The sequence below is a fragment of the Hyperolius riggenbachi genome, chromosome 3, assembly GCF_040937935.1.
Source record: "Hyperolius riggenbachi isolate aHypRig1 chromosome 3, aHypRig1.pri, whole genome shotgun sequence".
Taxonomy (NCBI): Eukaryota; Metazoa; Chordata; class Amphibia; order Anura; family Hyperoliidae; genus Hyperolius; species Hyperolius riggenbachi.
In genome coordinates, this window is record NC_090648.1 from 85,009,152 (window position 1) to 85,081,240 (window position 72,089).

The 72,089-nt window shown below is 44.8% G+C and overlaps 1 protein-coding gene across 2 annotated transcripts; it reads left to right on the forward strand.

The window, feature by feature from the left end:
• The first annotated feature begins 2,549 nt into the window (after nucleotides 1-2,549).
• On the forward strand, nucleotides 2,550-51,340 carry LOC137561029 (PDZ domain-containing protein GIPC1-like). Of its 2 annotated transcripts, none has more exons than XM_068272244.1 (7): nucleotides 2,550-2,663; nucleotides 36,352-36,673; nucleotides 42,378-42,563; nucleotides 42,669-42,849; nucleotides 44,013-44,128; nucleotides 47,170-47,251; nucleotides 50,255-51,340. In XM_068272244.1, the coding sequence occupies exons 2-7, from the start codon at nucleotides 36,389-36,391 to the stop codon at nucleotides 50,404-50,406; spliced, it is 1,002 nt and encodes a 333-aa protein (XP_068128345.1). In that variant the 5' UTR covers nucleotides 2,550-2,663; nucleotides 36,352-36,388; the 3' UTR covers nucleotides 50,407-51,340. The 2 variants fall into 2 exon arrangements, with proteins under 2 accessions (XP_068128345.1, XP_068128346.1); XM_068272245.1 differs by having other exon boundaries at nucleotides 44,013-44,119.
• Nucleotides 51,341-72,089: the final 20,749 nt, after the last annotated feature.

Consider the following 72,089-nt stretch of genomic DNA (forward strand, 5'->3'; position numbering starts at 1 on the left):
AAGTGAACCTGTAAGGAGAAATAAGGGAAACATTACTTACCTCAGTAGAGGGAAGCTTCTGGATAATCCAGAGACTTCCAGAATCATTATTGAGCCTAGCGTTCCTGCGCAAGGGCCCTCAAAACCTGACAAAATCTGCCAAGCGCTTGTCGTATTTGTCATTATGGCCGCACTCCAGTCTGTGTACAAGCACTGATGTACAGCACAGTTGTCTGCCGTCCAGCTAAACTTTCATGAATCAGTAGTGTCTGAATCTCACACCTGAAACAAGCATATGGCTAATCCAGTCAAACATCCGATCTGCTGCATATGCTTGTTCAGGGTCTACGGCTAGAAGTATTAGAGGCAGAGGATCAGCAGGACAACCAGGCGACGTGCAGAATTTAAAAGGAAATAAATACGGCAGCCTCCCTATCCCTCTCACTTTAGTTGTCATTTAACCAGTTCAGATTCCATGTGGGTATCACGCCAAAATCTGCTACTTTGAAGATTCCTGGATGTAACACTCGCGTCCAGCAATGAAAGCTGCTGCTACCGCCGTCATTGTGCTCACACACGTGCGCCTCCGCGCGTGCATTGTGCATGCTGATTCACCCACCCAATGGCAGCAAGGCAGTTATAGTGTCACTGTCACATTAACAAATAATGTGTTTTTTCCCCTACAGTAAATTAACCCCTATCTACCCCTTGTGTCACCTATAAGATTCGAGGACACCTGTAATGGCTGCCGCCCATAGCGACCGGATGCAATCACTAGGTTGATAGTTTGGGTACCCAACGCTGTAAAAATGCATCACTGCCTATAATGGTACGCTACATGCGCAACAAGTGATGAAATACGGCGTATATACTTTCGTGTTAACCAGGACAAGTCAAATAATGTATATTGAAGTGTTTGAAACCTGTGCCACTTGTGTGAAAATTATAAACGGTGAAACATGAAAAAAGGGTGATTTTTGCATTTACGCCCAATTTCCCCCTAATAAAATGCATGTAAAATTAAACAATTCTTGGGAAAAAAATATTTATAAGATTTATTACAGGATTTGTATCAGATGTAACAAAGAAATGCTTTTCTTTAACCTCGTCAGGACTACAGGCTTAACCCCCCCCCCCCCCCCCCCTCTAAAGACCAGGCCATTTTTTCTAAAACAGGCCACTGCAGCTTTAAGGCCAAGCTGCAGGGCCACACAACACAGTACACAAGTGATCCCCCCTTTTCTCCCCACCAACAGAGCTCTCTGTTGGTGGGGACCCCCCCCCCCCCCCCCCAGTGTTTATTTTTATACAAATATTTATGTTAATTTTTTTTTTTTATTATTAAATCTGCCTGTTTCAATCCCCCCCCCCCTCCCCCAGCCGGCCAATCACGGCGATCGGCTGTCATAGGCTTCAGCGTATGAGAGCCGATCGCTCTCTAGTGTCCCAGGGGGAAAGCCATGTCTGTAGATCACAGCGCTGTACTATGTTTACAGACGGCGGTGTCGCCATCTAACAGTCTCCGAGCGGCAATCTCCTGCGAAAAGAAGGCCCAGGACTTTATGTCGATTGGCGGTTCTGGGGCTGCCGCCGCGGCCACGCCGGCCGGCGTGACGCGGTCGCCAACAAGTTGGGTTCTGTGGGGGAGTTGAAAATAAAAACGGACACTTACCTGGGGCTTCTACCGGCGCCCTGCAGCTGTCATGTCCCGCGCCGTCCTCCTACGATCCTCGGTTCCCCTCCGCCAGTCCCGGTCTGATATTCGTCTATCAAGACGAATAGTGCACGCGCACGGGAGCTTACTGCGCAGGCTCAGTCCGAAGTTTTCTTGTACTGCGCCTGCACAGTAAGCTCCCAATGACTTGCGTGGAAGCGATCGTAAGCGTGGCCAAGGGCGTGCAGCCGCAGTTGGCTCAGATGATGATTTACACTGGTACCGGCGAATCGTTGGGGGGACATTACAAATGCAGGGGGCTGGTAGAAGCCTCAGGTAAGTGTCCCCCAGAACCCCTTTAAAGCAAATGTTTTTCATTAAAAGTTATTATGCTGTTGATTATCTTTTAGAGCAGAGAGGAAGTTCTGAGTTCAGGTCCGCTTTAATGGATTTATTTGACTGGATTCTAATATATGTACTGTACCCATCAAAAGAACAGGTGGCCTAGAAGCAGAGCAGCACATTTCTGCACTGCTGGAGGTCAGTATGCAGGACCATGAATATCCAGGAACAAATGCACAAAGCCTGACACTGCCCCATGAAATCAGGACAGGTGTTCAATCTTCATTCTGCAGAGGCCACATAACAAAATGGTGACACACGAGAGGCACGCCTTCCTCTGACAGCCTTTCTTTAATCCTGCACTAAGATGGCGACACGAACCCCGCCTTCATCTCTTCCATAATCACCATGGAAACGGGTCCAGCCACCTTCCCCTGCATCTCCCAGTCTAGCCGTCCGGCTACGCCCCTTTCTGCTGGACACGCCCTTCCAGACAGCTGTTTCCACGCCCTTCTTCCGCCTAGACGGCTTCAGTGATTGGGTGAGGCGTTGCCAGAGCTTCCTCTGCGGCCACGCCCACACTGACTAATGTTGGGAGAATCACCGAAACCGGAAGCGTCACCGGGAAGCGAAGAGACGGGAGGATTCGGAGGGTTATCCCCGGGGTTACTGCAGCAGACGAGGCAGTGTATGTATATGTGTGTGCGGGGCAGCTATAGGCATGTATAGTGCAGTACTCACCTTATAGCAGCACTGATACACAACACCTTATAGCAGCACTGATACTGTCACAGCATAGGGTACACTGCCCAGCACCTTATAGCAGCACTGATACTGTCACAGCATAGGGTACACTGCACAGCACCTTATAGCAGCACTGATACTGCCACAGCATAGGGTACACTGCCCAGCACCTTATAGCAGCACTGATACTGTCACAGCATAGGGTACACTGCACAGCACCTTATAGCAGCACTGATACTGCCACAGCATAGGGTACACTGCACAGCATATTATAGCAGCACTGTTACACAGCATAGGGTACACTGCACAGCACCTTATAGCAGCACTGATACTGTCACAGAATAGGGTACACTGCACAGCACCTTATAGCAGCACTGATACTGCCACAGCATAGGGTACACTGCCCAGCACCTTATAGCAGCACTGATACTGCCACAGCATAGGGTACACTGCACAGCATCTTATAGCAGCACTGATACTGTCACAGCATAGGGTACACTGCCCAGCACCTTATAGCAGCACTGATACTGCCACAGCATAGGGTACACTGCACAACACCTTATAGCAGCACTGATACTGCCACAGCATAGGTTACACTGCACAGCACCTTATAGCAGCACTGATACTGTCACAGCATAGGGTACACTGCCCAGCACCTTATAGCAGCACTGATACTGTCACAGCATAGGGTACACTGCCCAGCACCTTATAGCAGCACTGATACTGCCACAGCATAGGGTACACTGCACAGCATCTTATAGCAGCACTGATACTGTCACAGCATAGGGTACACTGCACAGCACCTTATAGCAGCACTGATACTGTCACAGCATAGGGTACACTGCACAGCACCTTATAGCAGCACTGATACTGCCACAGCATAGGGTACACTGCACAGCATCTTATAGCAGCATTGATACTGTCACAGCATAGGGTACACTGCACAGCACCTTATAGCAGCACTGATACTGTCACAGCATAGGGTACACTGCACAGCACCTTATAGCAGCACTGATACTGCCACAGCATAGGGTACACTGCACAGCATATTATAGCAGCACTGTTACACAGCATAGGGTACACTGCCCAGCACCTTATAGCAGCACTGATACTGTCACAGAATAGGGTACACTGCACAGCACCTTATAGCAGCACTGATACTGTCACAGCATAGGGGACACTGCACAGCACCTTATAGCAGCACTGATACTGCCACAGCATAGGGTACACTGCACAGCACCTTATAGCAGCACTGATACTGCCACAGCATAGGGTACACTGCACAGTACCTTATAGCAGCACTGATACTGTCACAGAATAGGGTACACTGCACAGCACCTTATAGCAGCACTGATACTGTCACAGCATAGGGTACACTGCACAGCACCTTATAGCAGCACTGATACTGTCACAGCATAGGGTACACTGCACAGCACCTTATAGCAGCACTGATACTGCCACAGCATAGGGTACACTGCACAGCACCTTACAGCAGCACTGATACTGCCACAGCATAGGGTACACTGCACAGCACCTTACAGCAGCACTGATACTGCCACAGCATAGGGTACACTGCACAGCATCTTACAGCAGCACTGATACTGTCACAGCATAGGGTACACTGCACAGCACCTTATAGCAGCACTGATACTGTCACAGCATAGGGTACACTGCACAGCACCTTATAGCAGCACTGATACTGTCACAGCATAGGGTACACTGCACAGCACCTTATAGCAGCACTGATACTGTCACAGCATAGGGTACACTGCACAGCACCTTATAGCAGCACTGATACTGTCACAGCATAGGGTACACTGCACAGCACCTTATAGCAGCACTGATACTGCCACAGCATAGGGTACACTGCACAGCACCTTATAGCAGCACTGATACTGTCACAGAATAGGGTACACTGCACAGCACCTTACAGCAGCACTGATACTGCCACAGCATAGGGTACACTGCACAGCACCTTATAGCAGCACTGATACTGTCACAGCATAGGGTACACTGCACAGCACCTTGTAGCAGCACTGATACTGCCACAGCATAGGGTACACTGCCCAGCATCTTATAGCAGCACTGATACTGTCACAGCATAGGGTACACTGCACAGCACCTTATAGCAGCACTGATACTGTCACAGAATAGGGTACACTGCACAGCACCTTACAGCAGCACTGATACTGCCACAGCATAGGGTACACTGCACAGCATCTTACAGCAGCACTGATACTGTCACAACATAGGGTACACTGCACAGCACCTTATAGCAGCACTGATACTGTCACAGCATAGGGTACCCTGCACAGCACCTTATAGCAGCACTGATACTGTCACAGCATAGGGTACACTGCACAGCACCTTATAGCAGCACTGATACTGTCACAGCATAGGGTACACTGCTCAGCACCTTATAGCAGCATTGATACTGTCACAGCATAGGGTACACTGCACACCACCTTATAGCAGCACTGATACTGTCACAGCATAGGGTACACTGCCCAGCACCTTATAGCAGCACTGATACTGTCACAGCATATGGTACACTGCCCAGCACCTTGTAGCAGCACTGTTACACAGCATAGGGTACACTGCCCAGCAGCTTATAGCAGCACTGATACCGTCACAGCATAGGGTACACTGCACAGCACCTTATAGCAGCATTGATACTGTCACAGCATAGGGTACACTGCACAGCACCTTGTAGCAGCACTGTTACACAGCATAGGGTACACTGCCCAGCACCTTATAGCAGCACTGATACTGTCACAGCATAGGGTACACTGCACAGCACCTTGTAGCAGCACTGATACTGCCACAGCATAGGGTACACTGCCCAGCATCTTATAGCAGCACTGATACTGTCACAGCATAGGGTACACTGCCCAGCACCTTATAGCAGCATTGATACTGTCACAGCATAGGGTACACTGCACACCACCTTATAGCAGCACTGATACTGTCACAGCATAGGGTACACTGCCCAGCACCTTATAGCAGCACTGATACTGTCACAGCATATGGTACACTGCCCAGCACCTTGTAGCAGCACTGTTACACAGCATAGGGTACACTGCCCAGCAGCTTATAGCAGCACTGATACTGTCACAGCATAGGGTACACTGCACAGCACCTTATAGCAGCATTGATACTGTCACAGCATAGGGTACACTGCACAGCACCTTATAGCAGCACTGTTACACAGCATAGGGTACACTGCCCAGCACCTTATAGCAGCACTGATACTGTCACAGCATAGGGTACACTGCACAGCACCTTATAGCAGCATTGATACTGTCACAGCATAGGGTACACTGCACAGCACCTTGTAGCAGCACTGATACTGCCACAGCATAGGGTACACTGCCCAGCACCTTGTAGCAGCATTGATACTGTCACTGCATAGGGTACACTGCACAGCATCTTATAGCAGCACTGATACTGTCACAGCATAGGGTACACTGCACAGCATCTTACAGCAGCACTGATACTGTCACAGCATAGGGTACACTGCACAGCACCTTATAGCAGCACTGATACTGTCACAGCATAGGGTACACTGCACAGCACCTTATAGCAGCACTGATACTGTCACAGCATAGGGTACACTGCACAGCACCTTATAGCAGCACTGATACTGTCACAGCATAGGGTACACTGCCCAGCACCTTATAGCAGCACTGATACTGTCACAGCATAGGGTACACTGCACAGCACCTTATAGCAGCACTGATACTGTCACAGCATAGGGTACACTGCACAGCACCTTGTAGCAGCACTGATACTGCCACAGCATAGGGTACACTGCCCAGCATCTTATAGCAGCACTGATACTGTCACAGCATAGGGTACACTGCCCAGCACCTTATAGCAGCATTGATACTGTCACAGCATAGGGTACACTGCACACCACCTTATAGCAGCACTGATACTGTCACAGCATAGGGTACACTGCCCAGCACCTTATAGCAGCACTGATACTGTCACAGCATATGGTACACTGCCCAGCACCTTGTAGCAGCACTGTTACACAGCATAGGGTACACTGCCCAGCACCTTATAGCAGCACTGATACTGTCACAGCATAGGGTACACTGCACAGCACCTTATAGCAGCATTGATACTGTCACAGCATAGGGTACACTGTACAGCACCTTGTAGCAGCACTGACACTGCCACAGCATAGGGTACACTGCCCAGCACCTTGTAGCAGCATTGATACTGTCACTGCATAGGGTACACTGCACAGCATCTTATAGCAGCACTGATACTGTCACAGCATAGGGTACACTGCACAGCACCTTATAGCAGCACTGATCCTGTCACAGCATAGGGGACACTGCACAGCACCTTATAGCAGCACTGATACTGCCACAGCAAAGCACTGATACTGTCACAGCATAGGGTACACTGCACAGCACCTTATAGCAGCACTGATACTGTCACAGCATAGGGTACACTGCACAGCACCTTGTAGCAGCACGGATACTGCCACAGCATAGGGTACACTGCCCAGCATCTTATAGCAGCACTGATACTGTCACAGCATAGGGTACACTGCCCAGCACCTTATAGCAGCACTGATACTGTCACAGCATAGGGTACACTGTACAGCACCTTGTAGCAGCACTGATACTGTCACAGCATAGGGTACACTGCACAGCACCTTATAGCATCACTAATACACAGCATAGGGTACACTAAACAGCACCTTATAGCATCACTGATACACAGCATAGGGTACAATGCACAGCACCTTATAGCAGCACTGATACACAGCATAGGGTACACTGCACAGCACCTTATAGCAGCACTGATACTGTCACAGCTTAGGGTACACCGCACAGCACCTTATAGCAGCACTGATACACAGCATAGGGTACACTGCACAGCACCTTGTATCAGCACTGATACACAGCATAGGGTACACTGCACAGCACCTTATAGCAGCACTGATACACAGCATAGGGTACACTGCACAGCACCTTATAGCAGCACTGATGCACAGCATAGGGTACACTGCACAGCACCTTATAGCATCACTGATACACAGCATAGGGTTCACTGCACAGCACCTTATAGCAGCACTGATACACAGCATAGGGTACACTGCACAGCACCTTATAGCAGCACTGATACTGCCACAGCATAGGGTACACTGCACAGCACCTTATAGCAGCACTGATACACAGCATAGGGTTCACTGCACAGCACCTTATAGCAGCACTGATACACAGCATAGGGTACACTGCACAGCACCTTATAGCAGCACTGATACAGAGCATAGGGTACACTGCACAGCACCTTATAGCACGACTGACACTCACACGGCATAGAGTATACTGCAGAGCACCTTATAGCAGCACTGATACACAGCATAGGGTACACTGCACAACAGCTATTGTCCAGATGGGTATAATGTAGAATATTGGGTGTACACCGCATTGTGTCCAAGCTGGGCAGATCGTCGATTGATTCTGCAATCAACACCCATTATTTTACATATATGTAGTGGAATATTGTTGTATGTGGTGTAAGTTGTATAAGTCAAAGCGCCACTGTGTACCTGGAGCCTGCCAAAATGTATATACTTGCCTCTGGTGGTACAGAGGCTTATCCAAACTTCCTACGCCTGCCATTCTTCTGCTGCGTGGCAGTATTCAACATTAATGTTGAGTACTGCTCGCAGCTGTGCTCCCCTCTGTGTACGAACTTGGCAGCACTACGCAGCTGTAAAGTATGGCTTACTGCGCAGGCACGAGCCTCACTCGTTTGCAAAAAAACATTTGTTGGCTTTCGGCGGCGCTTCCTGGCGTACAGCGTTTTTCATCACTTAAGCATGGTGGTAAACGATCTTGGAAACAACATGATGCACCCAGGATCGACAAAGCACTTGGCAGATGACGGCGAAAGTCGGGATCAAAATGTGGTATTTGTGCACACGATGGTAAACGCTGATAAGCGAGCGTACCAATGGCTGTCCATTTATCTGACTGGTCAGTGTTTAAATGATGAGCATCAAGGCCATTGTTTATCGTTTCAGAACTGTCCAAGTGAACCAGCCCTAATTCTAGTTTCTCAGCTCCACTCGGGCATGTATACTTTTTTGTACCTAAAGGCCACCTGTCTTCTGTTGGACAAAAAGGATAATTGGACAAAGCTAGGCTTGAGCAGAGATGAGCCTACACTGTAGCTGGTAGGGAAGCAAAGAACTCCAGAAGCTAAAGGAAGCTAAATGTATATTTTATTACTGAGCCTACACAGCTGTCATTCTTGAAAGGGACCCTGGCAGGTAACTTAAGCCCAAACTCCAGGCACAGTTTTTATATGCCTTATATATAGATCATTATTTTAAATGAATTGTACATTCAACTTTAAAAAAAAATGTATAAAAAGTTGCAGTTTTCTGAAAATAAAAAGGGGAAAGTGCTAGTTGCTCCAAATGTTAGCTCTATGGGCTCTATTCATAAAGCATTACCGCATTTGGTAATGCTGAAAACAGCTGATTTTACCGATCACCTTCCCAAATTACAATTCACAAAGCCTGTTACCGCACAGAAAATTACTGTTCCCAACTAGTGAGGTAAATTACCGACTTGTGCGGTAATTGCCGCAGGAAATGTCAATTCATAAAGATTTCTACCCTTCATTTACCAGCCAAAAGTGTTCGGTAATATTCTCCAGCTCACAGCAGCTGATAACTGGCTCCCCCTGCTTTCTCTGTGCTGTAACTTGGCAGACAGCCTTTGGGGAGAGCCAGGCAGCCAATAGGGAGAGCCACACAGCCTGCTTCTCACTGTAATTGGATGCAATAGTGATGCCTGTGGGTCTTTCACTGTATCAAAGCTGAACAAGCTGAAAATTCTGAGGGCATCCCTGCATCCCTTTCGATGTGCATATTTGTATTGTAGTACACAGAAGAGCTCCCCCTAGTGGCTGCAGCACATCTAAAGGGATGACCGTATGCACAGTCTGGAAAACCTCCGAGTCACACACACAGCCCCCCTGCCTGCTGCTGCCCTGCTAGAAGGCTGGTAAGTGACACTTACCAACAAGGGCTTAGTGAATGGAGGCATGTTTTTTGGTAAATTACTGAACTTCTGCCTCATGGGGAAAAGCTTTTGTGAATTTGGGACAACAAGTGTAAAATACCGCAGGAGGTATTTTACCGTCCAAAATGATTTTACCGAACTGCTTATTGTGAATAGAGCCCATTGTCACCTCCATAGCCTACTACTACCTATTCCTACCTTCCCCGGTCAGTCTGAAACCGTGCTTCCTGATTGGCTGTGAGTCAGCAGGGAGGCATGGCTTCAGTTGACACAGTAGGCAGTCTCTCCCTGCGTACTGAAAGTAGTTTAGGCAGACTGGGAGTGAGCAGGCAGCTGTAGGTCTCTGTGGGAACAGATGAACAGGTGCAGCAGGTGTTTTTATTTTTAGTCTTATAAACATTCACAGTGGTCATTGCATTCCCTGTGACAACAGGAACGTAAGGGTTGGGACAACGGCGGCGCACGTTGAGCAAACAGTCTATGTAGACACCTGTAGGCCAGTGATGCTTTCTGTTGCTAGGGAGGAGGTATGATGGAGCGGGCATTGCAAGTGAGAGAAAAAAGCCCTTGGCCTGGGCTTGACTGAGTCAATCTGCCTGACAGATCATGGTTACATAGTTATTTGAGTTGAAAATAAGCATACGTCCATTGACTTCAACCAGAAAAAAAAAAAAAAGGTACAACACTAGCCCGCCCCCTCACATATACCTGTTGATCCTGAGGAAGGCGAAAAACCCTTACAAGGCATGGTCCAATAAGCCCTACAAGCGAAAAAAAATCCTTCCTGACTCCACTTGGCAGCCAAATAAAATCCCTGCATCAACACTGCCAGGAATTATTATTATAATGTAGTACTTTTATAGCGCTAACATCTTTCGCAGTGCTGTACAGCGTATATATTGTCTTGACACTTAACTGTCCCTCAGAGGAGTTCACAATCTAATCCCTTCCATAGGCATATGTATATATCGTAGTCTAGGGCCAATGTATGTATCCTAGTCCAGGGCCATTCCTCACAGTGCACTGCGATTATGCATTGGGAAAAGTTATGTGCGTTTTCAGAAAATGCCTGTGAATTTTGCCAAGTGTGGCCCTAGCCTTAGCTTGATCAGATTGCTTATCATTTTCCCATCTGTTGGGCCCGAACAATCGCAACAATGGGATCAGACAGTCGATCGTCTGGGACACTAGATTGCACCTTTAGGCCTGGAACCCGCTACAAAACGCTATCGCTAATCGCAATCGCTAGCATTTTGTATGAGGGGTATGTAAGAGATTTCATGAGCGATTTTGGTAGCATTTTTAAAAAGTGTTAGCTTTTTTGCCAGCGATTATGCAGCAATTAGCGGTTTTAATTCTGATTGGTCCTTTCAATCTTAACTTATTTGCAGTGTGCAGTAATGTAAAAATGCTAGCAAAATCGCTCTGTGTAGGTTTTGACATACGATTATGTCAGCGTTTATATAATTTACATTGCAGAAATGCTAAACGGTAAAAATGCTGTAGGTCCTGCGTTTGCGATTTTGGTAATTACAATTGCTCCAGTGGAATGTGGCCCATCCATTTACCTTAGCTGAGCATTTAGGGAAATCGCTCCCTAAATGCTCACAAAATTGCACTAGTGGGTTCCAGCCCTTAGGCATTTTTTTACATTTTGCATAATTCAGCTAGATATATCATGGGAGACCTTATATGCTCACTTCAATATGAATAATCACAAATACCTTCTGTTTTAAGAAGGCAAACTTTTGTTTTGCAAAACATTTTGGTAAGAGGGATTTTTTTGGGTCCGTCCGACCGAGTTTATGAAACTTCCAACTCCAGATACCTAAAAATTACTCCGACTCTGAGGGCTGGCGCACACCAGAGCGGTTCATGAGCGTTTTTAAAAACGCTAGTGGTTTGAAAACAGCTTGGGTAATGTATTCCAATGGGATGGTGCACATCAGAGCGGTTTGTTATTTCCACAAACGCAAACTCGGGGGCTGCAGCATTTTTTTTATTTTTATTTTTTAGATTTTTGAGGCGTTTCTGCCTCAATGTTAAAGTATAGGTAAGTGGAAAACCGCTCTGAAAAACGCTAGATCTGAACTGTTTTCCAGGCGTTTTTGTTACAGTAGCTGTTCAGTAACAGCTTTACTGTAACAATATATGAAATATGAAATCTGCTACTCAAAAACGTTCCAAAAAACGCTAGGCATGTTTAGAAAATCTCTCTAAGGGCCCATTCACACTTGAGCGTTTTGCCGGCTATTTTTGGCAAACCGCTTAATGAGACTCTGAAGCGAGAATAAATCTCGCTTCAGAGCTCAAAGTTAGCAGGGGCACGTGTGCCCCTGCTAAACCGCCGCTATCGCGCCGCAAAAAGGGGGTCCCTTCACCCCCAAACCCACCCCAGCACGACTTGGTCGTGCATTTGGTCGCTCCTGGAGGCAGGGCTAATGGCTGCAGCCCTGCCTCCAGTCGCGTCTATCAGCGGCGCATCGCCGCCTCTCCCCCGCCCCTCTCAGTGAAGGAAGACTGAGAGGGGCGGGGGAGAGGCGGAGATACGCGCTGACAGACGCACGTGGGGCAGGGCTGCGGCGGTTAGCCCTGCCCCAATGCGGAAGCGCTCCCCCGCATTACGGAGCGGATTTGGGGGGACAGGGACCCTCGTGCAGCCGCGGGATAGCGGAGTTTTAGCAGGGGCACAAATGCCCCTGCTATTTAGGAGGTCTGAAGCGAGATTTATTCTCGCTTCAGACTCTCTTTAAACACTAGCGCCTTTGAAAGCGCTAGTGTAATTAAATCCTATGGGCCCGTTCTTATTTGGGTGATTTGCGCTAATCGCCGGGTACTGGAGTCGGGGGTTTCACAAACTCAGCAAGACGTTATCAGGCAGCAGTGAGCAGTTGCCAGGTAGCAGCAGCTCAACAGATGTGAGAGTTTGAGAGGCATTTCACTGCCTATCAACAGTCCGTGGAAAAGTGGCCTTAGGCCTCTTTTCTGCGGACAATTGATAGGCAGTGAAATGCCTCTCAACCGCTCACCGGTGCCTGATAACTGCTTGCTGAGCACACAGTTCAACTGCCCGTGGAAAAGAGGCCATAGGCCTTTTTGCCCTCTTTCCTTTCTCATCAGGAAGCTGGCTGTGTATGGTTTGCATCCAGTGGGAGCAGCACAGCAATCACTGCTGTTTAGCAATGTTGACATTAATGGGCTGGACACTCTCTACACACTGAGCTGTTTACTTTTTTAATTCTGTTTAAACACTGTCAGTAAAATTCCTGATTGATCACTCAGGCCCCTGTATCATAGCAGCCGCCACACTGACTGATGTAGCATGGTAGCGGTCACTCAGTCAGTTGTGACATAATTGAAACAATTTTTTTAATCTAGCCTCTCTCTATCTTTACACTTGAGCTGATCAGCCACAACATTAAAACCACTGACAGTTGAAGTGAATGAAACTGATTATCTTGTTATAGCAGCATCTGTCACAGGGTGGAGTATATTAGGTAGTGAGTGAACAGTTGGTGCTTGAAGTTGATGTCTTGAAATAATGGACACGCAAAATGATCTTAGCAACTTTGACAACAGTTAAATTGTGATAGCTGGATGATTGGGTCTGATAGTCACCAGAATGGCATGTCTTGTGGTGTGTTCTGGTATGCTGTGGTTATAACAAGGAAGGACAACTGGCAAATTGGTGTAGGTACAAGCATCCAGCAGATCCATGGGAGCATGCATCACTCTCAACTACCTGTGTGCAAATTCCTTTAGGGCCCTTTTCCACTATATCAGTTGCTGTCAGTTATAAATGAAAAGTCAATTGATGTGCAAGGTGATGTCCATCTTTCCCTATGGCTCCTTTCACAATAAATGTGTTTTACCTAAAACCTTTTTTATTTTATTTTTTTTACAATGCACTGCTATGGAAAGTTAAAACGCGTCAGTTTATCAGCATAGTGTAAAAGAGGCCTTCGAGTCCTTTTCCACTGAAAATTACAAATGTACTGCAATGTGATCACATTTTTTTTTCTATTGTGTGTGTGTGTGTGTGTGTGTGTGTGTGTGTGTCATACCCACAACTTATTAGAAAGATAAAATGAAACAGGCAGTTGCAAGAAAATCGTATAGCAACCTCTTTGGTATGCAAATATCTTTCTCTTCCATTGATTTTTAACAAACGCAGGAAGAATGCAGCATGCGATACGCTCCGTTTTGGGTAAAATCTGATCGCGTTAGTGGAAAGGGGCACCACAATTGCCACTATATTGTTGGTGTCCTTGTGATCTGTGAAGAGAGAGTGCGATCTTAAAATTGAATTTTAGTGCTTTCATTCGAAGGGGGACCTTAAAGAGAACCAGAGTCGAAGCACCCTCATGTATTTTACCATATATATCAATGGGAACATGACCGTAAACACCTACTCTGCTCTTTGTTTCATTTTTCACTGCTCAGTCTTCTTGTAATCAGCTCTGATAAAATCTCCGGCTGAGCATTCAGTCTAGCTTTGCCCCCTAATGATTATAGCTGAGTCAGTCTTCTGTGATGTCTTTTCAAGCCCAAGCCTGCCCCCTTGTGGCTCTGATTTCCTGCTATGAGGATACATAGCAGGAAAGCAGAGCCACAAGGGGGCAGGCTTGGCTTTGTCAGAGCTGATTACAAGAAGATTGAGCAGTGAAAAATGAAACAAAGAGCAGAGTAGGTGTTTACTGTCATGTTCCCATTGAGAATACACGCACGCACACACACCAGGGTGCTTTGTCTGGTTCTCGCAGCACGGTGGCGTAGTGGTTAGCGCTCTTGCCTTGTAGCGCTGGGTCCCTGGTTCGAATCCCAGCCAGGGTACTATCTGCAAGGAGTTTGTATGTTCTCCCCGTGTCTGCATGGGTTTCCTCCGGGCACGTCGGTTTCCTCCCACATCCCAAAAACACACAGATAAGTTAAATGGCTCCCCCCTAAAATTGGCCCTAGACTACTTTACATACATGATATATACATAGACATATGACAATGGTAGGGACTAGATTGTGAACTCCTTTGAGGGACAGTTAGTGACAAGACAATATATATACTGTACAGCTCTGCGTAAGATGTCGGCGCTATATAAATACTAAATAATAATAAAAAAAATCAGAGCTGTCTTGATGGCCCAGTGAGGAAACCCCACAGTTTTGGGTAGCTGGTTTTGGCTGGTCAGTGTAGGTGTGAGTCCTGCATGCTAGTGGGTTTGTAGGAGGAGGTGAGGATGGTGTTGGGTGGCTTGCCATATGTAAAGGTTACATGCTGCTGCACAGTCCTATCTGGTCCCATGAGTGCTATCCCACATAGCAGCCTCTAATTTAAAGTACACCTGAACTGAGAGAGATATAGTGGCCGCTATATTCATTTATTTTTGAACAATACCAGTTGCCTGGCAGCCTTGCCTATCTATTTGGCTGCAGTAGTTGAATTAGACACCTGAAACAAGCATGAGGCTAATCCAGTCAGACTTCAGTCGGAGACATCTGATCTGCTGCATGCTTGCTCAGGGTCTATGGCTAAAAGTATTAGAGAGAGAGAGAATCAGCAGAACAGCCAGGTGATTTGCAATGTGTAAAAGGAAATAAATAGGTCAGCCTCCAAATCCTTCTCTCTTCAGTAGTATTTTAAAGGGAACCCGAGATAAAAGGGATATGGAGGCTGACATTTATTTCCTTTTAAGTAATGCAGATTGCGTGGCTGTCCTGCTAATCCTCTGCCTCTAAAGGTGGCCATACACAGATTTGCAGCAGATTCAACCATCAGATAGATTTCTGTCAGATGCCTGTCAGGTCGAATCTGACAGGAATCTATCTGATGTGTGCCACACACTAGGAACACATTTCCAATAGATTTCAGAACTAAATCTATTGGAAATCGATCTAAATGAATTATTGGACCATTAGATCCAACGCAACTCTATTGGCCATCGATCTGCTGCCAGCAGCATATTGACCTAGATTTTCCATCCAGTCAGATACAGTGGGTTGCAAAAGTATTTGGCCCCCTTGAAGTTTTCCACATTTTGTCACATTACTGCCACAAACATGCATCAATTTTATTGGAATTCCCTGTGAAAGACCAATACAAAGTGGTGTACATGTGGGAAGTGGAACAAACTCATACATGATTCCAAACATTTTTTATAAATAAATAACTGCAAAGTGGGGTGTGCGTAATTATTCGCCCCCCTGAGTCAATACTTTGTAGAACCACCTTTTGCCGCAATTACAGCTGCCAGTCTTTTAGGATACAAATCCAAAAGGTCCGCACACTCACAGGATAAACTTCTAAGTTTTTTTTATTCAGACAATGTGACAATGTTCCATTCCAACGACCAACGATTCGTTTCGGGGCCCCGTGGGGTCCTTTTTGTCAAGGCAACACAAACAGAATGGTGACGTATTCTGTTTGTGTTGCCTTGACAAAGGGGACCCCACGGGCCCCGAAACAAATCGTTGGTCATTGGAATGGAACATTGTCACATTGTCTGAATAAAAAACTTGGAAGTTTATCCTGTGAGTGTGCGGACCTTTTGGATTTGATTACTATATGACTTAGATGGGTCCCTGCACCTCAATCGAGTGGTGTGCAATCTTTCATCGATTTATGCAGCCTTTTAGGATATGTCTCTATCAGCTTTGCACATCTAGAGACTGAAATCTTTTCCCATTATTTTTTTGCAAAACAGCTCCAGCTCAGTCAGATTAGATGGACAGCGTTTGTGAACAGCAGTTTTCAGAGCTTCCCACAGATTCTCGATTGGATTTAGATCTGGACTTTGACTGGGCCATTCTAACACATAGATATGTTTTGTTTTAAACCATTCCATTGTTGCCCTGGCTTTATGTTTAGGGTCATTGTTCTGCTGGAAGGTGAACCTCCGCCCCAGTCTCAAGTCTTTTGCAGTCTCCAAGAGGTTTTCTTCCAAGTTTGCCCTGTATTTGGCTCCATCCATCTTCCCATCAACTCTGACCAGCTTCCCTGTCCCTGCTGAAGAGATGCACCCCCAGAGCATGATGCTGCCAAAACCATATTTGACGGTGGGGATGGTGTGTTCAGAGTGATGTGCAGTGTTAGTTTTCTGCCATACATAGCGTTTTGCATTTTGGCCAAAAAGTTCCATTTTGGTCTCATCTGACCAGAGCACTTTCTTCCACATGTTTTCTGTGTCCCCCACATGGCTTGTGGGAAACTGCAAATAAGACTTCTTATGCTTTCTGTTAACAATGCCTTTCTTCCTGCCACTCTTCCATAAAGGCCAACTTTGTACAGTGCATGACTAATAGTTGTCCTATGGACAGAGTCTCCCACCTGAGCTGTAGATCTTTGCAGTTCGTCTAGAGTCACCATGGGCCTCTTGACTGTTTCTGATCAGCGCTCTCCTTGTTCGGCCTGTGAGTTTAGGTGGACGGCCTTGTCTTGGTAGGTTTACAGTTGTGCCATACTCCTTCCATTTCTGAATGATCGCTTGAACAGTGCTTCATGGGATGTTCAAGGCTTTGGAAATCTTTTTGTAGCCTAAGCCTGCTTTAAATTTCTCAATAACTTGATCCCTGACCTGTCTTGTGTGTTCTTTGGACTTCATGTTGTTGTTGCTCCCAATATTCTCTTAGACAACCTCTGAGGCCCTCACAGAGCAGTTGTATTTGTACTGACATTAGATAACACACAGGTGCACTCTATTTAGTCATTAGCACTCATCAGGCAATGTCTATAGGCAACTGACTGCACTCAGATCAAAGGGGGCCGAATAATTATGCACACACCACTTTGCAGTTATTTATTCGTAAAAAATGTTTGGAATGATGTATGATTTTCGTTCCACTTCTCATGTGTACACCACTTTGTGTTGGTCTTTCATGTGGAATTCCAATAAAATTGATTCATGTTTGTGGCAGTAATATGACAAAATGTGGAAAACTTCAAGGGGGCCGAGTACTTTTGCAACCCACTGTAGATCAAATTGACAGCAAATCGATCGGCTTAAAGGGAATGTCCAAGCAAAATAAAAAAATGAGTTTCACTTACCTGGGGCTTCTACCAGCCCCATGCAGCCATCCTGTGCCCTCATAGTCACTTACTGCTGCTCCAGTCCCCCGCTGGCAGCTTGCCGACCTTGGAGGTCGGCGGGACGCATTGCGTACATTTTTACGCATTCCCGCTAGTGCAGGAACATTAACGCATACATTTTTACGCGTTACTGGTTTAATGCGTACATTTTTATGCATTGAACCAGTAATGCGTAAAAATGTATGTGTTCTTGCACTAGCGGGAATGTTAATGTTCCTGCACTAGCGGGAATGCGTAAAAATGTACGCAATGCGTCCCGCCGACCTCCGAGGTCGGCAAGCTGCCAGCGGGGGACTGGAGCAGCAGTGAGTGACTACGAGGGCACAGGATGGCTGCATGGGGCCGGTAGAAGCCCCAGGTAAGTGAAACTCATTTTTTTTATTTTGCTTGAACCTTCCCTTTAAATCGATTATGTTGATCGATGACTGAAATCGACCAGTGTATGGGCCCTTTAAAACTTAAGTCATAGACCCCAAACAAGAATGCAGATCAGATGTTTATGACAAATCAAAAAGATTAGCTGCATGCTTGTTTCAGGTGTGGGATTTAGACCTACTGACCAGAACGATCAGCAGGACTGCCGGACAACTGGTATTAAAAGGAAATAAATATGGCAGCTTGTATAGTTCTCACACCTCATGTTACTTTTTAAAAAGTTTGGAAAACTCTGCTGTAGAGTAATCCAGAGTATGCTGGCACTATATTACAGAGCAGAGATTATTTTTTATTGAGTATAGTGCATCATTTACAGGTATATCTGTCCCAGCTTCTGACAATGGTGATAATTTTAGAATAAGAAATTGCCACAAGCATGTTGTAGGTGTACATTTACTTCAATGAATCACCTATTGCTCTTGTTTGATGACACACTGTAAGAGAGTGTTGGTGACAGATGCCATAGTCATGCTATAAATATACACACATCTTCATTGAGTGGAGCTGACACAGCAGCACAGGACTTTAACTGTGCTGTAAAATCAGCAGATCTAGATTGCTATAAAGCCAAAAATGTTTAAGCTCCTCCCCCTCATAAAGATTAACAGTCCACAATTCCAAAAATAGGGTTTCAATGGAGTAAATAGAACGTCTTATTAGCTAACAAAATGCAGCACATTTATTGTTTTAGAGGTTCCTGCTGGTTTCTTACAACAAGAAAAGTAGCATGTAGTTCCAAATGCAGACTTCAAGGCCCACGTTCTCACTTGTTGCCAGACCACGTGCGGCCAGTGGGAGCTGACAGTGTATTGTCCACTGTGGGCCGGCTGGAGCCTGGGGTGTATGCGCTCCCTCCATAGGCTATACGGGGGAATGCATCCACTTGCCAGGGATTATCAGGTATCGTGGATTGCACAGCAGTGCAGCCCACTTACTGCCACGGATCTCACGTATCCATTGCAGAGTGACAAGTGTGAACAACTCCTATTCATAAAATAGTAGCCGATCACTGTCTGTTTAGCGATGAGCGGAGAACGGAATAAAAATGTCCAATTCTCTGGCACAAGTGGGAACACAGCCTAATGTTTAGCCCAACTGATATCAGATTGTTTATAATGCAGATGTACAGGGGTTGGACAAAATAATGGAAACACCTGAAAATCAACAAAATATCTTTTAACATGGTGTAGGTCCACCTTTTGCGGCAATTACAGCCCCAATTCTCCGAGGTATTGATTCATACAAATTGTGAATTGTTTCCAAAGGAATTTTAGTCCATTCTTCAGTTAAAACGATGGCGGTGGAAATCGACTTCTTACTTGAATCTCTAATAACGACCATAAATGCTCAATAATGTTGAGGTCTGGGGATTGTGGTGGCCAGATGAGATGCTCAACTTCATTAGAATGTTCCTTATTCCATTCTTTAACAATTGTAGCTGTATGGATTGGGGCATTAACATCTTGAAAGATAGCATTCTGCTCCGGAAACCGTTCTTGTACCATAGGATGAACATGGTTGCCCAAAATTCCTAAATAGCCTCGGCTGTTAATTCTTCCATGAAGGGAAATCATTGGCCCGGCGGATTTCCAAGAAATCGCACCCCATATCATCAAAGAACCCCCACCATGTTTTACGGTTGGGAGAAGGCAGTCTGGATGAAATGCTGCTTTCAGCTGTCTCCAAACGTACACTTGGCCGGAGGTCAGAAATAAGGTAAACGATGATTCGTCAGAGAAAATCACATTTTTCCACTGCTGGAGGGACCAATTCTGGTGGTTTCTACACCACTCTAAACGATTTGAAACATTTGTCTTTGAGAGCAGAGGTTTTCTAATTGCAGTTCTTCCGTGGAATCCAGATTTGTGCAGCTCCCGACGAACGTTTTTTGTGGAAACGGTGTTCATTCAGCTCTGCAGTGATTTTAGGAGCCGTGGTCTTGCGGGCTTTTCTAACAATTCGATTTAGAGTCCGACGGTCTCTCTCAGACAACTTCGACTTTCGGTCGCAACTGTGCTTTGCTGAGGACGTTTTTTCCTTCTCTTCCAAAGGCAGTCATTACTTTTGAGACAGTACCTCTTGAAATGCCAAGCATTTGGTCAGTTTCTGTTACAGTAGCGCCTGCCATACGAGCACCAACAATTTGGCCTCTTTGAAAGCCTGAGAGATCTGCCCCAGGACTGCCTAATGCCAATTGGCGTCAAATCCTAGAGCTGCAGTTTGGCAGGGAACTGCTGTACGCGTGCGCGATCGTTCCCTGCCCGTTTACGGAGCGGAGTTCCGTGAATAGCCTGCTGGCCGCCGATCGCGGCTAGCAGGCTGCTTGTAAACGAAAGGGGAAAGAAATCCCCTTTGTTTACATCAGTACAGCGCTGCACGAGATTGGCGATCCCCGGCCTCTGATTGGCCGAGGATCGCCGTCCTCTCATAGGCTGATGCCTATGAGAGGCAGAACAGGACGGATCGCCATCCTGTTCAACTCTCTGCACGAAGGGGAGGAGGGAGGGAGAGATGAACAACCTGATACAGGCTGAGGAGAAAAAAAAATTACAGCAGCGATTGGACCCCTCCGGCAGTATGTCCCCTTAGGAAAATAGTTGAGTCCGATCGCCATACTTCTTAGCTGGGCTGTGCAGGAGGCTGAAAAGCCTGCACAGCCCAGTGCTGCCAATAACAGCCTGGTCTTTAGGGGGTTTAACACTGCGGTCATCAAGTGGTTAAATATCTGTAATAAAAAAACTATTATTTTAATTAAACATATCAAATCGCAAAAATAATAAAAACTGTAACTGGCGTTAAAGGAGGATTCCATGGAATGTTATTGATTTGAGCATTGAATAAGAGTAAAGGTGACCATACATCAGGCGACTTGGTGGCCGATTCACCATCCAATTCAATTATTATAATCAAATTGGATGAAAATCGGTGCTGCCAAGTGCATGCCTGACTGATTTGGGACGAAAATTGGTTGCATTCTTGATCGCGCATACTGCAAGATATTGTTTGATCGGGTGCGAGGCGGTAACTATCAAGGAGAGTGACTAAACCCCCGACGCTGTCCCCCTAATATAAATGTGCCCGTCAATGTATACATTACCTCTCTGCGGCCTCCGCTTGTCCCCCTCTGGCTTCCGGGATTCTGTCTCCGCATACATGCGCTCCCCACGTGGTTTCCTAGTAAGTGTGTGTGTGATGCTGCGGAGAGCAACGGATAACGCCGACACCATCAAGTTTGTTAATGCTCTTTTATTTTCAGATAAACATTACAGCCATCATTGCAACGTTTCAGAGTAACAACTCCTTTATCAAGCTAAGCTGCATTTACATGCACCTTAGCTTGATCAAGGAGTTGTTACTCTGAAACGTTGCAATGATGGCTGTAATGTTTATCTGAAAATAAGAGCATTAAATAGACTCTGTAACATCAAAAACCTCCCCTGGGGGGTACTCTCCTCGGGTGGGGGAAGCCTCCGGATCCTAATGAGGCTTCCCACGCCGTCCTCTGTCCCACGGGGGTCTTGCTGCAGCCCTCCGAACAGCCGGCGACAGACCCGACTGTAGATTCAATATTTACCTTTGCTGGCTCCAGCGGGGGCGCTGTGGCTGCTTTCAGTACGGAAATAGATGGAAATACCCGATCTCCGTCGTGTCCGCTCTACTGCGCAGGCGCCGGAAACTTGCGCCTGCACAGTAGAGCAGACCCGACGACGATCGGGTATTTCCGCCTACTTCGGAGCCGACAGCCGTCAGAGCGCAGGAGCCGGGAAGGTAAATATTGACGTCACCGCTGCACGGAGGGTTGCAACGAGACCCCTGAGGGATGGAGGACGGCGTGGGAAGCCTCATTAGGATCCGGAGGCTTCCCCCACCCGAGGTGAGTACCCCCCAGGGGACGTTTTGTCGTTACAGTTCCTCTTTAAGAAACTTGATGGTTCCCGGCATTATCCGTTGCTTCAAGACTCTGACCGGGAGTGCTGCCTAGGTCCTGCTGTGGCACATCACAAGCGAATTTAGAGGTGTGCTTCATTCTCTTCTACAATTTGTGACGCTGCGGAGAGGTAATGTATACATTGACGGGCACCGGGGGGACATTTACATTAGAGAGGCACACGCACAAGGCCGATTCCGGATCGATTTCAGCATGAAATTGATCGGGAATCGGCCGGTGGTGTCTCTCTCTTATCAGATTCAATAAGAGAGAGATTTGTCTTTTGGTTGAATCTGCCCATCATCGCTAGATCTATGGGCACCTTAACACTTATATTACTTCCATATTCACAGGCTAACAGTGAAAGGGTTTGGAATCAGGCTGTGTGGTGAAGAGGAGGCTTCATCCCACTGGTGCGTTTACAAGCGGTACTGTGGGGAGAGAGACATATATGGCAGTGTTGCACAACCTAGATGGGCTTTAATTACGGTACCTCTCATAAAGCTGTTTTGATCTGTCATGTCTTGTGAAAACACATTTCTCCAAACTGGAGGATTTAAAAACTTTTAAAATGAACCCGAGGTGAGTGTGATATGGAGGCTGCCACTCTGTTTCCTTCTAAGCAATACCAGCTGCCTGGGTGTCTTGCTGATCCTCTGCTTTTAATACTTGTAGCCACAGACCCCTGAACAAGCATGCAGCAGATCAGATGTTTCTGACATAATTGTCTGCATGCTTGTTTCTGGTGTTATTCAGACACTACTGCTGCCAGGCAACTGGTTTCTGAAAGGAAATAAACATGGCAGCCTCACAACCACTCTCACTTCAAGTCCATCTCCACTATTTTTTATTCTTCTCTTGATCCTCTCTACCCACTCCCAAAACGCCCCTAAAACTTGCAACTCCCTTCCCCAGCAATTAAATATGGAAGCTTCCAGTACTCACACCCATGCTATTGTGTTCTTTCACCTATAGGCCAGAGGTGTGGCCAATAGATGTAGGAGCTTTCTGGGCCCTAAGAACCCTGGCTCATGCAGAGCATGGGTCATGTGACCATGGCTATTGAAGGTCCTGTTTGTTCACAAGAAACCAATGAAAGACATGCACAAATTCGAGCAATATTAAAAAAAAACAAAAAAAAAACACATTCCTTTGAATTTATAAAGGCCGTCACAATTGCTGTGATCTGATCTGGACTACTGCAGCCTGGAATTCCTCTAATTAGACGCTTGCCTCTACAAGCTATCTTACCTGCTGCTGCCAGACTTTTATATTCTTCTCGTCATTCCTTATCTGTTGATTCTCTCTGCAGAGTAGCAAAAGCCCACATGGGCCCTGGCAGAAAATGACAAGCCCATTTGGGTCCATGCTACTGTGCAGGTGGCATGTGCAGTAGCATGAGCCCGATCCGCCCTGGCTTTTTCCAAAGAAAGCCGAGCGTGTTTTGACAAGCTCTTTTTTTAAGGGTCCCTGCGCTGGTATGGGCCTGCGGAGGAGGACAGAGGAAGCCTTTTTAGGATCCACAGGTATCCCTCTCCTGAGATGAGTACCTCAGGTACACTTTAACGCTAGATTGAGTTACAGTGATCCACTACCTTACATGATTGCTTAAGAAAAACAAATCCATCATCACAGGTTCTAATTGTTCCTCACTGTGTCCATACTCAGGAGGAAATTGGGCTCAACATTCAGTCTCATTCAGATGTTTTCTGAGATAACTGAATTTTGAACTCCACCTTCGAGCATAATTTCTCCAACAAAGTTTTGACAGCAAAACAGTTCAGCCTATGTTGTCTGTTGATATTAGAAACAGTGGTTATATCCGAGAACATCTGGAAATTCTGGTTTTGAAGCAGATTACAGTGTGTTGCTCTCAAGAGAGCCAACCTTTTTATTACTTGGATGAAAAAGTCCTTAAAGCAGTAGGATTAGCCATACTATGCCAGGGAAAAGAAACACGTATATAAGTGGATAAATACTTGATCTGCTTGCATAACACATGTATTGTACTGTCCATGTTTTGATTTCAGTGAATGTTATATAGTAAATGAAGAGAATTCTGTTCCTGGTGGGAACCATGTCTTTTGCCCAAGTTTGAGGCTAATTCCTGGTGTCATTTCTGCCCTTAACTTTTTTTTATCTCCATTCGCTGAGTCACCTCAGCCTTGCGTGTAAACACAAGTGAGCAGAGGATCGAGTTTCAGATAGGCAGCTAGGCAGGGAAATAAATGAGAGGAGTAATATATTGTAGATAAAAAGAACCCCCAGCATTCAACTGTTTGGCACTGACTATTAAAGAGCCAGTGCTCCTAAATTATGTGATAACTCTAAACCATAACAGCAGAGAAAGTTTTGGAATATTTGAATGCAGGATTAGCATCTTTATCACTTAATACACTCAGACCAGTTGCTGTTGAAATTTGATTTTAATGGTGACAATCCTGTTAAAAGGACACCTGAGGCGAAAATAAACTAATGAAATAAACCATTGTATCTATCCTCTTTCTCCTAAAAAATGACTTTTTAAGACATTCCACGGTTTTATGTTATATTTAAATCTACTTTTTAAGTTTTTACTGTTTTTTTTTTTGTTTTTGCTCAATGACACATTCATTGAAGTATGCCAGAGCTAAAATGTATGAACTATTGACAATTTTGTTTCTCTTTCCTGCTCTCAGAAGCCATTTTCTGCTAGGAAAGTGTTTTATAGTTGTAATGTCTGATCAGTCAGGGTCACACTGTAGTCTGACCCAGCCCTGACTCAGACAGGAACTGCCACTTGCATACCTGATGTTTAACTCTTTTAGGCAGAGAAAGAAAAAAAGGAACACCGCATAGTTATTTGTGTGCTAGGCACTATACATACACATGTCTGTCATCATGTCACCTCGGGTATCCTTTAAATGTACAGATTCTTCATGTGGGCTCTTCAACCTGTCCTGCTCACACTTACAGTGATTCTCATGAGGAACCAGGTGGTTTACTTTTCACCACTACAGCTTGAATGGACGATCTAGAGACCTTTCCAGTTGTTGGAGGATTGTGATATTGAAGAGTTCTGCACTCTGCTTCCATCCACAGCAGTGCAGAGGAGAAGCCTTTTCATTTGATCTATCTTGGATGCTTTCCTGAAGGAACCGACAGAACATGCTGGAATGGGTGCATTCTGTCTATTAGCTTGAACTGTATTAGTACTGGATGATGGTAACGTTGATAGCACAAATCTAGAACGATTGCGTGAACTATTTCTCTTTGGCCTCAATTCACTAAGATCATGCTGGAGATAAGGCAAGCGAAAACTTACCTCCACACAGTGATGGAGTTATCTTACCTCTTCATTCCTTTAAGGTAGCCATACACTGGTCGATTTGCCATCAGATCGACCAGCTGACAAATCCCTATCTGATCGAATCTGATCAGAGAGGGATCGTATGGCTGCCTTTACTGCAAACAGATTGTGAATCGATTTCAGCCTGAAACCGATCACAATCTGTTGAGCTGCTCCTGCCGCCTGTGCCCCCTCCCCGTATACATTACCTGACGCTGGCTCCCGGGCGTCTTCTCCACGCTGCACCGCACCGCTCTGTTCTTGCTCCATCTCGGCGCTTCCTGTGTCACTCCGTGACCAGGAAGTTCAAATGGAGCCCCTCTATTTGAACTTCCTGGTCACTGCAGTGACACAGGAAGCGCCGGGATGGAGCCGGAACAGAGCGGTGCAGCGCGGAGAAGACGCCCGGGAGCCAGCTTCAGGTAATGTATACCTGATTGGATCGGCCGCCGCTAGCGACGCGCACCCTACCCGCAGGCGATCGAGGGTAATTTCCCGCACGGCGCGATCGACGGACCGATCCGATTTCAGGAGGAAATCGGATCGGCGGGTGCGTTTAGCGCAAACGATTGGCAGCAGATTCGATCCCAGGATCAAATCTGCTGTCGAAACGGCCGCGAATCGGGCCAGTGTATGGCCACTTTAAGGTACCTCCTCTGTAGTTAATTTACCTCCTCTGTAGTTAAGTTACCTCCTCTGTAGTTATTTTCACACGCAGTTAATGAACGCAGTCTTTAACTCTGGAGTTATTTTAAGGATTAAGGGCTCGTTTCCACTGTTGCGACGCGATTTCGGCCGCATTCCGACGCTTGTAAAAACGCATGCGGATGCGTTTCCGCATGCGTTTTTACCCGCGATTTCGCGTGCGATTTCGCATGGCAGGGTGCCATGCGAAATTAACCATGACACTGCCAGGGCAAAATAACATTGAAAAGGGTGTGAAATCGCAAGCGAAATCGCGGGTAAAAACGCATGTAACAAACGCATGCGTTTTTACTATTAAATACATTAGCGGCGATTCGCATGGATTCCCGACGCAGGCGAATTCTGTGGGTCCCGCCGTGCAGATTTGGCCCGCCGCCAAATCGCTCCCGCACGCCGCACAGGTGGAAACAGCCCCGGCCACTTCAATGTACCAAGCGAATCCGCATCTCGTCACCGCATGCGGATTCGCTATGGTGGAAACGAGCCCTAAAGAGTTAACTTAAAGACAGAAGAGTTAACTTTAGGTTTGCCTGAGGTAAAATGTTTCCTGAATACTACATGCCTTATCACCATGGTAACAACTCTAGAAGAGTTATTAAAGACAAGAGATAAGCTTAGTGAATTGAGGCCTTTGTGTCCAGATCATATCCAAGCAAAAATTAGGATCCAAGGTATATTTAGTTATTCATCAATAAACAATAGACTTTCCCACTAGGAGATCCTCTCAAGGACCCACTACTCAGGTATGGAATAATCACAGTCCCCACGTCTCAATGCAGCTGGCTGCTCCACCATCTAAGTGAAAACCTAAATTTGGAAGGGGCAGTTGTAGAGTTTAACATGTTCTCTTCCGTTTCTCCTTATAGTGATATTTAAAACATGCTTCAGATCTGTTCACGCTAGAAATTAAATAGCATTGATGTCCAAAGGTTCCTTTAATCATGCGATTTTCAACAATTGTGTTTTCGTTCTCATTGAATTGTATGGATGCAAAGTAATTGATAGGCCCAATCAATCCTGAATGATGGCTAGATCTAGTCGATCAGCATGGCGTACTATTTTTTTATTATTTTTTTTTAACATACATACGATCACAACTGGTCTCAATATTGTGACGAGTTTGGAGCTGATAATGCTGTAGAATTATTAAAAACAATATTTTTATTCGATCTGTATGATCTAATAGAAAATAGAATGTCCACTAAAGAATCACACCATGAATGGGCACCTTTACAGGTCAAACTTTATATTGAATGGTTTCATATGTACAATATTTGTTTGGCTTCTGTACATGATGGGCGTTTAAAGTGTGGCATGTCTTCTAGAATAAGCAGGCTGTAGTTGCCTCTCAAGTTCTAACCTTGGGATACAGTGGATTTTGTGAGGCTGCTTTGGAAGTTTGAATGAATGGGAGGAAAAACTCTGGTATGTACAATAGAATCCCTTTTATAGTTTACTTCAAGGTACCAGGACAATTAGCTTATTATATTAGAAGTTTACTATATCAGAATTGGTCCTACATTGTATAGTTATACAGACACATTTTCTGGGACCTGACAACTGAGTTTACTATATCCAGAGGTTTACTATATCAGAGCTTACTATAATGAAATTCTACTGTATTGAGATTTTGTAAACACTCTTTTTCCTGCTGATAGAATCAAAGTTACTTCTAGGGCTGAATTTCATTTTATGATCATGGAAGATTCTCTAACTTTTCAAGTGCTTATCCAGGAACACCTAGTACAGTGATGGCTAACCTTGGCGCTCCAGCTGTGACAAAACTACAAATCCCATCATCCCTCTGCCTCCTTGAGTTATGCTTAGAGCTGTCAGAGTATTGCAATGCCTCATGGGACTTGTAGTTCCACCACAGCTGGAGTGCCAAGGTTAGCCATCACTGACCTAGTATTTCAACTATAAAGCCTTTCTCTCTCTTGAGAATCTTTTATTGGATTTTCCAAATGTTTCTACTAAAAGCAATAGTAACAGCAAAGATCCGAGTATTCGTTCAAGAGACGTGCCCTCTGTAATTGCGCGTTCCAGTTTTTCATCCATATATTAAGATCTTCCTACGGATCTTTCATTTAAATTGGGTATGAGAAAGATTTCCCAACTTCTATTAAGGTAAGCATCCTGGTCGTTGTCACGGGAAGCTTGGACTTGAAAACAACATCAGTGTGTGAGCATTCAGGCCAGATCTATGTAATCGAGGACACCACTTCTATGAGGACTCTTGGAAAAACAATCATTTATCAGGCTCTTCCCACTAAGAATGTATCACTTTCTACTCGCTGTTATCTTAGCATTTCTGCGTACATTTCACTGTGTAAGTCTTCAATATTAAAGCTGGCCATACAGTAGCTAGAAATAGTGTCAGCCAGTTGGAAACCATTCAATGAGATGAGATTGGAGGTGTTGGTTACAGCTGCCCTACCCTATAAAAAAAACACAGAATTTAGAATCATATGTAACTAGTGGTGAATATGAACAATACTGTACAGTGTCGGCTGACCACACGATATGCCTCTTCTCCAGGGGCAGCTGAAGGCGGCAGTGATTTCACTGCTTGTCAGCTGCTCCTGTCCATCGGCCGGGCGATTGCTAGCACTCTGTACAGGCGGTGGACAGGCCCCTCCCATGTAGCTGCATCGGAGTACAGCGGTTGCAATGCTCAGCTGTGACATGAGATTTGCTGCCGGGTAACGCCGCCGTGCATCAAACGTGACACTGCACTCTAACGGCACTGCACACTGTAACTCTGCACGAGTTACCAAATGCTGCCATTCAGCTGCATGTAATTGCTTGTTGTAGTTTAGCACTACGTGGAATAGTGGCCTTTAAGGATATATTTAGTTCCTGGTAGGTATGAAAGTGTTAACAGACTGGTGTGGATGTATAGTGTTCCCTGCAGCTGTGCTGTTCCCATCCGCCTCGGTAGAGTCCTGCCGTGCAGATTTCCTCTGCCTCACCTCTGCTTCATTACCACATTAGTCATATGGATTTCCTATAGATCTCAGTAGGATATGTGTCTTATGACCTCTCTTGTGACCACATGCACTTTTATAAAAGTTTCCTCCCAAGTTGGTTGTTTGATTTCACTTTTACAGCGGTCATAAACGTGTTTTCTCTCGTTTTTGTTTTTTTTAATGTTTTCTTTCTTTATGACATTGAGGGCCTTTTTTCACTATAAATCATGGTTTTCTCTGCAGATCCATGTGATGTTCAGTTTTCCCAGAGGAATTGCATTTACATTTTTCTAATAATTAATTTTATTAGCAAAAGAACTGAACTTGCAAGAAAAGCACCCAATATTTTGCAATTGATTTTCTTGCGCTTTCGAGTTTATGCAAGCGCAATTAGAGGAAAAAAATGCAGCATGCGTTACATTTGCGGGAAAATGGAATCTCATGGTAGAGACGGCAGTGGAAACCGCACACTGCGAGTTTCATTATTCCGGCTGTATTCTTGTAATCAGTCAAACGCATGCGTACCAACATTCGGATCGGAGTGCGTACAGTGGATAAGGGCCCTTACCATGTGTACCTCATACCTACAGTATGTTGCCTGCCAATGCTAGCTTCTGTTCAGGACTTGGTCTTTTTCAGAAAATCTCCTGCAACCCATAATAGAAGTTCAGTGTCCCGCCTAAAATGATAGAGATACTAGTCCTACGCTTTGGGAAACGCCCTCACAGACCAAAGCATTACAGTGAAACTGTGAATTTTTTTTGTTTGCCGTTTATCAGAAGAAATTGACTTTTTATACATTGTTTGTTTGATACAGTTTCTATGAAATAAAAGCAATCTGCACTGAGAACTACCTTTGTTTTTGATGCTCATATCCCGACACATTGCCTGCTAATTCCATTTGGGGGGTTCAGATACAATCCGGAGCCTGTAGGATCATCTTTCCATTCTTGATTGCTCAAGCCCTGTATACAACCTTGGGTTGTTCCTGGCTGGTAAGCCTTGATTTTCTTATTTGGTGATGGTGGGCACGTCTTTAAAATATCTGAAGATGATGCACGGTGGAACATTATTACGTTGTATAACCTTACGACTAATGAAACCTGAGCTAATTTGTGTATGATTTTATTCTGAACTGGACCTTGTTCGTTCACAGCAGCGGTCATTTGTAGATACCTGGTTTGCGGTCCACGATGTGAGACCTGACACCATCTCCTGGGACCTGCACTCTCAGGAGCATTCCATGGCCTGCTTTAGAAGAGCATAATGATGCCTCCACCATTCTTTACTGTTGGTGTGTTTTATCTAGATGATGTGCAGTGTTAGGCTTAGGACAAATGTGACATTAGTCTACTGGATAAAAATCTAAATTTTGGTTTTCTAAGACCACACAATATTTTTCTAGCTGACCTTTGTGATTTCTGGCAAACAGTAGTTAAGATGCATTGAAGTTTTTGTTTTGTTTTTGTTTTGTTTTTTCAAATGGCCATACCTGTGGCTCTCACTTGCCAATCTCTCCCATAAAACTACAAATGGTGAAGCAGGTAGGCAACAGCTGTATACAGAGTGACTCAAACTTTTCTTGCACATCATTTGTTCCAGCAGGCATACTTAGGCATTCCTTGATGATTCAGATGCAATCTGGTTGTAACCTGTATTTTTTTTTCTTTCCATCTTCAAACTTGTGTTTTCTTGGAGTTGGTTGTACTGTTTGTTTGCCTTTAAGGTGTAGGTTATACAGTGATGCCGACTAGCCTGAGGCAGGGGTCACACTTGTCTTTTAGTTTCTACACTTTTCAGAAAACTGAAAGACAAGTGTGACCTCTACCTTACAACAGCTAATGTAATTTATAGAGAAAACTGACAAATTGTGCAAGATGTCAGTTTTTTTTCTGCGCGCGAAATCTACATTCAAGTGTGACCTATCTCATTGATTAACATGAGTTCTCAGTTGAAAACAGTTTTTCTGTGCAGAAAACGCGCATGAAAGCCAACAAGTGTGACCCCTGCCTCAGGGTTGACTTTCCAGGTACTTTCTGTATATACATCAATCAGTTCAACCCCCTTCTCTCCACACAGGTTGGTATCTGCTTTGAACGGTGGATCCGAGGTGAACTTTTACTCATTGCATAATTGTGTTCCTTTCCTATTGTTTATAGGGCATTCCTTAACCCCCTTGGCGGTATGAAAAATACCGCCAGGGGGCAGCGCAGCAGGTTTTTAAAAAAATTTTTTTTTTTAAATCATGTAGCGAGCCCAGGGCTCGCTACATGATAGCCGCTGCTCAGCGGCATCCCCCCAGCCCCGCCGATCGCCTCCGGCGATAGGCGATCAGGAAATCCCGTTCAAAGAACGGGATTTCATGGAGGGCTTCCCCCGTCGCCATGGCGACGGGGCGGGATGACGTCGCCGACGTCAGCGACGTCGGGACGTCATTGGGAGACCCGATCCACCCCTTGGCGCTGCCTGGCACTGATTGGCCAGGCAGCGCAGGGGTCTGGGGGGGGGGGGGGCCGCGCGCCGCACCGGATAGCGGCGATCGGGCGCGCGGCGGCGATCGGGGTGCTGGCGCAGCTAGCAAAGTGCTAGCTGCGTCCAGCAAAAAAAAAAAATTATGTAAATCGGCCCAGCAGGGCCTGAGCGGCACCCTCCGGCGGCTTACCCCGTGTCACACACGGGGTTACCGCTAAGGAGGTTAAGCCAAATACTTTTTTGTTTTTGTTGCAATACTCTAATTCCCTATAAACTAAAAAAGCCACGCCCACAGGTTTTCAGAGAGCCAAGGCAGTAGCAAGGGCTCATGGGAGCTGAGTTTGAGCAGGAGGAGAGGGAGATGTTACTAGCCATTGATTTCAGAGGCAGAGGGGAGGAAGGAGGAGGAGGGTTGATTAGTTTTTTTCACAGGCTTCGTGATCAAGATACAGATAAGCCTGCCTCTGTGTAATGTTTACAAACAACATGGCTGCTGTCACTGTATCACAGGAAGAAAGAATCATTTTCTATTAAAGCTATTTGCAGCTATATTTGCTGTATAAACTATCTAAACTTTAGATATGATATATAGACAAGTTACCTGTTATAGTTAGTTTTTCATCTCGGATACGCTTTAAGGGAATCTGTAAGGTTTCTGTAATGAATGTACTTTGGCATCAGTACGATTGAACCTTTATGCTCAGGTCCTGTTCGTAATGGATTAAAACGGCCTGTTCAGATCGGAGCAGACCAGTTAAGTGCGGATGCGTTTCCACCACAGTTTTCGATGGGTAACATATCCGCTATCTGGTAAAAGTGCAGCAGATTGTGACTTTCTGTTATGTTTACCGTAAAGCAGGAAATGGATCTTTTAAAAATATCAAGTGGAAGATCAAGCTATTTTTTTACATTGGATCAATTTGCATGTCCGTTGCTGTGTCACCAAAAAAGGTACTGAACTAGTAGATTTTTGGTCCAAGTGGGAACTGAGTCTTAGTGAGCTGCCTCTACACCTACCAATGGTTTCAGGAAAGGGAAACCATTTTTTAAAGTGTAACTGTCGGGCATAAAATAAAAAAATCTATTATTTTTATCTAGTAAACTACTAAAGATGCTAACCAGGCAATCTAAAAGTTAAAATCACTATTAATTTTCTTGTTGATAAATGGTCATTCCCCAGTTTACCTGACTCTTATTTGGTACACACAAAGGAAGTTGCAGGGAATGCTGGGTTGTCCTTTTTTTGCTTTTCTACTTCCCCCTCAGACTTAACTAATGCAGCCTGATTGGCTGAAGCCTCTTTTCCTCCTGTTTTCCCCTCCCACACCTCTGTTTCTCTCTGATTGGCCAACATTTCTCATGCTGAGACAATGCATTTGGCACCGACCAAAATTACCCCAAGAGCGCAGAGAAAATTCATCTGAGAGGCCACAAAAGACCCCAGGACAACATCTAAAGAACTGCAGGCCTCACTTGCCTCAATTAAGGTCAGTGTTCACGACTCCGCCATAAAAAAGAGACTGGGCAAAAACGGCCTGCATGGCATATATCCAAGGCGCAAACCACTTTTAAGCAAAAAGAACATTAAGGCTTGTCTCAGTTTTGCTAAAAAACATCTCAATGATTGCCAAGACTTTTGGGAAAATACCTTGTGGACCGATGAGACAAAAGTTGAACTTTTTGGAAGGTGCGTGTCCCGTTACATCTGGCGTAGAAGTAACACAGCATTTCAGCAAAAGAACATCATACCAACAGTAAAATATGGTGGTGGTGGTAGTGTGATGGTCTGGGGTTGTTTTGCTGCTTCAGGACCTGGAAGGCTTGCTGTGATAGATGGAACCATGAATTCTACTGTCTACCAAAAAATCCTGAAGGAGAATGTCCGGCCATCTGTTCGTCAACTCAAGCTGAAGCGATCTTGGGTGCTGCAGCAGGACAATGACCCAAAACACACCAGCAAATCCACCTCTGAATGGCTGAAGAAAAACAAAATGAAGACTTTGGAGTGGCCTAGTCAAAGTCCTGACCTGAATCCTATTGAGATGTTGTGGCATGACCTTAAAAAGGCGGTTCATGCTAGAAAACCCTCAAATAAAGCTGAATTGCAACAATTCTGCAAAGATGAGTGGGCCAAAATTCCTCCAGAGCGCTGTAAAAGACTCGTTGCAAGTTATCGTAAACGCTTGATTGCAGTTATTGCAGCTAAGGGTGGCCCAACCAGTTATTAGGTTCAGGGGGCAATTTCTTTTTCACACAGGGCCATGTAGGTTTTGAGTTATTTTTTTTCTCACTAAATAATTAAAACCATCATTTAAAACTGCATTTTGTGTTTAATTATGTTATCTTTGACTAATAGTTAACGGTTTTTGATGAGCAGGAACATTTAAGTGCGACAAACATGCAAAAGAATAAGAAATCGGGAAGGGGGCAAATAGTTTTTCACATCACTGTATGTAGGTGTAATATTACTATTTGTCCACAAGATGTCCTTGCACATTTTTTCTTATAAGAGTACAATAAGTATCCTAATAGGGAGTAATGCTTAGCTGTGTTACTTGGAAGTGAGGAAGGCATCTCAGTGATTACTGCGATCACGGTGGCCTAGAGGAGAGATGAACGAAGTTCCCACTCATTAAAGGAATACTATCGTTTCACATATTTTTTTCAATTGACACAGGAATTGTTTGGGAATTGCTGCTAAGTACCAGTGTGTATACATTTTAGTAGCAACTTATTTGTTTACTGTTATCAAAATACATTCAAACTTTACTGACGCCAAAACTGACGGCTGACTGAGCCATGAGGAGAGGGGAGATTCCCCTCACACTTGATCAGTTAACTCTATGTGTAGCTCTGTGTGTGACAGAGAAGAGAGCTCCCAACAGCTGCAGCTTCTGTGTCCTGTGTTTCTGACTGAAGTGTCTGAAGAGAGCAGAGGAAATGTAACTAATTGTCACAGCTTTTTCATACTGTTTTTGCTTTCAGAGTTTGATATGTTTGATATTTGCTTTCTGTAGTCTGATATGCAACTCTGGCTGTGCATTGAAGCAGACACCCCTTCTGCAATTGATGTGTCCCAATATAGCTAAATCCTACCCTCAATAAATTACAGTTTTTTGCCTCTGATATTTAACATGAAAAGTAGGAAAATGTTTACACAGCTACTTAGACATTATTTGCACACTGTCATTTTAGAACACTTTGGTATCGATAGTATTCCTTTAATCGATCGGCGGAAACGAGCGAGTGGGAGGCAGCAGTGTGGCGGCACCAATTGGGAATGATCACTGTTTAACGAAAACAGTGATCATTCTCGGTGAACATGCACGATTGCCTCAGGAGACTTCTGTCCCCCTGCCACCAATCCCTCCTGAGGAGGGGACCATTGCGATCGCAGGCTTCTGCCCTATCGTGCGCACAACCCCACAGGCTGTACAGACGTGAACACCTGTTGGTACAGCAGCACCTGACGCGGACGTGAGGCTCATGTCTGTGCGGCAGTAATGGTTGTTTGTTTGTTTTTACTGCAACATTTTTATTTGGGTACTATGGGAGAGTGTGGGTGGGAAGGAGTTAATTTTAAATGTATGTGTGGGTTATTGATGCCGGCAATCATTAACACGGGGACTTAGATTCATCCCCGCAAGGGTGCAAGCGACCGACGTTGGATTTAATGAACTATTATCTACGTCAGCTCTGGTTGTTCAGTAAGCCTGCACCTATTCAGTAGGAGTCCTCAGGCAAGACTCCCTAACACTGCTACTGCCTATAGAGCACGCCCTAGTGGCTGCAGCTCTGGCGCTTTGAGTCCGTCAGGAGAAAAGCGCGATATAAATGTTCTGTGGGGTTTTTTTTTTTTTTTTTTACGTCCCTGGGCAAGAACTGAAGTCCTGCAGGATGTAGATAATCCGTTGCAAACCACATAAATCTGGACTATATATCCTGTGTAATCTATAGGTGGGTTCCCCTTCCTGCTCAGATCTCTAAACTTCACAGCCGCCCAGAAGTTCCACAACTGCAGGCGCAAGTTCCATTGAAAGAAAGTCACCGTGTGCCTGCGCAGTTCTCAGGCGTGCGATACCACTTGGGAGAAAATGTGTTTGACTGGAAGATCCTGTCAAATGTGAAGGGTAACTGAGGTCCCCACAGACAACGAGCAGCGGTAGCACAAACAGGAGCAGATAATCTAGCCCACCATGGGCTTTATTAAGTAATATTGACGTCAGTTCAGGGTTACTTTTAAACCTTTGATGATAACAGGTTGTTCAACCGCTCAACCGCTTTTGATACTTCTTAGTACCAGGGAGTCAATCAGTGAGCACCCCGGCCCAGTAGGGTGCAACGATCAGTATCAAACAAGGGAAATGACCGGGTCTCCACCTGGATATAATGGCTATAAAAGCTAAATGTTATTGTATCACAGTGAAATGCACAGTGTATTTCACTGTGATAAAATACCATTTATCTTTAATTGAATAATAATAATTGTACGGAAAGTTAATGGCGGTATTGGGAAAGACACCACATATAGTCATCTAAAGAAGGCGATGGCTTTTAATGGTTCCACAGGTAGCCTGTCAGGATGAATGGAGCTATATGAAGATACAGTCATAGGAAACCATTGGTATGTAACCGCCTTGCTTCTTTTTTGTTTACAGTTTCCTCTTTGGTATTGCTGGACATTACGGAGCCCCAATGCCTCTGGGCCTCGGACGTAGAAAGAAGGCCTCTCCGCTGATGGAGGAAGATGATGTGGGGGAGCGCACGGCGTTAGGGGTGTCCCAGGCTGGCGGGGTGCCAGGTGGCTCTCTGTCTCCTCAAGCTCCCGGCCTCCCTCCTCCTGCTCCCGCCCTGCGGCCACGGTTGGTTTTCCACGCCCAGCTTGCCCACGGAAGCCCTACGGGGAGGATTGAAGGATTCAGCAATGTGAAGGAGCTCTATGCCAAGATAGCCGAGGCATTCAACATACCGAATGGAGATGTAAGTATATCACTGCAAGTATGCGTGTACTGCCGGTTACTAAAAGCTTATCAAGCTGACCTTAAATGCTGAGAGGTTGTGATGGCTTCACGGACTGCTGCCACTAGAGCTCCTGGAATAGCCTATGCCAGCTCAGGTTTCCTAATAGTATGCATAGGCACAGGTCTCATAAACACTGCTCCGTGCCTTGGCACCTATAACCTATTGGAGTACAGTTACAAGGGTATGCCTGCTGCCTATGCTGATAAAGATTCAGGAGGGGTGCACTGAATTTCTGTTTGGGGAATCCATCAGGAACTTCCAGCAATGGAAGTAAAAAGAGCAGAGTAGATCGGCACTAGATGAGGTAGACCTTACTGGAGGGGGTCGGCCGGGGGTTACTCACTGTGCCTCCGGATCAATACAGTCTTGACAGTATGAAAGAAGAAAAGAATCCGGGCACCAGATGAGCTGCTGTGCAAACCCACTTTATTTCATCCCACCAGACAGATACAGCATACAAAACATGGTCTAAGGCCGCCATCTATTGTATGCTGTATCGTTCTGGTGGGATGAAATAAAGTGGGTTTGCACAGCAGCTCATCTGGTGCCCGGATTCTTTTCTTCTTTCATACCTTTCAACAATGCAATAGTACTCTTGCATTGTTGTTCTCATACATTTTGTTACATTACAGGTTTTCTTTAAGGCCTCGTTCACATCATTAGCGCAGATGGATGTGCGATTGGAACGCAACGCGTCCGATCGCACGCCATCTGCGCTCCTATGCGCTGCGCTGCAGATCCCATTCATTACAATGAATGGGATCTGCGCTGCGATTCCCAAAAATGCGTGCAGCACGCGATAGCGCAATCTCGCTGCCACGCAGCGCATATGATGGGAACGGTAGAAGGGCTGTCTATGCCCTTCTACCGTTCTTGCGTGTCGCACACTATACGCGCTGCCAAAATGCGCACGGCAGCGCGTATAGTCTAAACGAGGCCTAAAGGATAACTGAAGAGAGAGGGATATGAAGGTTGCCATATTTATTTCCTTTTAACCACTTGCCGACCGCGCACTCATACCGCGCGTCGGCAAAGTGGCAGCTGCAGGACCAGCGACACAGATCTGCGTCGCCGGCTGCAGGCTAATTAATCAGGAAGCAGCCGCTCGCACGAGCGGCTGCTTCCTGTCAATTCACGGCGGGGGGCTCCGTGATTAGCCTGCGGGCTGCCGATCGCGGCTCGCAGGCTAAATGTAAACACAAGCGGAAATAATCCGCTTTGTTTACATTCGTACAACGCTGCTAACAGTAGCAGTGTTGTACCAGATCAGCGATCCCCGGCCAATCAGCGGCCGGGGATCGCTGTCACATGACAGGCAGGAGCCTGTTAGAGGCTGCACAGGACAGATCCGTTCCTGTGCAGCCTCGGATCTCTGGGGAAGGGAGGGAGGAGAGGTAGGGGGGGAATTTCGCCGCAGAGGGGGGCTTTGAGGTAAAGGGTGGGTCCTCAAGTGGTTAAAGGGGAACTTCAGCTTAAACAAACATACTGTCATCAAGTTACATTCGTTATGTTAATTAGAATAGATAGGTAATATAATTTCTTACCCACCCTGTTTTAAAAGAACAAGCAAATGTTTGTGATTCATGGGGGCTGCCATCTTTGTCATGGGGACAGCCATCTTTTTGGTTGAAAGGAGGTGACAAGGAGCAGGAGACACAGTTCCAACTATCCTATGTCCTGATAGCCCCTCCCAGCTGCACACGCTAGGCTTCAAATGTCAAATTCAAAATGTAAAAAAAAAAATTGCACCAAAACAGCAGAACAACAAAATCAGAAATCCCATCATGCTTTGCACAGCATCAGGGGGAAAAAGCCCGGACAGTTTTCTTCTGTGCAGCTAAAAAGGAGGCTTGTATAAGAGAAACAAAGTTCTGATGCTGTGAAACTGTTAAAGAAACACAAAGCCTTTTCAGTGCTGCTGAGTCGATTTTTAGTCCGGAGGTTCACGTTAAGCAATACCAGTTGCCTGGCTGTCCTACTGATCTTCCGCCTCTAGTACTTTTAGCCATAGACCCGGAACAAGCATGCAACAGATCAGGTGTTTCTGACATTATTGTCAGATATGACAGATTAGCTGCATGCTTGTTTCTGCTGGTGTGATTCAGACACTTCTGCAACCAAACAGACCAGCAGGCAACTGGTATTGCTTAAAAGGAAATAAACATGGCAGCCTCCATAGCCTTCTCACTTCAGTTGTCCTTTTAAAGCCAAAAGTGTTGCTTCAAAGAGGAAGTGTAGTTGAAATAACAATGAATAAAATATATTTATTTTTATTTACAATATTTATTTGTAAACGATTAAGTCAGTGTTTGCCCATTGTAAAAGCTTTACTTTACCTGACTTGCTTTCTTCAGTGCTGGCTGGTAATCTCTGCTGAATGTTTGTTGCTGAGGGTTCTAAAGCTAGTAGAAAAGATCTGTCCTCCCAGAATACAGCAATAAATAGATATAGGAAGTGTTTGCGATACTGAAACCAGGATATTTAATGTAAAAGTAGGTATCCTAAATAATTTAAGCAAAAAACAAAGGGGGTACGGGATATCACCCCAAACCGGCTCGTCTCACCCATAAAAATGAATATAGGCTTAAAAAAGGAAAGTATAGGGAGCTCCCTATACTTTCCTTTTTTAATCCTAAATAATTTACTGAATTCTACTATATCTCACTATGGTTCTTCTTTAGTGTACTTAAAACGAGCACTTAAAAAAAAAAAAAAAAAAAAGATACATGCCTGTGGCTTTCTCCAGCCCCCTTCAGGCCGATAGCTCCCTCGCCGTCCTCTCGGGCTTCCTCATCCTCTGATAGTCTCCACAGTAAAGCCGCTAGTCATGGTGAGTTGGTGCATGCGCAGTCCGGCCGCATGCACGCACTCCTGGCGATGGAAGCCCACACAGGCTGGCCCGCACATGCACTGAACACTGCAACTACAGGAATTACTGGGGAGGCTTGAGGCAGCCTGGGAGGACGGCGAGGGCACCATTGACCTGAAAGGGGTTGGAGGAAGCCCCAGGCAAGTGTATTTTTTATTTTTTTTCATGTCCATCTTGGCTTTCGTCTAATACACTGAAAACTAGACGAATCATAATACATTTTAAAGAGAGTCTGTAATGAAGAAAAATCCCCTCTGGGGGATACTTACCTCGGGAGGGGGAAGCCCCTGGATCCTAACGAGGCTTCCCCCGTCCTCCGGTGTCCCGGCAATCCAGCGCTGTGTCCCAATGAAGTGCGGCCAGGTAAATATTTTCCTACCGTGATCCTGCGCAGGCGCATTATCGGCTCTTCATTCGGGTAAGGCAGAAATAGCCGAACCTGATTGTATCTGCTCTACTGCGCAGGGGCGACTCCTTTGTGCCTGTAGAGAGGATACGATTTCGCTCCATTTCCACCTAGCCCGAATGAAAAGCCGCCAGTGCGTCTGTGCAGGATCGCGGTAAATAAATCCTCACCAGCCAGCGCTGGATTCCTGCTATCTTCATGGGAACCCTGAGGCTTCCCCCTCCCGAGGTAAGTATCCCCCAGAGGGGGATACAAAATAACATTTGTAAGGCGCTTTTCTCTCCCGTAGGACTCAAAGCGCATAAGCATGGCTCTTTAAATACAGTTGTACCTTTGCCTGTGGTACACTGCCAGTTAAAAGCTTTATGTGTAAAAAAGAAAAACAAATTTCACAGGCCATGCCTTGTAGATCCAGATAGGTATTTGCAAGAACATCGATCAATGCTGGTCTCCAGTAGAGAGCGTTATTGAATGATGAAAGCTAGACTTTGTACTGGGCTGAATAAGCAGCCAGCCTCCTGTCTTCCTCCAGCTCTCTCTAGTGCAGACCAGGATCAGGAGACTATGTACACCAGCATTGGGAAGCTGAAGGCTATGGGACTGACTAGTGTGGGTCTATCTAATACTAGAGGCAGTTAATCCAACACCATGCTTGACAGTATACAGATCATTGTGCAGCATACATGGAAAAGTGGATGTATGTAAAATGCTCCAGAGCACATCTGTTTGTTTTAGCAGCCAAACAGGACTTAAAGGACGACTGAAGTAAGAGGTATACGGAGGCTGCCATATTTATTTCCTTTTAATCAATACCAGTTGCCTGGCAGCCCTGCTGGTCTATTTCTCTGCAGTAGTATCTGAATAACACCAGAAACAAGCATGCAGCTAGTCTTGTCAGATCTGACTTTAAAGTCTGAAACGCCTGATCTGCTGCATGCTTGTTCAGGGGCTATGGCTAATAGTATTAGAGGCAGAGGATCAGCAGGGCTGCCAGGCAACTGGTATTGCTTAAAAGGAAATAAACATGAAAGCCTCCATATACCTCTCTCCTCAGTTCCCCTTTAAGTCTAGCCTTCTAAGAAATATCTTTGCAAAAATAGAACTTGAACACTTCTCTTTTATTTATAGATTATTCATACATTGTACAAATTGCAGACTTCAATACATAACTAAAAACTATGACAAAGATAAAAAATGACCATGTTCCGCAGAGCTTACAGTCCAAGGCGTGTAGAAGCATTGGTTGCAGAAATTGGGTGGGTTTGTGTGAGTGGTTACTCAGTAATGAAGTGGTAAGACAGAACTAAGGATGAACTGGCACTTTTGGAGATGTGGGCTTTGAGAGTCTCTGTCATTCAGGTAAAGGGAGTGGGCAAATCTAATAAGACAACATCAAGCGTATCACAGAGTGGATCACCCTAACTTTTCAAAGGTATGCTAAATGTAAGTGGCTTGAAAGTCAAGAAAAATTACACAAGTTGGTAAATGCCCCTGATAAAGCAGATCTGAACTCAGAACTTCCTCTCTGCTCTAAAAGATAAGCAACAGCATAATAACCTTTAAACAAAAACATTTTTTTGTTACAGCTGAGGGCCTGTACACACTGCTGCGCTTTTAAAATCGCATGCGATTTTTTTTTTTTTTTTTTTTTAAATCGCAAGCCTTCATGAGAATAGGAAAAGTGCATCGCACCAGTGTGTACAGGTCTTCACGATTTTCATTATTTTTCAAAAGACCTTGCGATTTGAAAAGCGCAGCAGTGTGTACAGGCCCTTATACAAATCCTGTAATAAATCTGCAGTGTCTACTTCCTGCTTTCATTGAAGCAGACATTTTGTTAACCTCCCTTGCGGTATTGAGTTATACACGTCCATACAAAGCATGCTGTGAACAGTATTGACAGGCATACACGTCAGTACTCTCCTGCACTGTATACTGGACCCTTGCTTGACACATTTTGGCAAGTTACAGGGAAAAAAAGTTATAAAAATTAATTTGATCACCTTTTGCACAGAAATCCTGGGGAAATTGAATGCCAGGGAGGTTAACATCCCGTGTTTACAAATGAGCTCTCTGCCGTGGCAGTCAGCTGACAAAGCTGAGGGATCAAATTACAACTTGTGTTTAGTCACAGATAAGGGGGAATTAGACAGGCTGAACTCTCTAAATACATACCGGGTGCATTTCTCCCTCTTTTCCTTCTTTCCGGTGCAAGAGTTCAGGTCCACTTTAATGGTTGGGGGGGAAAAAAGAGTAAATGTCCCTATGTGTGCTTTCTGTGTCATTGTTTTATCCGTATTATTTGGTTGTTTGTTTGTTTTAAATGGGCTTTGACTACTTTGTTCCTAAAGATGCCTTATTGATGCATATGTATTGGCTTTGCACAGGTAATGTTCTGCACCCTGAACACTCACCGCCTAGACATGGATAAGCTTCTGGGTGGGCAGATAGGCCTTGAGGACTTCATCTTTGCTCACGTGCGAGGGCAGAAAAAGGAACTGGAGGTGTATAAATCTGAGGATTCCCTGGGCCTCACCATCACCGACAATGGTGCTGGTTATGCCTTTATTAAGGTACTCTCTTCTTACTGTTCTAGATCCAACACTGCCTGATTCTGGTGTCTGTTTACTCCTCATAAACCTTTCCAGCAATGGGTGACCTGTTCTTCTTACCTACAGCGTATTAAAGAAGGCAGCATTATACACCGCATGCAGCTCATCGGCGTGGGAGACATGATTGAGTCCATCAATGGCAGGAATCTGATTGGCAGCCGTCACTTTGAGGTGGCCAGGACACTGAAAGAATTGCCTCGAGGGAGGACCTTCAACATGAAGCTCTGTGAACCCAGAAAGGCTTTTGGTAACTATTTACCACGAAGTATGAAGTACTCTGAGCAGCACTAGAACGTTATATATGGAGTCAGAGAATGTGACACCTGATCAGTTTATTAGCCTGTGACTGGCTGAGTCTGATAGTGACCATGTGTCTCACTTACTGTGTGAGGTAAAACAGGAAGCAGAAGTGACTGACTGAAAGTGGCTGATATACATGTATAAGACTTTAATCATGTGATCATGGGTCACTTTTTTTGTTCCTGTGTATTCATATACGGTAGTTTTGCTTTTAAGAGAAATCTTGTAGAAAAAGTTGATAATCTTTCTTTAGCAGTAACAAAATGAGGAAGAAGGCTGTTTAATGAGTCTTAGCTTCTTGCAAATTGCTCCACGCCAATTGGCGTGAACGCGGTGGCAGCCCCGGGACCGCTCAACGCCAATTGGCATGGAGTCCTGGGGGCGGAGAATGCAGGGGATCGTGCGCGCCGATCCCCGCTCTGTCATCGGTCTCCCAGCCGCTAGGAGACCGTTAGAAGGCGAAACCGCCATCTGTTTACATGGTACAGCACTGTGATCTACGGCAGCGCTGTACTGGGGACAGCCGTGTAAACAAATATGCTGGCAGGGATAAGAGCAGAGAAAGCTCTGTTTGATGGGGGGGGGGGGGGGGGGGGGTTAAATTAGTTGAAGTGAACCTGGTTTCAGGAGTAGAGAAATGTTTACCTTTTTTGGTAAGCTGAGGTTGTGGGGAAGAGGTGTGGAAGTTTACCAGGCACATGAGGGGGTCCCATGCTAATTTTGCTGCAAGGGTCCCATGGGTTGTTGCTGCACCCCACCTCAAACTGACAATGTTTCAACCAGAAACTCTGTCGCCGGTTTGCTCTGGTTGTGGAGGCAATGTGCTGTCGTTTGTACTGCCTACAATCATGCACATTTGAAGTTCTCGGGGGCTACATAAAATGGCAAGAAGGCCGCATTTGGGCCGCAAGCCTTGAGTTTGACACCCGTGCTTTAGACAGCAAAGTTACAAGTCTTGGTAGAATCATGTATGCTACAGTTTTCACTGTAAGTAGATTTACAGTTGTTGTAAATGAGAGTGTTTCATACACAATGTAGAAATTACAGTTGTTCCACAGATTACTGCTAGGCCATGGAATCAGCATTTTACATATTTTCTTCTCTTTTTAGAAATGATTGGTCAGCGCACCGGCAGTTCCGGCAATAGTTCTGGCATATCATCGGGGAAGGGGACCTTACGACTCAGAACCAAGGGGCCATCCACTGTGGAGGAGCTGGTGAGAGAGGTGGGGAGTATAGATATATAGTAAGAATATAACATGCATATGGAAAGCGGAAGTCTGTGTACACATTTTTCACTTCTTTGGGAAACCTTTCTGATTTGTATACTATAACATCTCCCGTCTTTAGTTCCTCTAATGCTAGGTACACATGTTACGTTTTTTCGGTCGATTTGCCGTTTGATCCTCTTTTCTTATCAATTTCCCTTCACTTCTATGAGAAATCAAGCGGTAAACAATCGATTACAATCAAGTAATGTCGGACATGACGGAAATGATCAATCGAACGCATCTATCGAACGAAAAAAACTGGTACCTGCTGTGTACCTAGCATTAGGCCAGTGATCTGCAAACGTGACTCTCCAGCTGTTAAGGAACTACAATTCCCACAATGCATTTGCCTTTATAAATCATGGCTGTGGCTGTCAGACTTCTGCAATGCATTGTGGGACTTGTAGTTCCTTAACAGGTGGAGTGCCAAGTTTGCAGATCACTGCATTAGACCATATAGTATCTCTCTGTGACGTAGTTCTGTGCTCCTTCCCACGAGCATGAGCAGAGATGTGCCGAATGGTGAACCCAAACTTCTTAAAACAGAAGGTATCATGGAAGACCCCAAATGCTCACGCCAATCTGACTAATCCCAAATACTTGTTTTAATAAGGCAAACTTTTGAAACGGAGTGTGGCAGAGATCAAAAACTTTTACGTTTTACGTTACATGCGATTTTCAATTTTTGATGCAATTTTTTTTGTGTGTTTGTTCTTCTTCTGTTGCTAGTGAAAATCGGAATCGCAAGTTGGAGTCAGAAATCAAAATTGCGATTTTTCAGTATATAAGAAGCCTAATGCTGTAATGTTTGACTGTATTCTAAGGACTTTCTAAAATGCCAGAATACATCTACAGCTAAAGAGAACCTTCCGTGTCCTCATGCAGACCACTGCCACTGCCGGGGGCTCTTGTGAAGGTCACAGCCGCGCTCTTCTTCATGCATGATTGTGGCCATGCCAGCGCAGTAGCACCGAGCCGCTTGTGGATGAGCCGCCCCAGCTTACTGTGCAGGTGCAGTATGGCTGCGATTGTGCATGAATTGCCGGTTATCTTCCTTAAGGCTAGTACACACTAGCAATTTTGATTGGCCAATGATTGGTCAATTTTACCACCTCCATGTAGTATGAGGGCCAAACAGATTTTCAATTCTATGCAGATTATATAGGTAAATGGTCATACTACATGGAGGTGGTAAAATTGACCAATGATTGGGCAATCAAAATTGCTAGTGTGTACTAGGCTTTAGGTGTGCATGTGGCAATGGCAGAGGCCAGGAGGACGTGGGCAGCCTCTGCAGGCTTCTCTCCGCAAGTAAGTATCTGGGCTTATTTTTTTTATATTTTTTGCTTCAAGTAAACTTTAGAGTGGTCACAAATATGTAGTACCATAAAGGGTACTTTTAAAGAGACACTGAAGCGAAAAAAAAAATATGATATAGTGAATTGGTTGTGTACTATGAATAATTACTAGAAGATTAGCAGCAAAGAAAATACTCTCATACTTTTATTTTCAGGTATATAGTGTTTTTTCTAACATTGCATCATTCTATAATATGTGCACATTACACAACACTCAGCATTCAAAATGAGTCTTTCAGAGCAGTCTGTGAAGTAATGACCTCTCCTCTAGCAGAGAAAAAGTAAATCGTCCAGGAACAGTTGAGATAATAAAAGTCAGATAACAGCCCTCTCCACGACTAGTCGGAGTGCTTAATGGCTTGTTTGCATAGAGATAACAACTGGAGTTTCTCAACTCTTCCTGTACTGGAAACAATTAGACTGATGTATCTGATCTTAAAGGAAAGGTTCAGGGAAACCTGTAAAAAAATAAAAATCCCTATCCACTTACCTGGGGCTTCCTCAAGCCCGTGGCAGGCAGGAGGTGCCCTCGCCGCCGCTCCAGAGGCTTCCGGTCGTCTTCGGTGGCCGACCCGACCTGGCCAGGCCGGCTGCCAGGTCGGGCTCTTCTGCGCTCCAAGGACGGGCTCTTCTGCTTCCCACACGGGCGCGCTGACGTCATCGGACGTCATCCAGGCTGTACTGCGCAGGCGCAGTAGTTCTGCGCATGCGCAGTACAGCCCGGAGGACGTCCGATGACGTCAGCGCGCCCGCGTGGGACGCAGAAGAGTCCGTCCTTGGAGCGCAGAAGAGGCCGGCCAGGTCGGGTCGGCCACCGAAGACGACCGGAAGCCTCTGGAGCGACGGCGAGGGCTCCTCCTGCCTGCCACGGGCTGGAGGAAGCCCCAGGTAAGTGGATAGGGATTTTTATTTTTTTTACAGGTTTCCCTGAACCTTCCCTTTAATGTTTTATTTCTTAGCTGTACTACACATACAAATCATAATTATCATTTTTTTTTCGCTTCAGTGTCTCTTTAAAGAATAACAATCCTAGCAGTCTTCAGATATACTTCAACATGGCAAACTTGTAGGAGAAGGAATTCTGATCCCTGGTCTGCTTTATAGAAGACTAGGGGCCTGATCCAATTCACTTTTTCTCCTACGTATTTTTTCTCCCAGGAGATAATTTTTCATCTTGGGTAACTCTGCAATTGAAAAAGTACCAAAAAGTAGGTGAAAAAGCACTGCTGAAATTTCTGGCTTGCTAGTGACTTAAAATGCATTTTATTTATAATGTGAAAACTCGGGAAAAAATGAATTGGATCTGGCTCTTGTGATTTTTTGCTAGAGATCGGTATTTATTCTGTTGAAACATTTTAGATGAATAGAAGGTTGTAAATTTAGGGGAGGGTTGCAGTGCACAAGATTCTGGGTGGTTAGGCAGCGAAGTAAAAGTGCATAATTACTGATCTACCGCTCTCTTGTACATTATCTATTCATATACTCCTCTGCCTGGGATGGAGTTACAGGGTTGTGTTTGTTTAGTGAGGGGAGGGGATACACGAGGCCTGGAGGTGGAGCTAATAGAGCTACAGTGAGTGCAAACACTGGGGGATTTCATTCTTTGATTTCCATTTCTTCTCTTTCCTTGTGGATCAGGTATCTGTTGTTGAGGAGAAAGCCATCCAAAAGGTGGACGACCTCCTGGAAAGTTACATGGGGATTAGAGACAGTGAGCTTGGTAAGTGTCTGTCTGTTCACATTCTGCTCCTGATAGATTTAAAGAAGAACTCCAGGCAGCACTCTGGAATTTTTCTGGAATCAAAGCCCGTGTTTTTCTGCACTAGTACATTTACCACTTCGGTACCAGTACCCTCTGAAAACCTGAACTGAAAATTAAAAGTCAAAATAAGCATACACAAGTCATACTTACCTTCCATGTAGTCTACTCCTCAGTGTCTTTCTCCTTTCCCGCGTTCTGTTTGTTCACTGTGATCAAGGGAATTTTCCATCCTCCATTTTGAAAATGGTCATTACCCATAACAGCTTTCTGGTCAGCACACAGTTAAACTGTAACATCGCCCACTTGAGCCATAGGGAAACATGGACATAACCTGGTACATCAGTTTTCCTCTCAGCTATAACTGACAGCAACTGATATTTTATTGACAGCAACTGATATATTTCAGATCTGACAAAATATTGTCAGAACTGGAAGGGATCATTGTCAGAAGAAAATGGTGAGCTTCTGAAAGGAACTGATGGCAAGGTAACTATGTAATGTTCATTTGAAGTTACCTCGTGTTTATTTTAAATATTTTTACTCAGTACAGGTTCTCTTTAAGGACCAGAGGGTGCTGGTACAGTAAACCGCTGCTTCCCGACGAATCGCCGCTAAAATCCGCCGGTCACGCCGCTCTGTCCCCACCGCAGGCTGCTCTCTCTGCCGTCGCTATGACTGCAGAGCGCTGTGAGCCGGTCAGGAGCTGCTTTCATTGACTCCTGACCCTGTCACTCAATGTAAGCCAATGGGAACGGTTTACAGGAATGACAGGGCCAGGAGCCAATGAAAACTGCTCCTGCCCGGCTCACAGTGCTCTGCCGTCATAGAGGCAGCAGGGCAGCACATTGCGGCGGGGGCAGAGCAGCGAGAACGGGCGGGGGAACGCGGTCAATGGGATGTAGAGTTTACGCTAGGTCAGAACCGCAGTGCCGCCCGCCGTAGATTTAAACTGCGTCTGTCCGCAGGTAGTTAAGGAAATATTATAGAAGGTTAAACAAAAAGTCAAAGTATTGTTTGTCTTTCTGGTCAGCAGATGCAGAAATATGAGAATTGTCACTCTCACCATGCTGTTTGGCCTTGACTGATATCTTTCCACTTGTGCGTTTTGTGACAGATTTTTCTCTCAGAAAATTTGCATTGATTTTACAAGTAATGGTAGTGAATGGGTCTGTTTCCAACCAATGCGAATTTTCATACGTGTGAAAAAATCTGAGGGCCTGTCTCATTTTTTTCGGACATCACGTATGATTTGCATACAATGCTTTGCATAGGCAATGCATAGCAATGCAAAGTTTTGCGTTATTTTCGTGAAAATTCACATTAAATCTGGTTACAGGAAGTGGTCAGCAGTCATAACTAAGCTGTTACTAGGCAGATTGTTATATTTGACTAATGCGAATTATCGCGTACGAAAATTCTCATAAAAATGCGTACATATTTACAAGCGAATTTTCACCAATCAGAAAAATCTTATAAGATTTTTTTTTTTTTTTTGGATGCGAAAATTTCACGCTACAATGGAAACGTAGCTCAACACACACCATACAATCTTGGTTGTACAGATTTACCAAATCTATGTAGTATAAGGGCCAACAGATTGAAAACACCTTGAATGATTGATTGGATAAGCTCTTATACTACATGAAAGTGGTAAGATTGAACAACCACGATTGTATGGTGTGTGTTGAGCCTAAGGGTAATAAATAAAGAAAAAAGTTTAACTCACCTGGGGCTTCTAACAGCCCCCCACAGACGTTCTGTGCCCGCGCCGGGACAAAAACGCTTCTCCAGTCCCCCGCCGCAGCTCACTTCCGGAATTTGCGACTTTAATGTCGCAAGTCACCGCGCCTGTGTGGCCCCCTCCGCGCGCCTCCTCTCTCCGCCCTCCCATTGATGTCATTTCCTAGGCAGTTTAGCTATGTGGAATTTTCCCCCCAGAGCAGTCTGGGAAACCAGGCATTTATTTCCTTGGTTTCTGAATTCTCAGAAACAACCATTCCGCAGAGATCACCTGGCAGGACTAAAGATGTCACAACCATTAATACATTTCCGAATGTAAATCGGAGAAAGCAAAGATTTTACTGCGGTCAAACGCTGGCTAAATAATTTATAAATGAAAATTTTGTAAATAAAAAAAAAAAAATACAATAAAAAAGTGTATATTTGTGTGTATGTAATTTTTTGTATAATCTCTGAATTTAATATAAAGCCATTGCAGTGCATGTATATAAAGCAGCACAGCTTATCTGTTCCTGGAGGCTGGGCCTCTCTGCATTCTGGCAGTGCCTTGGACTGAGAGGCTTTCCTCCCTCTATAGCATTGCTGCTCCTCTCCCAATCTCTCAGCCTGATCAGCAATTTGAACAGTATCAGGCCTCACTCACACCTAAAATTGCAAACGCAAGCATTTTGCGTTTTTTGTGCGTTTTTTTTTTTTCCCCTTCTGGCACTCCACTGCACGCTGCGTTTTTAGAAAAAGCACTTTTCTAATCGCTTTTCCAGAGCGGTTTTGTAATTCACTCCCTGACGCAAGTCAGGAAGTGAACTCTTTGACCTGGAAAAGAATAAATACAATGTATTTATTCTTAAAAGCTCGAACGCAATCGCTGCACAAAGCTATTTTATGAGTGTTTGCGTTTTTCCTATACCTTCCATTGAGGCAAAATCGCCACAAAAATGGTCCAGGCACCTCTTTGCTGAACGCACAGCGCACGAACCGCGCTGATACGAACCTTCTCATAGAGATTCATTGCACAATCGTTTTGTGGTGATTTTAAAAATTGCCTGCTCTTGAAAAGAGACCGAAAACACCCCTAATGTGAACGAGCCCTCAGTCTGTATTCTGGGAAAGATGGCAGCCTGTGTATTGCTCTCTGTGCGGATTTCGTGAAAGATGTAAATTTGCTGTTCGGTACCAATACATTTGTGCTTTGATGTTGACTTGCCTCTTCTGTACCCACAGCCGGCACCATGGTGGAGTTGGGTATGGACAAACAGAACCCCGATGATTTCTCTCAAGCACTGGACCGTACACTAGGGGACTTCGCCTTCCCAGATGAGTTTGTTTTTGATGTTTGGGGGGCTATAGGTGATGCCAAGGCTGGACGATGCTAAGCTACCTTAACTCCGGGATCTCCCCCTGAAGGAGACCGATATGCTGCTGCCCCATCCTCATCTCCACTACCCCGGGACCAGGAGATGCTCCTGCAGTGACAGCTCTGAAGAGGGATGATGTCACAAGGGCTAAACCACTGGAGACTTTACTGGAGATCCTGCTCAAATCACTTTACTAGATGCTCTACATCACCAGCCAGGAGTGCTCCTCACACTTCTGAAGTCATTGGTTTCTTCTATAATAAGACTTATGAGGAAAAGCCTGGCACTGATACGTCTCTTGGGCAACCTCTGACATCCTGAATGATACTGACGGTTTACAGAATTCCTGGGTCCTCAGATCTCCTTCCCTTGTTTTCAGGGCCTTTTGTTATCTTCTGCTGTAGACTGAAGTCAGCTCCTAGTATGGACAGCGCCATCTACTGCACATAATTGTACACTACAACCTCTTCCCACAACCCTCTACTCCAGTACATTCCTTGGATTCCTCTCACCATGAATGAATGGATGTTAAGTATGAGTTAAAGAGCGGGTATTATGGACTCAGAGCTTATCTAGTGAAATGGGATTTTACTAAGCTAATAAGATAATAGGAATCCCCCTCTGAAAGAGGATATCTCACACGATTCCTGTACATAGGCTGAGTGCAAATTTATAGTATAATATGAAACCATATTTTCCTCTTGTCAGAGGGTACCTTTTTTAACACTAAACAAAATTGTATGTTACAGAGCCTTTTTGATAAAGATTTTGGTCTTTAGCACTGCCCCCTGGTGGGGGCATCATGGTGCATTAATAGATGAATTACCTCTGGATTACTGTGAGGTCTGCGATCTAGTTATGCATTGTTTACCTGATGGGTTTGTCTATTGTGTTTTCCATCATGACTGTAAGAGAGCGAGAGAAAATGACTATTAAAAGATTTTATACACAAGGACTGAATTCAATTCATTTTACTTTTTTTAAATGAGAGTTCCACAAATTGTCATTGGACTGGGAACTAAATAGGAATAACATTCATAATGTATACCTATTTAATTTTTTTCGCTTTAAAAGGACTCAGCAACACCACTTCTTCAGATTCTGTCTTTGGTTAGAATTCCGAATAATACCTGCAAACAGTCAGAGAGGTAATTAGAGAAAATAAGTCACCTTGAAGAATTGAAGAACATTATATTATTCCCAGGAGAATCTGCTTAGCATTTGTTTTCACAACAAAAGGTAGGAAACGCCTTCTAGCAGGTTTTTTTAAAGGCGATTGTTAACATCGCAAAATAAAAAATTGTGTAAAAATAGTTAGTACCCCAAATATATATGTAACCCCCCCCCCTTTTTTTCCTTAAATGGGTCACCTATATGTCCCCTAATTTGTTTTTGACTGGTCTGTGTGCCTTTGCTGAACTATGCCGACTGCGCAGTGCCACATTGTGGGAAGGTTTTTTTGTTTGTTTGCTACAATAACAAACTTATCTCAGAATGCAAATAACAGAAACTTCCTATTTCAGATAAAATAATGACCCTATGATCAGAAGGTAATTGGTTTCCCCCTCCCTTTGAAGCGTTTGCACGGTAATGTAAGCCTGTTATGTAGGTGATGTTTGCAGTTGGAGAGACAGTAATCTGTAAAAAAAAAAAAAAAAAAAAAAAAAAAAAAAAGCAGTAAATGAACACTGAGCTGGGTTAAATAATAAATTAAAGGGCGGAAGTGATGTCAATTTTGGCATCACAGAGAAACCGTAAAAATGGAAACTAGCAGAAATATCTTTCTCTTAAATTTCACAGTGAACACTAAAAATAACAGGATAAGTAAGCTAAATCTATCTTATTCTATAATTTATTTTACTATTTTTCAGTTAATATGGAGTTGCACCCCACTTTAAACTGAGAACTAAAAACGCTGGCTCTCATTCAATTCACTTTTTCCCCCTAAGTTTTCCCCCAGGTAATCTTCTCGCAACTTATCAATAAAATGACTTTTAAGCCACAAGCAAGCAAGCAAGAAAATATGCAGTACTTTCCACCTACTTTCAGGTTGCAGAGTACTGAAGATATATTTTAAATGTAAGATGATGATGATGATTTATAAAGCTCCAACATATTCCGTGGCGCTGTACAAAGTAGGGAAACAATTGGTTACATAATGATGCAGACAATGATATACATCAAATATGGACACTGGTACAAATACAGAACTGGTGGTTACAATGACAGATGTAACATGATGACTAAAATGTAAAACAGAGTGCGAGCTATGAAAAGAATAACAAATTCCAAGACACAAGAGGGTGAGAGAGCCCTGCCCTTGAAAGCTTACAATTTAATATAATGGGGAGGGGGGACAATAGGTGGTTAAGTATGCAGTATACATAAAGGCAGTGCGTGTTTAGGTTATTTAGTAAGGAGTAAAACTAGGCATGAGGTCAAAGGGGGAATAGCCTAAGCTAGAGAATATGCTTGTCTGGCAGAGATGAGTTTTGAGGGAGCGTTTCAATATTTCAAAGGTGGGAGAGTGACGGATGTACTGTGGAAGGGCATTCCAGAGGAGGGGTGAGGCACATGAAAAGACTTGTAGACGTGAATGTGAGGAGGTAATTCTAGAGGAGGATAAAAGGAGCTCATGTGCAGATCTGAGATAGCGATTGGGTTAGTATCTGGAAATTAGTGAGGAGATGTACAGGGGAGAGAGATTGTGGAGAGCTTTGTAGGTTAGGGTTAGGAGTTTGAACTGGGTCCTCTGGTTAATTGGTAGCCAGTGAAGAGCTTGACAGAGAGGAGCAGCAGAGGAAGGGCGGGAAGAAAGATGAATGAGACGAGCAGATGAGTTCAGTACAGATTGCAGGGGAGCCAGTCGGTTAGGTGGAAGTCCACCAAGCAATATATTATAATAGTCCAAGCGAGATATAATAAGAGCATATACTAACATTTTAGTTGTGTCCTGAGTGAGGCCCCTGAAACAATTGTCGGCTACTTTACTTTTGTGGATATAATGGCTCAATAAAAGAGTGTGATTCTTTCAAATATGGTGTGCTGATATACTTGATTGCTGAGTGATAAAAGGAAGGATGCATGATATGTTTTTGAGTTGGAGATGACAGGACCTGGTTAGGGTGTTAATGTGAGGAATAAATGAGAGAGAAGAATCAAATATTAGCCATAAGCACCGTGCTTTGGGATCTGAAGTTATAGGGGTGTTAACATTTACTGTAATATCAGGCGGAGAAATGGACAAAGATGGTGGAAAGACGATTACTTCAGCTTTATTCATATTAAGTTTAAAAAGCGAGAGGACATGAAAGAGGGTATAGGGGACAGACAGTCGGGAACACGTGTGAGGAGGGAGTTAAGGTCTGGGGCCAAGAGGTACAGTTGTGTATCATCTGCATATAGGTGGTATTAAAAGTCAAATGAGTTGATTACGTTACCAAGGCCATGCGTGTAGATGGGAAAGAGGGGGGGGGGGGACCGAGGACAGATTAAAAAATGATCTCCTCTGAGAATACTTAGTAGAAAAAGTGAATTGAATACGGGCCACTAACTTTGTTTCAGGGGAAGGAAAAAAACACAATTAGGGCTATCATTCATAAAGCATTTCCGCATGCGGAAATGCTAAAAACAGCTGACTTTACCGACCACTCGGCAAAGTCAGCATTCAAAAAGGCTCTTTCCGCATGAAAAAATGACACTACCGAGCAGAGTGATAAATCACCGCCTTGTGCGGTGATTATTGGAACAAATGTAGCAAAATGTTAATTCATAAAGAATACCGCCAGCGGTGCAACGTCGGAAAGTCCCGCTCCCTCTGATGTGGCGATACCAATGCAAGTGAATGGAGACACACAGACCTCCCAGGCAGCTGCAGTAGAGCGGAACACAGAGAAATGTATCAACTCGGCAGCTTCCGTGTCTCCGCAAGCCTACCGCCAGCCTAGTTCGGGGAATCTCCGCACTGCTTCTGCACATGGATACTTCTTTATGAATGCCCACCCAGAAGTCTAAAACACCGCCAGCGGTGTTTTTCCGCATCGATTCCCCTTACCGACAGCCTCTTTATGAATGATACCCTAAGCGTCTCTTCAAAAGGAATTGAGAATTTGAAAAATTAATTGGAAAATCGCATGCTGTGTCCCAAATTAAATGAGACGCCTAATGTCTATGCAGAGTTGTATGGGTGTGGGCATGTAATGAATTGCTATGATTCCCGGACCATACATGGTGGTCTGTGGCTGAAACTAAGGGATTTTGGAAATTTCGCCTTTAAAGGGGTGAAAGTGGCTTTCTACTAAACGGACACCAGGTGGCAGCAGGGAACTTGTCTGCAAATCTCAAACAGAAGCAATTATTGTGTGAGGCAGATGAAAGAGTGGGAAGGTGTGGTCATGAGCGGAGGAGCTTGAGCAGAATCAGTTACAGTGTGAGACAGGTGCAAGAGTGTTGTGAGGAGAAAAAAAAACCTTATTATTTGGAAATGAAAGTGATAGTGCCAGTTAACTTAGAGACAGAACAAAGAAGTGGAAAATAATCTAAAGGAACAGAGCCCCAAAAAATTACAAGCTCCATTTGAAATGCCCAACCCAAACCTTCTCACCCGAACTATGTACTTTAAGCTCCTCCCCACCCACCCTTTCCATTATTTCCCTTTACAGTACATCTAACCTTAAAGAGACTCTGTAACATTAAAAAGATCCCCTGGGGGGTACTCACCTCGGGTGGGGGAAGCCTCCGGATCCTAATGAGGCTTCCCACGCCGTCCTCTGTCCCACGGGGGTCTCGCCGCAGCCCTCCGAACAGCCGGCGACTGTGCCGACTGTCAGTTCAATATTTACCTTTGCTGGCTCCAGCGGGGGCGCTGTGGCGACTTTCTGCACGGAAATAGACGGAAATACCCGATCTCCGCCGGGTCCGCTCTACTGCGCAGGCGCCGGAAACTTGCGCCTGCGCAGTAGAGCAGACCCGACGGTGATCGGGTATTTCCGCCTACTTCGGCGCCGAGAGGCATCAGAGCGCCTGCGCAGGAGCCAGGAAGGTAAATATTGCGTCACAGCTGTACGGAGGGCTACAGCGAGACCCCCGAGGGACGCAGGACGGCGTGGGAAGCCTCATTAGGATCCTGAGGCTTCCCCCACCCGAGGTGAGTACCCCCCAGGGGCCGTTTTGTCGTTACAGTTCCTCTTTAAAGCGGAATATAACCCTGCATTTCAACTTTGCTCTAAAACATTATTTACAGCATATTATATGCAACCAGCATTTTTTTTACTAGACCAGCATTGGAAGGGTTACACAGAGTTTTAAAGTTCCTGGAGATTTCTGCAGACGCATCCGAAGCTGAAATAGATACATTTTGTTTACATAAATGTATCTAAGTGTTGAATGTGACTCACTCTCTCTGACTGAGCTGGAGGACAGCCAAAGTGTGTAACATTCAACACTTAGATACATTTATGTAAACAAAATGTATCTATTTCAGCTTCGGATGCGTCTGCAGAAATCTCCAGGAACTTTAAAACTCTGTGTAAGCCTTCCAATGCTGGTCTAGTAAAAAAAAAAAATGCTGGTTGCATATAATATACTGTAAATAATGTTTTAGAGCAAAGTTGAAATGCAGGGTTATATTCCGCTTTAACCTGTAACCCTAGACAACAGTAAAACCAATAGCCGATGCCTGGCTTTACAATAGCCAATCACCAGCACCTAAGCCACCCTGCTCCAATAAAACCAACAGCCGACACACTGATATATTATAATTGAGCATGAGGTGCCCTGTAAAACCAATTTCAGGCGGTTGGCAATTTGATAATTGAGCATGGGTAGCCAATTAAACCACATGCCAACACTCAAAGTGGCTGTTTCACCCCTAAGGACTCCTAGAACCGGGCATTGGCACAATCTTCTATTTCTGATTTTGTGTTCCAAAACTAGATGGCAGTTACTGATTGTCAAACAGAAGCACAGTGTGGTTGGGCAGGTATCTGTTCATTTTTGCTAAAATAAAACTGTAGTGAAGCAGTTCTACTAATGTACCTACTACTGTTTTTTTGTTTTAATTGCAGCTTGTAAGAGTTTCGCACTTGCAATTAGTCCTACTGCGTGACATTTTTTCCATGTTTTGCTGTTATTTGCTGGTTGCTCAGCAACCAAGATATTTTCCTTTTAACTAATATGCTAAACTGCTGTCCCTTTTTGTTTGCTAGCACTACGTGCTGTTTATACTTTCATACATTTTTGGAGCAGGCTACAAATGGGAATGTGTCATTAATGCAATTTGGGACACCAAGAAGAATATTGTAGGCTTTGTACTTGTACAGCTTTAGACTTTCCAGCTGCCAGATGACTATTCAAAATGACTGAAGGTTGCAGTCATACTTCCTGATGCAAATGCCAGGCTAAACAGGTGGCTTTTCAGTCTGGATTTGAATAACTCCGGCGATGGGGCTGTCTTTACTGGGCGTGGTAGGGAGTTCCAAAGGGTAGAAGCAGCATGACAGAAAGCTCTGGCTCCAAGGGTTTTGAAGTGCACTCTGGGAGTGACTTAAGGTGCGTACACACATGCGACTATAGTCGTTTGCAACGATCGTTCCCCGATCTTTACCAACGACGATCGTTACAAAAAACGAACCAACGACTATTAAGGCAAACGACGAACGAGGCAAATCGCTACAAAACAAAGTTCTGTCTTGGCGGATTTTTACCACCGACGATCGTTAGCAAAAGTGGTACATCGTTGGAAACGATTGTTCGTACCAGGCTGGACATGCGTATTTCACTTTTTCTCCAAGGAACTTCACAATTTTATGCGCAGGCGCATTAAGTGCTTTTACGTGGTGTAACGTTCGTTCTAACGATGTGATCGTTACACACTTTTTACAACTAACTTTACTTCGGTCGTTCTTTCGTCAATTAAAAGTTCGTTCGTCGTCCTCAACGAACGATCGTTGTCGCATGTGTGTACGTAGCATAAGTTTATGGATCCTGGTGATCTGTGGTTGTGACAAGTGTGGTGCAGGTTCAGCAAATCCTTAATGTGTCCAGGGCCCAAATTGCGTAGGGATTTGAATGTCAACAGTCCAGTCTTGAAGCAATCTACTCCATTAAAATGATGTTGTTGAATTCAGCTCTGTGAAACTGGCACCCCTAAAATCTGTACAAATAAAAATGCCATCATGTTTGGTTAGTGCTATGTTTGTTCCCATTTGTGCTGCAAAAATGAAGATTTGTTCTGCTTTCGTTTTAAAGAAAATGGCAGTTATATTTTTCTCACTCAATAACCTTACCGAGGGGGTTTACAACAGACTATGGATACTGGTGAAACTGGTATGGTTGGGTAGTGTTTTGTTTGGGCTCATTTGTGCTGCAAAAATCATTCTATATCTTATAGTTTTTGAGATATTTAAAGGAAACCTGAGAAGAACAGGTACCTTTAAAATAAACGTACCCCTCGAAAGTGTATGCCAAATACAGGCTATTCCTGTCATTTTTGTTGCTCTCCTGTGCTCATTTTATTCAGCCTGAAGTATTTTTTCACCATATGCATCCAAGCAATTTTCATCTCCCATTCATTTGTCAATAACTTTATCACTGCTTATCACAATGAAATGAACTACTACATCTTGTTTTTTTTCGCCAACCAATTAGGCTTTCTTTGGGTGGTACATTTTGCTAAGAATTCTTTTTTCTAAATGTATTTTAACATGAATATTAAGAAAAACAATGGGAAAAAATTATTTCTCAGTTTGAACGTTTGAATGGGACTTAGATCAATGAATGGGAACTGTGTTCTCATTCATTGATCTCTGAGCTAACGGGTGGCAGCGCGGGAGCACGCAGGAACACTGGCGATCATTATATCCTGCGTGCTCCCGCGCTGCCACCTGTTAGCTATTATATATAATAGATAGATAATATACCTGCAGACATACACACAGAATGGAATGGGGAATGTTTTAATGATCACTTCTATTCAAAGCATCTATAGAAGAGATTATTACCAGTAAAGGACTAGAAGAGCTCATACTGCAGTTGACGGTGGTCCCTGATGTGGTCACAGCCTCTGCACCTCCTATTGCTACGCCACTGCCTGTTGAATTCTCCTGTACATACTCATCTGTGTGCAAAGAGCGAGCCCTACCCTACAATTGCCAGTTGCTAACAAAATATTACGTAGGTTTCTCACACCAGGAAACTATAGAACATACATGTTTGTTTAGATTATATATTTATGAGGTCAGAGGATACTTATTTGGAAGTTGTAAAATATGAGGAGGATTCCAGAAGAGGAATATACAGTATGTAAGTGTGTATATATTTTATTATTATTCCCACAGATAGAAAGTACAAAGGACCCTTAACATTCCAGAACTGCTTAAAAGCACAGGAAACAACTGTGTATGCGTGTGATTTAACAGGAAAACAAAGTGTATGCATCCCAACACTTCATAAACCTTCCAGGCCTACTTTAAAGGACAAGGGGCATGCACTCTATAATACACAAAGGATATCAACTTAATTGTTAATTGATACAGAATTGGTACATGCATATTTACATAGGATACCAAAGAACTGTCCAGCCTTAACTCAATGGTGGGATGGTACATCAAGAAATGCCTTTAAAGGACATCTTAAAGTGAACCTTAAGTGAGAAAAAAAAATTGAGTTTTACTCACCTGGGGCTTACCTCAGCCCCCTGCAGCTGATCGGTGCCCACGACGAGTCGCTCTGATGCTCCGGGTCCCGCTGGCGGCCACTTCCGGTTTCGCCGTCAGGACCCGTCAAGCTGGAGAACGCGGCTGATACTACGCGTTCCCAGCCAAAATAGCACCCCTATGCGGACATATGGCCGCATAGGGGTGCTATTTTGGCTGGGAACGCGTAGTATCAGCCGCGTTCCCCAGCCTGACTGGTCCTGACGGCGAAACCGGAAGTGGCCGCCAGCGGGACCCGGAGCATCAGAGCGACTCGTCGTGGGCACCGATCAGCTGCAGGGGGCTGAGGTAAGCCCCAGGTGAGTAAAACTCAATTTTTTTTTCTCACTTAAGGTTCACTTTAAGTGAGAGGGCTATGGAAACTGCCATATTTATTTATTTATTTATTTTAAACAATACTAGTTGTCTGGCTGCCCTGCTGGTCTATTTGGCTTCAGTAGGGTCTGAATCCCACACCTGAAACAAGCATGGAGCTAATCTAGTCAGACTTCAGTCAGAAACGCCTGATCTGCATGCTTGTTCTAGTTCTATGGCTCAAAGTATTTGAGGCAGGGGATCAGCAGGACAGCCATGCAATTTGCATTGTTTAAAAGAAAATAAATATATGCAAGCATCCATATCCCTGCCGGCTTTAAAAAAAAAAAAAAAAAAAAAGAGCTACATTTTAATATATAAATACAGCAGCTATGCAATAAAAATGCAATGGCAGATTTCAGAGCAGATAAACGGCACTTTTGGAATTTGTAAAAGGACAATATTACTGGTGCACAAAAGCAAATATAATAACTATGGGTAATACAAAGTGGTAAAACACATTATTAAATGTTATGTTATAGTTTTATCCCACTTTAAGGACCAGAGCTTTTTTTTCATTATGCCGTTCAGGGATCACTGTGATTGGCTCACAGTGATCACCTGGTAAGGAGCCAAAGAAACTGTCTCCTTACCCATAGGTGGAAGCCCAGCTGTCACACTCAGTGTGATTGGCTCACAGTGATCACCTGGTAAGGAGCCAAAGAAACTGTCTCCTTACCCATAGGTGGAAGCCCAGCTGTCACACTCAGTGTGATTGGCTCACAGTGATCACCTGGTAAGGAGCCAAAGAAACTGTCTCCTTACCCATAGGAGGAAGACCAGCTGTCACAATCACTGTGACTGGCTCACAGTGATCACCTCCTAAGGAGCCAATAAAACTGTCTCCTTACCCATAGGAGGAAGCCCAGCTGTCAAATACATTTGCAGCGAGCAGCAATCAGCTGTGAACCAAACAAAGCCGTGGCATAGAATCTACGTCTCTTCTGAGCTAGAAAGCCACAGGTGCAGTGTAGATTCTCACTGTCGCAATCCCGAGCCAGTGAAGAGAATATAGGTTTTGAATATTTCTGAGTAGATCAATACCTAAGCACACTATTGTCAAAATCCCCTGAACGTTGTATGCACGGCCCTGTGCTGCGCGCCTCCTTCACTCCGTAGCCAGGAGCGTTCTGTGCTTGCGCAGCAAGTAAAAATTGTTACATGCATGGAATACTTCCGGCCACAAACAGGCACGCGGCCACGGGCCACACATGTACAGTAACCAAAGGCTGGCTGGGCCAGCTTTCAGAGGGCGGTAGCAGAGGAACGGTGAAATACCAGGACTTCGGGGGGCTGGAAGAAGCCCCAGGTAAGTAACTGGCCAATTTGTTTTACGGTCAGTTATCCCTTTAACCGGTAACCCCAGTTGCACAGCTGTCCCGTGTATATATGCATGCTTAGCTCGTGCCAAGCAGCATGTACTGTTCTGTGTAGAGGGAAGGGAAAAAGCAAGCAAGGTATATTCCACTCTAATTGCCTGAAAATATCCAATGCAAACACCATTACAGAAGACGCAACTTCAGAGGACACCTACATAGATAAGACATTAATGGCACAAGCAATGCTCAAATGATCAGATATGTCACATCTGAACAAGGCAGTGGTCCTGCAGGCGACTGCTGTGCTGTCTATTGGCTGCTAGGAACACTGCTGACAAGCCACACATTATATTTGGCACTTGGTTATGCAACACTGCTGTGATCCTGGAAGTAAAACGGTTTGTTTTTCTAATACAGAAGACAACCACATTTAAAAGATAAAATAAACAAAGGCTATGGGTGAGTTCCCCTCACAAAAACTATTCCACACTCTTGATTTGCTCATCTCATGCTGTTTTCAAAAGAAAATTACAGCTTTCGATGTTGACATTTATAGTGAAAAGCTGTAAATGTTGACAGTGTCCTGACTGCATAACCTTGCTGTGACCTCCAAATGTAAACTATTTTATCTTAGGGAAGCTGAGAGACAGAAATAACCCTCTTTATAGGGCATCAGTCACCAACAAGTTGTGGCTTTACTGCTGATGGTGACGGTAGTCCACACAGCCACACTGATTTAACTAGTTACCCACTATGGGTTTTTTCCCCTAAAGGACCAGAGCAATTTTCATCTTTCAACGCTCCTCGCTCATTTGCCAATAACTGTATCACTACTTATCACAACAAAATGATCAATATATATTGTTTTTTTGCCACCAATTCGGCTTTCTTTGGGTGGTACATTTTGCTAAGAATTATTTTATTCCAAATGCATTTTAACAGGAATAATAAAGGGAAAAAATTATTTCTCAATTTTCAGCCATTATAATTTTAAAATATTACATGCTATTGTAATTAAAACCCACCTATTGTATTTGCCCATTTGTGTTATTACACTGTGTAAATTATGTTCCTATCACAATGTATGGCAACAATATATTGTTTGGAAATAAAGGTGTATTTTTTGCAGTTTTGCGTCTGTCACTAATTACAAGCCCTTATTTGTGCAGTGATATACCCTCGTGATACACATATTAATAAGAAATTGAGTCCCTAAATACAGTAGATCGGTACATGAGTCCTGAAAGAGGGACAAATGAAAAAGAAAGAGGGGCACAGGGATTGGGTTCCCAAAGAGGGACCGTCTCTCCAAAAGAGGGACAGTTAGGAGCTATGAAAGTAGCCACGGTGGGACTGGAGGAAATGCACTTTCAAATTTAGGCAACATAAAGCTTGAAATGTTTTGTCTTTGTAGTGAGGATCTTTGTTATTGCCTAAAAATTTCTGTATGACTTCTTTAAATACAATCCACCCTTCTTTTACAGCAGTGGTCCTCAAACTAAGGCCCGCAGGCCGAATGTGGCCCCCTGAGGCTTTTTTACCGGCCCCCACACACAAAATGTATTACTTTTAAATGCGGTCAGCTACATCTTTAAATATTGGTGGTCCACATATAGAATAGCAGTGCTGGCACCACCCATCCACATGGAAGCCAGAAAGCAGTAATTCGCTGGTTTCCAACAAATTCCACATCAGGTGACCACCTGGGTATGCTTCACTGTCTGGCCCGCAAAGACTTCTACATCATTTTATGTATACTCCGGCCCCACAGCAGTCTGAAGTATGTTGACCCGGCCCTCGAGCCAAAACGTTTGAGGACCCCTGTTTTTGAGGATCTAAAATTTTTAAAGATCTTATAAATTTGAAGACCGTTTTGCATTTTGTGGCAAGTCATGATGTCTAGGAGTTTTTTAAGATTTGATTTGTTTTCAGCACACCAAAATACATGGATATTTGATGAAAATAACAAACAGCTTTTTAGTTGCAGACCTGTGGGGCTCATTATGACTAGAATCGGCCTTGCCCAGGACTGTCCCTTTGCTCAGCTCTGCTTTTTAGGGCAATAGCTTCGGAATTATGATCTCTGCCATTTCTGATACGGTGCATTCACATCCAAGCAAATCACTGTTGATGACTTCATGCTGTGTTTCTTGTTTTTTAAATGTGGCATCTTGCTAGCTACTCGGAGAACTTCTAAGGAATTTTGTTTGGGGAATGGTCTGGTTTATTCTCTGCAGAAATGTCAACAGAAATTAGCAAGTTTAAAGGGAACCTAAAGTGACAGATAAATGGAGGCTGTCATATTTACTTCATTAAATAATACCAGTTTCCTGGCATACTGCTGATCTCAATGTCTAAATCACCCACCTGAGAAAGACATACAACAAATCCTGCCAGACTTAAAGAGACTCCGTAACAAAAATTGCATCCTGTTTTTTATCATCCTATAAGTTCCAAAAGCTATTCTAATGTGTTCTGGCTTACTGCAGCACTTTCTACTATGACAGTCTCTGTAATAAATCAATGTATCTTTCCCCTGTCAGACTTGTCGGCCAGTGTCTGGAAGGCTGCCAAGTTCTTCAGTGTTGTGGTTCTGCTATGAACTCACCCTTTCAGGCCCCTCTCTGCACACTGCCTGTGTGATATTTAGATTAGTGCAGCTTCTCTCTTCTCTCGTATCTTTTACAAGCTGGATAAAGTGTCCTCTGAGCTGGCTGGGCTTTCACATACTGAGGAAATTCAGACAAGGGCAAAGCTGTTTGCAGGAAGAAAAGAGCAGCCTGAAACTTCAGTGCATGAGAGCAGAAGAGGGAAAGAAACACACAAATGATCTCTTGAGATTCAAAAGGAAGGGTGTATACAGCCTGCTTGTGTATGGATGTATTTTGTATGTGTGGACATACTGTACATCAACCTACTTCCTGTTTTGGTGGCCATTTTGTTTGTTTATAAACAAACTTTTAAAAACTGTTTTTAACCACTTTTAATGCGGCGGGGAGCGGCGAAATTGTGACAGAGGGTAATAGGAGATGTCCCCTAACGCACTGGTATGTTTACTTTTGTGCGATTTTAACAATACAGATTCTCTTTAAGCCAAACACCCGATTTGCATGCTTGTTCAAGGGCGATAAGCTAAAAGTATTAGAGGCACATGGACAGGACAGCCAGACAATGTCTATTGTTTAAAATGAAATAAACATGGCAGCCTCCATATCCCTCTCATTTAAGGTGTCCTTTAAAAGCAAACCCGTGGTGTGCATTTTTGTAAACAAAAAAACAAAAAAAAAGATAAATAAATGCCACCTGATCCGAGGGGCTTGCCAGTTCAGCATAAATTCTCACCGCTCCTACGTCCCGCAACTGACTTTTGGTTTAAAAAGGAAAAAAATGGCCGTGACCCCTGGGATCACAACGCTGTAGATCTGGCTCTGTTTCTTAACACGCAGCATGGGAGAGGCGGGGAGAGGAGGAGCTGCCCAATCAGAGCTGGGGAAGGGGAGTGCCTTTCCTGCGGAAGGGGAGTGCCTTTCCTGCAAGGAACACCCCTTCCCCTCGCCAATTTAAAGGGATGACAGCGTGGCATGGGGGGGGGGGGGGTTGAGAGTGGCACATAGGAGACACAAAGGCATGGCCTGGAGTAGGAAACATGCCTCTGTATCCCATCTGTCCCCCACACTGCCTCTGGTGCACTTTAAGGGAGGATCTTGGACCGGCAGGCTGTGTATGTTTGTATTTATGAACAGCTAAAGCAGTATTCTGTCTAGCAGCGTTGTGTGTATAGGCCCATCCCTCAGCACACGGGTCACAGCTGTCCCCAGGACTTCACATTTGTCCTCCTACAGGGAGATGGATTTCTCAGGAAAGGAAGAGGAAGAAAGGAAAGAGGCTGTTTACATGGTGATCCTGGTGACAACTGACAGCTGATATTAAATGCAGAGCCACACGAATGGTGAAATGGGAACCTGGGATAGGTACACATTTATGTCTCAGTTCCTTGACACTTACCAGGTCCTAGGTATATACCGATGTTACCTTATTATTTTTAACACTGTATTAATAACAGCGGCAACATATTACATGGCGCTGTACAATAGATAAAATGCACAGGGTGACAGTCAACAAGTAGCAAGATATACAAAATCATGCAATGAAGTTAAAGTCTTAGAGACCAGGCAATTTAGGTCTGGGTCAGTCTGAGGGAAGGGTAGGGAAGGTACCCGCTGATGAAGGAGGGGAGGACCCTGACAGAAGCTTAGAACTTTAAGAGAGGGGGTAGGGACACATACTAGATAGGGGCTGAAGAGTCAATACTCATCAGAGCACGTTAGAGTAGTGGTGTTGGGGAAGCAGTCTTGAAAAGGTCCATTTTTTAGGGCCTGTGTAAACGTGTTGTAAGGGGGGGCGATCCTCACTAGTGTTGAAAGGGAGTTCCAGAGAATGGGGGCAGTTTTATAAAAGTCCTGCAGTCACGTATGGGACTGAGAACTGCATGGAGCACTCAGGTACAGGACATTGGAAGATGGAAGGGTATAGGTATAGGTCGATGGACAAGCTCAGAGATGTAGGACGGGCAGGTGCATATAAACGGTTACACCTTGTGGAGTATCTGTTTATATACACCTTTTATCATTTCATCTTTATAAAAAAATACATTGAAATGGGGCTTAAATATATGAAATCTGTTTTGCACTAGCCCCTCTTGGAAGACAGTAAGCGGACAACCCGGCCTGCCTTGATGTAGCCATATCTCGAGAAGCAGCTCCCTCCTAGTCTATAGGGAGCAGGTTGTATTTATTGTTCTCTGAGTGTTGCACAGATCCGTCTTCTTCATTATTAATTCATGTCCCTGAGGAGACATCTGTAATCTGTAATCACTACAGCGTTATTACCACCCATCATTACAGGAAGGAGCCGATCGTGTGATGTATAGACGCTAGCTCTGCGGTGGCTGTAATGCCTTTGGCAGCCAGTGATGCATCCTGTCTGGATGTATGCAATATTCATTATATACACACAATAATTTTGCGGGACGCATTCTGCTGCACAGTGACACAGCGCGGGATGGATGGGAGCCCTGCTCCGCGAGTCTATGCCCTATTCTGGTCTGTGTCTGCGTGCCTCCGTATGTATGTATTTAGGGACGTGTTGTTGTGTGTGGGAATTAGCTCGCTGCCGCTGTGAGAAGATTAGCAGTTCCCTAAACACTGAGAAGCCCTTAAATCCTTCCGAGACCCGCAGAACATTGCTCCATTAACCCTTCCCCAGCTGCAGGCCTGAGCGCCGCCTGCTCTGTGTCAGATCTCTGGAAGAACTTGGCTGCAGGACGCAGGGGTGACCTCATGTGTCAATGACATTGGCGCTCCCCTCAGAAGCGCGGCACGTCATAGAGAGAGAGGCCTTGAATCATCAAAGGCTGTTATTATTATAAGTCCATGTACAGCCCGCCATCAACAGACATTCATCACTGGGATCTGCCATTGGGATGTTCCTCAAACCTCTGTGTGATGTTCCTAGCAGGCCTAGCTCTTACATAACATGCTACAATCTGCACTACTTTATGCGTGAGAGTGCTACTCTAGTCTGTTATCTGTTTATTGGGAAAAGCCAAAATAAAAGGGACCGTAGAAAGCTGCAAGGAACGATACCTAGAGGAATAGAGGAGTGACATAACTCACAGAAACTCAGCGTCTACCAGTCCCTACAGAGGTAGTACACAATGGCCCCGTACATGGAGAAGCCACACCACCCTAAAGACAGACAGACACTGAGCCTGTACCATCTGAGCACCCCCAACCTGGAGATAGAGACAGGGTGACACAGACAGACATGGAAGCCCCGGGAGGAGAGACTGTGTAGGCAGTGTGAACAGAGGGCCCTGGAGGATGAGGTCTACTTCCTGCTACACTGCAGCAAATATGCACCTGTGAGGACTGCCCACTTCCAGAGACTCTCTGCCCACATCCCGGATTTCACCTCCACAGATGAGGAGAGGGAACTCTACATCTCCTGGCTGAAGAGGAAACAACCGTGCAAATAGCAGCCTGATATTTTGCTGCTACCAAGTGAGAGCAGAGGAACATGATACCCCACAGACTTTATGCACTGTGTACCCCTTATACTGCCCCCTATACCTTCCTCACCCTTATCCTCCACACCCCTATGGACTGTATACTCCAACCCTCCGCACCCCTCTTTACCCTTCCCTTATTCCAAGAACCACCTACTCCCATGCTAATGTCTTGCTTTGGCAATGCTAAATCTATTTGGTCCTGCCAATAAATCTTTTTTTGGATTGGGTTGGTGTTAAACAGGTTTGTATTGCTATTTGTGGCGTATGTTCCCAGGGACAGGAAGTGAATTATGGTCTCTCCAAGGAAAGGAAAACACAGACAGCATTTGAATGACTACAGTGGTGTGTCGAGATGTGCCAGGGACTGGTCACATAACAAGCACTGGTATGCCAGGGATTGTGTTGTAGAGTATGTCAGAAGCCTCTATTACATCATTGGTTACTCTGGGGTCTGATGGGATTAGGTCTGTACCTGAACTGACATGATGAGATAAATTGTATATGTACAGTCCTAATATTAATTAGAATTGGGCTGTTTTTCTTACTGTAAAGTCTTGTACACCCAGAAGAGAGTTTTGGGCCGAGGCAGCCAATAGGGGCCATCTCTAGAGAGAATCTAACATGCACTGGCTGGATAGTGTAATGGTTAAGGGCTCCGCCTCTGACACAGAAGACCTGGGTTCAAATCTCGGCTCTTCCTGTTCAGTAAGCCAGCACCTATTCAGTAAGGAGTCCTTGGGCTAGTTTATCTAACACTGTTACTGCCTACTGAGCGCGCTCTAGTGGCTGCAGCTCAAGCACTTTTAGTCCGCCAGGAGAAAACTTTGATATACTGGGCCATATGCAATTCACTTTTCACCTGAGTTTTCTCCTGGTGATATTTTCACAACTTGAAAATAAAATGCATTTTAAATCACCAGCAAGCAATAAAAATACTCACAATCATTTTTACAGTACTTTTTCAACTATTTTTTGGTACTTTTTCAGTTGCAAAATGCTGAAAAGCTATTTTAAATGCAAGATGAAAAATGATCTCATAGGAGAAAACTCAGGTGAAAAAGTGAATTGCATATGGCCAACTATATTTTTTGGACTATAAGACTCACTTTTTCTCCCCCAAAAGTGGGGAAAAAAGTCACTTCGTCTTATAGTCCAAATGTAGGGAGGTCCTGACTTGTGAATGCTGCCAATACGAGCCTCCAACCCACCGCAATGTCTGGGACTCCCTGTACTGTACCCATGCAGAGGAGGACACAGGGGGATAAACGTCAGGCACAGGGGGACACAAAGGGGCATAGAGGAGGACACAGGGGGACACAAAGGGGCATAGAGGAGGACACAAGGAGGACACAAAGAGGCATAGAGGAGGACAGAGACTGACACAGGAGGACACAAGGGGGACAAAGGAGGACACATGGGGGACAGAGGAGGACACAGGGAGACACAAGAGGTACAAGGGGGCATGAGGTACAAAGGGGGCATAATCCACAAGATGCCCCTTCACCATGGATGCACCAGGTTTAGTATATATATTTTTTTCCCCTGGTTTGTTTTTTGTCCTCTAAACCTAGGTGCGTCTTATGGTCAGGAGCGTCTTATGGTCAGGAGCGTCTTATAGTGGGTCTTTCACCTATATATAGAGAGATACTAGTGGAACATGCTTCTGGCCAGAGGCTGAGATGTGTCCCTCTACACCTCCCTTAATGGAGGAAGTGTTTTCTAGGCTCAGGCAAAGCTTTGCACCACTTTTAGTGCTGTGGATTCTTGCCATTCACTGGCATCACTGTGCTGAGGAACCTTCTGAAAATACACCAGAGGAAAAGCCATGAAATGTTGTGGACTAAAAAATCAGTTGAATACCATAATTTTACATTCATTGCATGCATTTTTTTCTCATTTCAATCACTGGCCACCAATGGGCTATAGTTCCATCCGCAGTTTGACCCAAAAGGATTCAGCCATTGGTAAAAATGATGATCTGTTTTATGGAAGTCAGGAGGCAGCATGACTAGTCTCTCCAAAATACAACCTTGTGGTACCAGAGATAAAATGGCAGATCAGTTTTCTACTTTGTCAGATTTGATGATCTGCTGACAAGAGGGGCTCATATTAAGGAGGCAGTCTAGTCCTATTCTGGGTCTTCTGACAGAATAGCCAGTAATGATTCCAGTGCTCCATAACCAGCAAAACAAGCAATAAAAAGGGCATCAGTGTTTAAAGAGGAACTGTAGTGAAAATAACAATGAATAAAATGGCTTATTTTTACAATCTTCATTTATAGATTGCTAGCTGGTGGTCCGGCGTTGCCCGGGTATGTATTTGGCTAGTGTTAGGTCTGCCCACTTTTTATAATCCTAACACACAATTACTCAATTACTCAATGACCAAATTTGTGAGCTTTGCAGTCTTTGGCATCAATAATTTGTATTGAAATAAAATAAATCTAATTGGCAATTTTCTGAATTTGAACCCCAGTCACCAAATGGCCAACTGTACCAGGTTTGAGACTTGTGCCATTAACAGTGCAAGAATGGCAGCAATTAAATATTTCCCATTGAAAATCAATAGTTGAATTTTGATTGGCTTTTGTAGGCTCCACCCACTTTCCTGAATATTAATCCCCGTCACTCAGTGACCAACTGTGCAGAGTTTGAGGACCCTACCATTAACAGTGTAGGAATGGCTGCTGTTTACATTTTCCCAGTGAAATTTGTTTTTGTCTCCGCCCACTTTTTGGTTATGGGAATAAAAAGGCCGTCCTACTTACCGGTAGTAGTGTTTCGGCGAATCCTCCAGGACAGCCACCTGAGATTACCATTGAGCCCCTCCCCTGTGGAAACAATGCACATGCAATTAATTAATTACTCCTCTGGTCCACCCTCTATATAACCAGCCTCCTCCTCTACCTCCCTAGTTCATTACAAGAGTAACAGGCTCACCCTTCTTTAGTTTATACTACCGAATCTCTTAGGGCTGGGTACTAAGGCAGCTGTCCTGGAGGATTCGCCGAAACACTACTACCGGTAAGTAGGACGGCCTTTCTCTCATCATCCTCCAGGACAGCCACCTGAGACCAGCGAGAAATCTTTACCTTAGGGTGGGATGACTGCTTGGAGTACTTTACGACCAAACGCCTGATCCTGGCTGGACAACAACTCCACCCTGTAGTGCTTCACGAATGTAGAGTGTCCTGACCATGTAGCCGCTTTACATATCTGGTCCAGAGTTGCCCCGGATCTCTCCGCCCAGGATGCTGCCAGTGACCGCGTAGAGTGTGCTCTAATGTCTGGAGGCGTGTCAGTCTGTGAGTTGTTGTACGCTAGCTGTATCAGCTGCCGAATCCATCTGGCTATGGAACCCTTAGTTGCCTGTAACCCCCTTCGGGTGCCAGAAAATAATACAAATAAATGGCTGGACCTTCTCCAATCCTGTGTCCTCTGCAAATATGTGATAATTGCTTGTCTCACATCTAGCTTTGCTAGCTTTCTTTCCTTATCATTCTTGGGGTCTGTAGAAAAGGATGGTAAAACAACCTCCTGCAGTCTATGGAATTGCGTGGCTACCTTTGGCAAATATGTCGGGTCTGGTCGGAAAACTATTCTGTCCGGGTGAATCACCATATAGGGGTCCTTTATTGATAGTGACTGTATGTCCCCTACTCTCCTTGCCGTTGTAATCGCCACCAAGAAGGCCACCTTTAGCGTTAATAACCTAATAGGAACGGTCTCTGCTGGTTGGAACGTGTCCGACATTAGAAAATCTAGGACCAGTGCCAGGTCCCATGGGGGCGCCATCTTTACCGGGACCGGCTGTGATCTGGCCACCGACTTCAAGAAGTTCTTTATATGTAATTCAGTGGATAGTTGTCTATCTAAAAATACAGATAAGGCCGATACCTGGACTCTGAGGGTGCTAACTGCCAATCCTATGTCCACCCCATCCTGTAGGAATTCTAAAATAAATCTTGTTTCATTCGAACTAATCCTATTCTTGTCCTTCCATGAACAAAAAACCTTCCATACTTTGGAATAAATCTTCCTAGTATTCTCCTTCCTGCACTTTAGCAGAGTATTAATTACTCTACCTGAAAATCCTGGTCCCTCTAAAGTCTGCCTTTCAGGATCCAGGCTGTGAGTTTTAGGAATCCTGGGTCTGGGTGCATCTGTCCATTCTGTATTAGTAGGTCCCTTCGGTCCCCTAAGTGCCAGGGCCCCTGTACCTTCAAGGTCTGTAGAAAGGGAAACCAGGCCCTCCTTGGCCACCAGGGTGCTATGAATATTACTCGTGCCTGGGACTGCCTCAACTTGCTGAGGACCCTCGGAATTAAATTGAATGGGGGAAAGGCGTATAGAAGGCCCTTCGGCCATTCCAGTGTCAGGGCATCTAACCGGTCTGTTGAAGATGAAGGGTGTAGGGAAAAGAAATCCTTTGTCTTTGCATTTTGGGGTGTGGCAAACAGATCTATGCTTGGTCTGCCCCATTCTGCTATGATGAGCTCGAAGACCTCCTGATTCAGCTGCCATTCTGCTTCTATTAAGACCGACCTGCTGAGGGCATCTGCCCAGCGGTTCTGACTGCCTAGAATATGGGTTGCTGCTAGTGACTGTAGATTTTCCTCTGCCCATGTAAGAATCTGCATTGTTAGCTCTCTGAGAGCCTGCACCCTGGTGCCCCCCTGTTTCCTGATATAGGAGACTGTGACCATATTGTCGGAGAACAACAGTACCTCCCTGTTGTTTATGTGCGGCAGCAGGGCCTGTAGAGCCAATCTGACCGCCATTAATTCCCTGAAGTTCGATGATTTTCGGCTGAGTTGAGGGGACCACTGACCCTGTACCTGCTGATCCAAACAGTGGCCGCCCCAACCCCATGCACTGGCATCCGTGTATAGTTTCACTGGAGCCTTCTGCATCCAGGGACGTCCCCTGGACAGGTGGTCTGCATTCACCCACCATTGGAGGGAGAGCAACACCCGCTGTGGTGGGTTTACTCGTTGATCTAAGGAGGACCTCCTTCTGTCCCAGACCTGAAGAAACCAGGCCTGTAATTCCCGAGTGTGTGCCTGAGCCCACTCCACTGCCGGGATCACTGAGGTCATTAGGCCCAGTAGGGACATTGTCTGCCGTAGGGAAACTGACGGGGCTGATGTATACTCGGTCACTGCTCTCATCAGCTTGCTGACCTTCGGTCGAGGAAGCAGAATCCTTTCCTGCTCTGAGTCCCAGATTAGCCCCAGAAATAGCG

Bases quoted from the DNA above. Each gene is read 5' to 3' on its own strand.
- LOC137561029 (XM_068272244.1), top strand. From the start codon at position 36,389: ATGCCTCTGGGCCTCGGACGTAGAAAGAAGGCCTCTCCGCTGATGGAG. The intron at 42,850-44,012 runs GTAACTATTTAC...TTCTCTTTTTAG, and splicing joins TGAACCCAGAAAGGCTTTTG to AAATGATTGGTCAGCGCACC. The intron at 47,252-50,254 runs GTAAGTGTCTGT...CTGTACCCACAG, and splicing joins GATTAGAGACAGTGAGCTTG to CCGGCACCATGGTGGAGTTG.